Source organism: Sylvia atricapilla, chromosome 1, assembly GCF_009819655.1.
Source record: "Sylvia atricapilla isolate bSylAtr1 chromosome 1, bSylAtr1.pri, whole genome shotgun sequence".
NCBI lineage: Eukaryota > Metazoa > Chordata > Aves > Passeriformes > Sylviidae > Sylvia > Sylvia atricapilla.
The window spans coordinates 16,169,356-16,241,444 of record NC_089140.1 but is presented as its reverse complement, the minus strand read 5'-3'; the positions used below and the strand labels follow the sequence as shown (position 1 = coordinate 16,241,444).

The window sequence follows — 72,089 nt, the reverse complement described above, 5'->3', positions numbered from 1 at the left end:
GCCATTACTGAAATTCACTCATTTTATCCTAATAGCATTGCATTTCCTGCCAATAACTTAAAATATGCTGTTGTTCTGCCTGAAAAGAAAAAAGATCTTAACTCTAAAAAAAGACTCGGGAAATTATATAATATAAACATGTGCTGACATTAATTACTGTAATATTTATGTATAAAACAGATGGTAGTGCTTTCAAAAATGTGTGAGCAATGATCAGAATGAATTCATTAGGCATTTATACCGCTGTCATGTACTCACATAGGTGTTGCCTTGGACCCTGCTATATGCTAAGGGGCTCTTTCTTTTTAAGTGAGGTTTTACCAAACAGATGGAAAACATTATTAACTACTGTTTTCCTTTCTTGTCAAAGATGTTTTGTCTAATCATCACTATAATTACACATCCACATTGTAGTAAATCATGCTGTATAAACATTTAGAACAGAGTGGATTATTAGGGTGAAATGCAAAGTATTCCAGACATTAAAACAAAACAAACATGGACTGGGCTGTGCTGAATAATAACAATTTTCAACATCAAGGACAGACAAAACATAATTTAATAGCTTTGGCTTTTCTTTCTTCCATTTATGTCCCATTATCCTACATATAGTGCATCCTGGGTGCTTTCAAGTGCCTCCCTCCTCTTTCTTTGTGTGAACATTTAAACTGAGAGACGTTTTCCTTTACATAGCAGCTTCCTTCCACATCTTGGTGTTACTGTTTTCTTCTTTCTATTTAATACATAACCACAAAAGCACTCAGGAAGAAAGTGGAAAACAATGAAATCTGAGGGCACTTTGTTTCCTGAGATAGCCATGAAATTTCCATTCTAGACGAAGCAAGTGTGTTTGATGAGGGTAACCAAGTAATGCAGGACCAGGGCTGCAGTACTCAATTTTTCCATCTGCAGTGTCAGGTTCAGAACCACAAAATATCAGCAGAACAACTGTCTTTCTGTCAGTCTTCTGACTCCACTCAAAGGCTGCCACAGCCCCTCTCTGGATCACAGACACAGCTTGGGGGTGGCTGGCCCAGGTGCTGGTTCAGCGCTGTTCACACCACATGGCTGTGCTGGGCCCTCCCTGGCCCTATTTGGCCAAGCAGTGAGTGCAGTGGGGATGGATGTGATATAACATCTCTGGTGTAGGTGCCAATATTTGTGCTAGTCATCCTCTAAAGTCAGTGTAAAGAAATGAGCTTTTATGGCACTGCATTAATTGTCTGAACTGACAGGGCAAATTCTGCTCTGGTGCCCACTTCTTTCTGCTTCAAGGCTATCTGAACTTCTGGGATTTAAAAGGTTCTGAAACTAATATATTCCTGTAATCCCAAAGGCTTGTGAATATTGTCTTATAGTGTCAGAAAACTGAGTTATTCTTCTATAGATATCCCGAAAGGCATCTGTTCAATTGTTACAGACAAAATTCAGATTCCATCAGAGACTGGAAGAACATTTATTGCATCTTACATTTCGTTGCCACTCGGAAAACAACAAATACCCTGGCACTGTATAGAATTCCAGGACAATTTTTACATCTTCTTTTCTAGGAGTCAGACTGCATCAATATTTTCCCTGTCTACCTTATTTAAGTGTTATTGCCCCAGCTGTTTCTTATAAGATCAAAAATTTATGATAGCTATAGGAGCTATGGCCAGACACTGAAATACACAAAGGTTTCATTTCGTTTAGAGCTTTTCTTCATAGTGGTACATCCAAAAGAGAAATGTGCAGTGTCCTGCTATTTCTACATCATGGCCTGCTGTAGAACTAGCAGATTACCAGTGATACTGGTTAAATGAAGTTGACTTATAGAGGAGATGAAATAGTGAAAAAAACCAAACCTTGAAAGTCAGCTGTAAGTAGTTCCTATGAAAAGTGGATTAACTATGTTTAATGATAAAAGAAAGTATGTCTGTACAGAATTGATTCAATACCTTGATCCCTTGGTCTTCTCTGGTTTGATATCAAAAACCATTTGAGGGATAAAGAAAAAGGTATAATTTTCCTTTGTGTATCAATGCTGCTTTTATTACTATTTTCTAAAAAATTAAGCAGTACAAAGCATATTTTTCCTGCTGCACATCAATTTGTTTTTATCTACAAACATTTACATAGAATGTTCCAAGCCCTAGATCTTATCAGCACCATTTTCTTTTTTCTAATTCCATATGTTGCCTCAGAAAACCAAAGGTACAGAGCTGGCTATTTCTATACGCTGATTACAAAGTCTGCAAGAAATTGGGAGTATTATGGCTTGATTAGTATCTGCTACAATCAAAAACTCTTGAAAATTGTTGCTGCATCAAAACAGGTTGATAATGAGTAAATCCATTATACCTTTCCACAGATGCATTATTTTACAGCTTTTTTTTTTGGCATATCTCAAAAAACAAATTTCTCACCTCTCCTTGGTGGGTAGCAGAGGATTTCAGCTTAGTTTTGCTGTGTTGAATGACCCTGAAGTCCTACTATACCATTAGCTGGCAAGGCAGTAGGTGTTTAATGGTGCTCTTTCAAAGCACATTAAGGCCACTGCAACTTTCCTGGCTCAGGAGATGCATTTCCAGCTGCTGCTTCACCCTGCCAATACTGGGCAAGGGCTGCCCATGTGTTCACCTTCTGTGTCCAACAGTGCACCAAGGTATGATCACAGAATCACACAGAATATCCTGAGTTGGAAGGGGCCCAGAAGGATCACTGAGGTGAGGCTGACCAGATGACAGCTCCCACTTAAATGCTGGTGCCTGGATAGGATCAGTCTGTTCGCCGTGGCTCTCATTGTGTCAGAGCACACTTGAGCCTCTCAGTAAGCTGTTAAGGACTGCCATGCCTCTTATCTCTATCAACAGCAATGTAGGGGCCTGGCACATTGTGCCTTCCACAAAAAGTGGATATTCGGGATGTCTTTGTGAAGAACCACGGAAGTCATGAAAGGAAAGGCTACACAAATCCATGCCACACGAGGGCTCTCTCATGCTAAGAGAAAGACAAGACAAAACCAGACCTCTGGCTGCTATAAAGCCACCTGCTTGCATTGGAACAGGCTGGAGAATTCGCAGAATCATCCTAATGTCACATTTGAAAGCTAACATCAGTGAGCTGTCAAAGCTGTCAAAGGCATTGGAACAGACTGATATCAGCAGGAACTAATTCCTTACCAACACAGCTTTGACACAAAGTCTACAGCAGAAGGCAAAATCAGCCCGAACCTCTCAGCTGGGTACTCTCACAGGGAAGCCTCCTCTGCTAAGTATGTTTGTGTGTCACATACTGCAGCAGATAGTCTGTAGACCCTTCTGGAGATCACATCTAGTAGCAGTTTTCCTGGCACTGTGGGAAAAGGATTTCTAGGATGCTCCTAGACTTTTCTATTAATTTGATTTTAAGAGATAACTTGATGATATATGATGGTAAATATTCTAATATATGACTGCTGTTTATAGTTAAAACTTTTTGTTTGTTTTGTTTTGTTGGTTAGTTTTTTGGTGCTACCTGGATGTTTTGAGCAGATTTGAGGCACTGAATAGCCTTTCCAATGTTGAAAATATATAATGGAGGTATCACTTCAGAAATGGCTGTGAAAATGCTGTCTGGCTTTTCCTTTCCACATACTCTGCTCATTTCTTTCAGTCAGCTGTCAGCCAGAGTGAACTCTTACCACCAAAATGTAGCTGGGGAGATGGTTCAGAGGAGATTGTGCAGAAAGGAGTTGTTTAGGACATTGTTACTCAAAGAAAGCAAAAGTCCTCAATGACCCAGCCATGTGTTCCTCTCTCAGTTTGTAATGGATGACACAAAATGGCACATATATTTCTCTTCTCTTCAGTGCACCAACTTCAATAATATTATCTTATAATGGAAATGTGTTAAGGATTTTGGTAATGAGACATTTTCAGCTTGCTTGTTTAATAGTTGGACTAGGACAGGGAACTCAGTGTAAAAAGCCTTATCCTCAAATAATCTTACAGATTACTTCTGTGGCCCAAGTCAATGTAGAAAAGAAATGCGAGATACTGAGCAAGGTCCTGGACTCACGAGGATACAAACAACCTGGACTGAAAACATGCTTGGACAGCACCTCTCTGCATTCATGGCACTTGCTTCACAGCCTGCAGAGTGCAGGTGCTGTGATCAGCTTCTTCCCCCTCAGATTATGAAGTTTGGAGAACAGAGGCTCCTAGGGACAGGCCCTTGAATTTCCAATCCTACAAAAGGTCTTATGCCTTGTCATTTGACTTTTTGAGTTTCCAGACAGATAGCAAGAAAAAAGCCTGCAGTAAAAGTATTTAGTGCACAAACCTCAAATTGACTGATTCCTTTCTGTAGGGAGAAGAACCTGGTAAAATTTATCTGCCAACCAGAATTATCTGAACAATGAGGGGGCCTCACCTGCTGCAGTGGGTGCTGCAGAGGTGAATTCAGCACCCACTGCAGCAGAGTGCCAGTGCTTCACTGTCATCAGCCATGCTGCTCCTGCCAGGTCAGCAGCAGAGCCCTTTGCTGCCAGCTAAGGACCTCAGAAGTAGGATTACAGAAAAGGCAAGTGAACTAAAAATTATTTCCATGCTAGTGTCCAGTCAGCATGCACTTTCCTAGTATTTTCATTACTATTTTCCTACTATTCCTGCTGCTGATGGGGTATAGACGAGTTCCACTGAAAAAACATTACAAACCTCAAACCTGGTAGGTTTGCTCTATTTGCAAAACTTTTGGCAGTCTGTCAAATATATTGCTAGAAACTGACAGCTCCAAGAGTATTTTCTCCATGCTAGCCAGCAAGAGATCAATAGCAATGCTAATTATCAAAGCAAGAAGAGATCATAGGAGAGCAGTAAAACAAGGGAAACTGTGAGTTTCATCTGTCATTCCTGTTGATTCTGGATGGTTTCTGCTAGTAATTCCATAATGCATCATGAATTTCCATAAGGCAAAGGGCCCAGCATGAGCATAAAGAACATTTGGAATTTTTGCCCATAGGGTTGAATGCTTAATAAAGAGAAAATATTCGATCTATGGAAATACAGGCTGAGATTGCAGCAGAGGACAATTAGCCATCTGGACTCCAGCATTACAGGTTTTCTGTTAAGCCCCAATGCAGTGCAGAAAAGTGTAACCTCTACATGGGAGCAGAAAGGTCCTGTGGCTGCTCCAGTAGCCTCTTCAGCTGCTGTTTAGTAACTCCTTAGCATCAGTAAATTGATTCCAAGCATCTGCCAGTGTGAAACCAGGCACATGTCCTGGCAAATGAGTTCAGAGGTTATTCTGTACTTATACTGCGAGTATGCCATGTCTGCAGAAGTCTACCTTGATTTGCAGACAAGAGGAGATAAACTACATTACATAGGGTTAGACTTACATAACTGCATCTCAGTATTGCACCAGTGTGTCATGATGCACTGTAGACACACTGATTTTTCCCAGATGCCAGCCAGTGGGAGAACTGAGGGACAAGGACACAGTCAGGGAGAAGAAAGACTTCTTACTGCCCCTCAACAGCCTCCTCCAACCTCCTGTGCTCAGCATGAAGTTGAGAGCAAAAGGTAAAAGACTCTTAAGTCTTTCTCTGCTGGAAGGACACTTGTCAGGAGATGGGGTTTTTGCCAAGGCTGGGAGGAAGCAACCAGGAAAGAAGTTTCTAGACAGCAATTATAACACAATCCCAAAGAGCAGACTTTAGACAGCTCAGTTTAGGTCATAGGAAACAATTTATGAACCTATCATGTTCTGTTTTTCACTAGACTGAATGCTGAGTACACAGACAGTCCATGGTCAGGTTTCTTCACCAACAGACGTACACACACCCCGTGCTGTGATGGAAGGGGATGTGCCGGGCAGCTGGGTTTCAAACAAAAAAACGATGATACTGTTTTTACAGTGAAAGGTTCATGAACTAGGACTAAACATAACACTTTTAAAAGATAGGGTAGGAAAAAACTACATTATAATGTTTTTGATAAAAGGATGTATCATAGACTTTACAGAATTAAGAGGAAAATCTCATGTTTTTTTCACTGAAGTATCTTGTGTTGGATTTAATCTGTAAAGAAACTAAAAGAACTATGAAAAAAAGGTCATTCAGCCCTTGATTGCTTACTAAAAATTTATATACAGGCCATGTCTCATCTCAGACATCTTATCTGTGTCATGATCAACATGCATGTTGAACCAGCTTTGGAAGAAAAGTGCAGAGTCTGAAAGCTCTAAAAACAATAAATAAAACATGACACTACCAGAAGATGACAATGCTTATTTTACTTGTTATCCATTCCTCATTTTTTCCCTCAAGGATTCAAAAAGTCCAAGGAATTTCTATACTTCTAATACTTTTGTAGTCCTGCTATTGCAGAAAATAATCCATGATCCTTTACAGAGGTTTATTTGTTCAAACTTTCTGAATTCTGTGTGCCTCCTAAACTTAAAATATTTAAATATTCAATGTGAAAATCTTCTTCTGACATCTTCTAGCAAAACAATAGTTAATGATCTAGTTCACAGTGGTAAGAAGTATGTGTTCTTACCAAGTCATCAGATTTTATCAGTCTTTAGAACAATTTTAATAAAAACTTTTTTTTCTTTGTTTTCATAAACAATCCTGTTTCAATTTGAATTGTATCAATCTGCACACCACCACTCAGGAAAAATTAAAAGAGACAACAAGCTTAGAGTTGTATATAACCCTCAAGTAATTTGAAAACAAGGGAAGATTGTATCACCTGTGGATATATGATCTGCTTGTTATGAACTCCCAGGACACTGCAGTGAGCCCAGTAGTGTATGTGATGTCTGGAGAAGATGTCAACCACTATCCAAAGCTGCTAGTTCCTGTTTCATGTACACAGGGGTATAATTAGGCAATATAATTTTGATGAGGTAATGTTTGCAATTTTGTATCCTGCTTCCACAGTGTTGGTGGGTGGAATTCCTAGACTGAAATTACCCTTGAAACTAATATCTCCCATCAAAAAAAAAGGTTGGTTTCATCAGTTGTCTGCAGAATCTATAACAGTGGTACTCGAAGCAGATGGCTATATTCTTTGTTACAAGCCAGATTCTGACTTTCAGGTTCTGTTTATGAATCAAGATAGGTCTTGGTGGTACCTATTTGCTTGTATAAATATTTTCATAAGTTTTCCCAGAAATAAAGCTAAACAAAGATGAAAGACAATTGGTAGAGATAAACAGTCCTCTTTTTTTCTGCTTCATTGACATAATTAACATGGAGAAGTGCAAGCTATTTTAATAGTAGATTGCTATAGAAAGGAAGGTATTTTCTTATAGACATAAAGCTTATCAATTTCCTGTTGTTTGCATAAACTGAAATAGTCTAAATTCATACTGAGTAGGGACTGCAGGAGTGACTCAAGTGGACCTAAAATTGTGGGAAGACTCCCTCACACCCTTTGGTCTCGTGCTCCTACCCCTGCACCTGTGCCAGCTCTGCCCACATAATGCAGTCACAGGGAAGGGAGAGCCACTTGGTGATCTGACAGAAACCTTGCTTCTGCACAGTTTGTTTTCAATCAGGAGTTGGAGCTTTCCCACTGCTCATGGTCAGGAGGCAGTGGGGGCATGTAGCTGTGAGTGGGAAAAAAAGAAAAAGAAAAAGAAAGTGCTGTCTTTGATGGCACTGTGATCTCAGAGAGGCCTCTGCATTCTGTGGCATGCTCTGCTGGATGCCTCTGCTGTGTTTGAGCAGCTGATAAAGCCACCCTTTAGCTTTAATCAAAACAAGATTGTAGAAGCTATGCAAACTCTTTTCATCCTGTTGCAGTCCCTCAGTCAGATACTAATTTTTTGTTTTAACAAGTATATTTCTATCCTGAAAAAGTGCTGCTGATTTTTAATGGATTAGGAAGGAGGCCTTCATTTTGAGAGAATAATAATATTACATGCTTCCTAAATTATAGATGATTATAATCTGAACGTTGGCCCTGGACCTAATCAATCTCTTTTACAAATTAATAATTAATTTAGGTTTTGCTTTAGAGTCTATAACCCTTTAAAACTTGTAGTTCTCTGTAATATCCAGGCAGAACATGCCAGCTTCTTTAATGGTACATATGAATATCTGAATGAAAAAGCAGCAGGCCTTTGTTTATACCAGTTGAATCAACAGGATACTTTTGCTGATAGCCACACATATTAATTCAGCACATATTTATGAGACAAAGAAAAACTCCTCTAGTTTTGCTTATTGAAAGGACAAATCCTGAAACCTGCACTCAGCTTGATCCCTCATCCTGGTGGGAGGACCTTTTCATGGAAGCTGTGGGGGAAAAAAATGAACCTCTTCTATGTTGCTAGTACAGTCTCAGGATTACATTGGCTTGTGCAGGTAATCTATGGCAACTCCATGGAATTAGCGAGGGAATGGATGGCAGGCTGGGGCTGCCCTGTTCTCTGTGGTAGTAATGGCATCTAGCAGTGTGCCCCTGCACTGTCTGCTCCCAAAGCACAAGGACCATGTACAATCTCCTTTTGCTGTTCCTTAACTGTTACAGGCAGCATGGCAGGACTATGCCTTCATCTTGGATTAAGAAAGAGGTAGGACCTGACTGAATTTGACTGGAATATGATCTTAGCAGGTAATGCAGCTTTAGGAAAAAAAGGAAGCTATGAAGTACTGCTTATGTTTGTAGTATGGAATTGCCTTGCCCATGTCAGCCAGTCTGTGGATGTATCCTCTCTTAAAGCATCTAAAGGTCAAAAGGAAGTCTTCTAATATCACCTTTCTTTGTTTTTGTAGTCCTTATAAGACAATGCAGCACACAGAGCTAAAGTTTCACAGTTTCTGCTTCACAGTATGGTTCTATAGCAATGTCTATCTCTTTCACGATGCTTTCCATCACTAGAAAAGTTCTGTAAAAGAGCTTATTTTCTCGTAGTGAATTTACTTATGAAGAAAGTAAGGTAACAATAACATAAATACATAGTTTAATTTTTATAAGTCATTCAGCTAACTGCCTTAAAATTACACCCTGGTCACCAGGTCACTATGGTGTGATCTAACAACATTACAGAGCTTTGCCTGTGTGTACTCAGCCAGAGTGGTACACCTGTTGTTTGTATGGGAAGTCATATATCATGAAACTTCCTGCAGCCATGCTCAGGGAGAGATTGTTTACATTTAACACAAAGGGTAACATAATAGGCTTTAAGCAATTTTAAGAGCTGTTGACTTGTACATGTATATAAAAAGTACTAGTATAGAACTTGTGTTTCTTTATTTGGTCAAAAATTAGGCTGTTGCTAAGATTTCAAGGTAGGAGGAGTTTCTGATCTGTTCAGACCCTTCTGTGTGATTGAAAAGCATCCTCTGGTTTCCTGACTAACCTCTTCTGTTCTGTCTCTCCTCCACAAATTAATCTCCACAGTCACTCTTGTATTCTGACTTCAGGTCACAGCTCTCCCCTTTTTCCAAGATCCCTTCATCAAGGTGAACTCTGAGAGAACAGCTCTACATTAATTCTTTACCATGTTCATATTTCTTTGTACTAAGAAGCTGACATTTTCTGATAAATTACATCATCCTTCCTAGAAGAGTACAGGAAAATATTGGAGTATCTCAAATAGCCCAAGATGCTGACTGTTGGTTGTCGTTAATAAATTTGTCTCCAGCCATTTTTGCTTATACAAGTCCATGAACACATCCTGAACAGCAAAATGTTACAAAAAGATACTTATTTTTTTATAGCCCTGAACACTGTCCACTCAACACAAGACACCAAATCAGATCAAATTAATAAAAACTTACAGAAAATATATGCTTGCAACTGCTTGTTCAGTGAGTCTTATAAAACTAAGTAATGCAAGGTGATCCACAAAGAAATCACAGTTGAGATAAAATTAAAAAATAGGAAAGAGACAAAACCAACAGAAGACTAAAACCACCCAGCAATTCTGTTCAAGAAATCACTGCAGAGTGTGACGGAAGGAAACCATTATGAATTAGTTCTGATTATACAGAAATTAGCATGACATTGTAGTTTGCAGGAGCAGGACCAAACCCTATATAAGTGGGTAGTGAACAAAAACAAGAGGTCTGGTACTGAACTGGTGGCAGTTTACATCTTCTCATGCTCAGTGTCTGCATTCAGACATTGCAACATGTATAGATTCAAAATAACAAAAGCTCATGGTTAAATAGCTCTATAAAAAGTTGCCAGGTTCCTGGAAGGCAATTTAACATCAAAGGTTGTTTGCCCCTACAGGAAAAAAAATGTAATAGTTTCTTAGCACCATCTGAGGAGTTTCTCTAATATCACAACATACATTTGCATATAAATGTATTGAAACAGACTGTAAAGCCCAGAAATGATATGCAAGTTAAAAAAAAAAAAAATCTATATGAACTTTATGGTGCTCACATTTCAGTGAGGATGAGATATAATTTCACTGATCTTAACAGAAGCTAAGAGAAAGCTAAAATATGAACTGATTCTAAGTTGATTCATCAAAAAAGATGAAAAAAGACCTCTGAGTTGTCTACTATTAACTAATAGCTTTCTGCAGTGAAACTCCTGGAAAAACCAACAGCCAAACAAACTCACAAGTTCATGGAGGTCCAGATCCCTGGCTGCCCATGGAAATGCCAAATAACATGTTTGCTGAAATGCAATAGTAATAGGCATTTGTGCATTGCTAAGTATTAGTCAAGACAGGGTCACAGGTATTGCTTCTTGAAAAACAATTTTGTTTGAAGGTGTACAGATTACTCAAAGGCCACAGAAAACAGGAAATTATTGCTCTCACAGGACTTCAGACAGATGTGAACATACCATGCCTCACCAACTCAAATAGTAATGGAGGTGACTTAAACCTGAATTATCTTGTCAAAACAACTGTGAATGTAAAGGATTCTTAAGATCAAAGGATCAAATATATACAAGATCTGCAAAAGTGCTTCCAAAGTTCTAGGACCTGAGCTGGAAAGTTCAAGTGACAAATGGAAACCAAAGACTTTAAAGTCCTTAGCAAATACTAAGTATCACTTCATAATTGAAATGTCTGTGGGAAAAACTGCCTTGACACAATGGATGGCAGATGATGGAACAAAAGATCTTAAGGGTTGAATACAAGACCTTGGGGCCTCTAGTAGTCTATCCAAAGACTCAATGACAGATCTAAAAACTGTAACTTCATTCAGGTTACTGGACACTCCATAAACAGAGTTGAGCAGACGAAACCAGAGAATCAAGGGGAAGTATTACAGTGATGCAGGGAAGCCAGTGGAAAAGTAATCTTTTCAAACTCATGGGGAAAAAAAAAAACCACCTATGTGTAACTATATATATTATATAACAGAGGAGGATTAGGAGAAAGACAAGGAATAATCCTCTCATGCCAGGAAAATGCAGTCATCTAATTCAAACTCCTGATCCAGAAGAAAATATTTTGGTTTACTTGCAAGTGTTTTAGCTTACATGTTGTCATCAGGAGATGACAGCAGATTATACTTAATGTTGCTATGCAGGACATGTAGCCTGATCACTATCGTGAGACAGATATCATCACAAAAAACTGTTATGTTATAGGAAAAATTCCTGCCTGGATAAGCAGGGATAGTTTTCTCTTTCAACAATTTCAGAAGTCTGTGATTTTGCAGAAATGAATACAGTCAGGCTCTGTTCTAATAAAAGTCTCCAGGCATTTGTACAGTGGAAATATAGGAGTAACAGGAAATCAGTACCTCAGCTTGATATTAAGGAGATTTGCTCATTTACTGGCACTGTTTTGTATCAGATGAGAAATAAGGAAAAAGATTATGAACATGAGCTGTAGATTCCCATTCAATTTTTGTAATAGTAGAAGGGTACTATTAGCATCACTACATTTTGACTGTGTCCACCTATGTTTTGGCTTCAGTTTCAAATGGAGATGGTGTTTTGCCTTGCTTTGTCTTCTAAACTAATCTTAAGGGTTGATGTGTCCCACAGATTCTGGCTTCCACCTCAAAGAGCTTTACTTCAGTGGATGTCAAAGATCCTCCTACAAATTTTACAGATAACACTTAGGAGAAAGGGATTATACAAATATCTAATCACTGTAATTTTTTATTATAGACTTGATAGCAGTAAGAACTGACTACTACATCTTTTCTTGAAAGGGAGGTGCAATAGCTTATCAGCATGTCTCAACAGAATGTTTCACAATAATAGCATACTCTAAGTGCAAGAGAAACCTGAAGAAAGTGCAAAAGAGCTACTCAAACACACTATCAAATCCTTTCCGAACTCTGATGGTGCAGTTTTTGTAAGGGAAGACCTAATGATGCACAATGTTTGTTATCGTGCTGCCATGGCCACCTAGTAAGGAACGTGTTCAACCAAAGACAAATTACACAAAACTTGGCATAGTCTCTCTGTTGGCCAAAAAAACCACCCAAAAAACAAGGGTCCTCTGCCAAGTATGTTGGTGGATGAAATAAACTGTGCTCATGAAGGAGAAAAGAATGTCACATTCATCATGCTGAACTTCTTTCTAATGCCCATGCATTCACAGCGAAGCCCAAACTTAGAAGGTACTCCATCTGCTGGAGATATTGCCAGAGACAGATAGCCCAACCTCTTCCAAATGGCCATTCCCACTGCCTCACTTTGCCACATTCCCCGTGTACCATAAAGGAATTGTTACTTGGCTTCTCTCCTAGGTTTGTAACTTCCTATCTTATCAGCTGTCTTGGGTGTTGGAGCAACCTTTGAGCCACACGGTTATTATAAATATTAAGACTTTTCCTGATTGGAAACAGATTACTTAAAAGTCAGACAACAACCATGTAGAATTAAGAGTGTGCAACATGTCGCTTGACCAAGGTAACCACAGGGAGAATGAAGTGAAGAGATCCTCAGCCACATGGAGAGGACAAGAAACTCAAATAATAATGAATCTTCACTTGTTGGGAATGACTTGTTTAGATCACTTAAAGAACCCCACCATCAAAGGAATCAGAAAAAGCAGGTTTAATATAAATTTAATGAAAGCATGACTTTATAAAGTTCAGTGGCAAGGTTTACTCTATTACTTGCTCCATGGATGAAATACACAAAGACAATTAGATTATAATCAATTTAGAATTGTTTACATGGAGACCAGAGATGCAAAAGGATAAAGGAATCATTCCCACTAAATCATGAGGTTCAGAGGGGACCCCTTGCTTCCTAAACTTCTGCTGGAGTCTAAGTACAGCTAGGTCTAATCTTAGTCTCAGATTGGGTAAGTGGTTTATATTTAAAGGATTTAGCAGCACTTAATCAAGGATTAATTGAACGTTTACAAAGTGACTCAATAGGATTTACTACAACCACAACAGTGACTTTATTACAGATCTGAGATATCAATATTCATACTATACTTGCTACAGGATATTTAAATCAATTCACACACACACGGACCCAGGCACAAAACCATATATACATAAATATATAAGGATATTCCTGTTAAAAATTCCTTTTGAAATACTCACATCAAATGCATTCTTATTTCTCAGTGGGCAAGGATTGAGCCTTGAGGAGTGGCTGGGAGTATCAGCCCAGGACCTGTCCTTGGCTTTCAGTGGCAGTCCTTTGAGTATTGTAAATGTGAGAGTTGGTGAGCTCAGAGATGTGTCCCACTCCAAGGGAGATGGTGGTAACAGCCCACTGCCCTTCGGGAAAGCTCAAAGGGTGTCCCCTAGAACCACTGTTTATAGGCTCCCCCAAAAAATTGCTTTAGTTATCAATAAATTTCCATCCTGGCCTCAATACAGGTCAATAATTACTGTAATATTCAAAAGTCCAGTCACAATGGTACCATCTACTCAGGTTACAGGGTATGGAATGAGCCAAGACATTCATGGGGTGATGGATTAGCTCTTTTTCCCCACTGTAGTCAGACAACAGAGTACCTGGTGTGATCAGTGCTGCCCTCACCTTAGCTCTGTGAGAGTTCCTGCTGTGGTCAATGGACACTTCTCATAATTCATTATACCAAAGATGAGGCCTAATGAGAATTCCTGAGATCATTTAGTGGCCCCAAGGAGGGAGAAAGGGAACGCACCACCACATCTCTAAACAGATAGCTCAGCACAAGAGGAAGAACAACTATTGATATTGGCCTGGATGATGGGAACAGAATCATGGAATAATAAATTCCTGAGTTGGAAGGGACACACAGTCAAAATGTAACTATGAAAAAGTCTTAGACTAACAATTGTATTCAGTGGTCTTGTAGAAATAGCAAAAGGAGGAAAATCCTGCATCTAAAAAACCCTCTAAAAAATCCAATGAAGAGCACTTCAAAGAAGACTAAAGGGTAGAATGGAGGTGAAATGCAGACTATATTAAGGACACCATACTTGAAGTTCAGAGTATCAGTAAGCCACCTGTCAGTAGCAGCTTTTGAACTATTGAAAAGGCCAACTTGTGTAAAGAGCAAGATAGCAAGATAAAGGAGAGTTTTGAATCCTCATGGCATTCCTCATGGCTGTTTAGCCTGGAGAACAGATAGCTCATGGTGGATCTTGTCAATGTGGATTGACACCTGATGGGAGTCAAAGAAGATAGACTCCCCTTAGCAGTATCCAGTGAGAAGTGGCAATGAACACAAATTAAAATGCAAGAAATTCTCTCCTTCTGCTCTGTGATCCTCTTTTAAAAAAATATCCTAAAAGTACATTTGTGATGAAGAGCACTGATGAGGCTGTTACCACCCCAGAATGAATGAGAGGGCAGGATTTCAGACATATACTGTTTATACTGTAGGAGTAAAAGGACAGGTATAAATAAGCAAAGAGAGGATTTAGGAAACATTATAATGTACAGATTGATGAAAAAGTTAGCTCAGGATTAATTGGTAACCATTAAAACAAACAGACTGTTAGAAAATATTTAAAAACCCTCATAGAACAAACCAGAAACATCTTCTTTTCAGGACTAAGGGTACAAATCTTTTCTGTACTTTCTTTAGTTTAGTCTTCTCATCTGAAAAATGAAACATCAGGAAAGCAACTGTACAGCAAAGTGAAAAGATGATAATTAAAGTTTTAATGGCTTCCATATGAGGAATGATTAAACAGATCACTATTCCTCTGGCTGAAAAACTAGAACTTAGGGAGGGTGTGCTGGAGATCTACGAAATCATGTGTGGTATAGACTAACAGTTGCTCATAGTTGTGCCTTATGAGGGAAGGGAAATCAAATTAAGGTGATAGGCAGAAAGAATAAAAATAAACATGTATATGTCATTAATTTGTACAACTCTGCCACAGAAGACTCTATGTGTTCTTTTGGGTTAAAAGTAAAAATTACAAATTACAAATTACCATCTATGAAGAGAAATACTGCTATTCTTTAAGAGAAATACAGCTATTACACATGAAGACACCATTACAATGGGCTCAAAAAGGCCTGGGTGACAAGCTGTTCCAGTCTGCAGTTAGGTTCTTATTCTGCTTGTCCTGTCTGTATGCTGTTGCTTAAGCAAAGTTACTATCACTGGTGACAGGTGGACTTTACTCTGACCTGATAAAACTGTTGCCATAATAGGCCCTGATTTGCCCCCAAATGAATTTACACTTCTGTGTGCATTTCCTACAATGACCACTATAGATTTAACACAAATTCTTTTTCAGCTTACTTGGCAATCCCTGCCTTGACATTGTGTCTCTGCACTTTGCCCACCAGATTTTCTGATTTACCAGAATTGCTTCACACAATGTTGTGCAAAGAGCAGGACACTGATGGCAGTGGTTAGTCAATCCACCCTGTCCCATTCTCACAGCTAACCCTGCAGGCGCGTGCGATCTAATGCTGGATGAGGTATGTTATCCCTTCAGAGGGGATTATGGATAAGATGGTCTCACAGCAGGGAAGGGGTTATTCCTCCCCTTCCCCCTTAACATTAACCATATTAAGTACTGAAAGCAACTGGAGAAGAAGAAATATGTGCTTTATTAAATGCAAACTCACTTTATTCCATATTCTCCCCCCTCTGAAATGATAATTTGAAGTGTACCCTCTTTGAAAGCAGGAAGAGTTCTTTCAGAACAGCTGCTTTGCTGATTCCTGTCACAGCCTCAATGCTTTTTTAAACTGTGTTGACTATAAGCAGTGTATTTTAATTGCCCAGAGCTAATGTGCTTATAGTCTTAAATCCCTCTTACTGTTCACAGAAACCAAGCAGACACAGAAGATCAACAGATGGGAGTGCCCAGCTCTGGCTGCTGTTGGAAGTGGGGAGAGAAAGATTATTATGTAGTTTCTTCATAAAAATAGGCTGGATTCTTTAGAAAAGGAGTGGCCAGACACAGCAGAATCATTTACATTGCACTGTGGTCTCCAGAGGGATCCTGCCCAGACTTCAGGAACTGCTGCAGCACTTTCACTCCTTGCTTTTATTCATTGAATGTGAAATCATATAGATATGCTGAATGTGTTTACAGATGTCACACAGAAAAGGAACTTCCCTTAATATGACACACATAGTGCCAGTTTTACAAACCTTGCAAATTATTTCATGAAGCAGCAAAAAAGAATGAGTGTGTGTATATGTGTCATCTCTACAGGGAGGGACTGGTGAGTTTAGTAATCATGCTTGTTTCACTGTGAATCATAACTCTTGACTCATTGCCACACAACATATGGGTCAGTCTCACAATGTGGAAATGGGACAGCAGGATTAGACTGCTTTTGACTTCTCTCTGAAGTGGCTGAGCTTCTCAGCTTCTGCTGCACACTGTGCAGGATTAGCCTAACTGAGAAAATCTTTGAGTGTCAATGAATTAAGGACTTTGATACCTACAGAGGTGAATGCTCCTGAGACTTGTGTGTACCTAGACAGCCTAAACAGAACCTATACATTTCAAGGCCTGTTTTCATTTGTGATGGCATAGAGAGACAGGAGGACAGCCATGTAGTTAAGGGGACACTCTCCTATCATGAATTTCAGAGCTCATGCTAAACAAAGCAGTGCTGGCAGCTTAGCTCCCTTGACCCATTGCTGTTTCTGCAGTCTGCTATAGCAACTACCATTATCCCCATATTTAAGCTGGGGAAGTAAGGCAGATGGTTCAAGTGAACTTACCAAAGGCTCCCAGGTGTCTTACAGACACAGAATGTGACTGAGCGGGAGCTCTTTGGTTTTTATTCCAGATTGTCTCTTGTGGCAATGACTGATTATTACTGACACAGTCATCTCTGTTGCCAAGGTTACCTGCAGCTGGTTCAGCAGGAGCAAACTGGTTGGCGGTCCTTCTCACCTTTACTTGCTCTTGGTGCCTGCATAAGGGCACTGCACTATGCAACTGCTCTACAATCCCTTGAGGGTACATGAAGTGCAATGGTCCTTTCACTACTGATCCCAGCCCTGAGGGAGTGACTATAGTTTCCATTTTTTTCATGATCAAAGATATAGCCAAGTGCGTAATACAGTGGACAGAGAATTTTAATGGTGAGAGTAAACAATATCATTGTCAACATATCTTTCCTTCTTTGTCACATGCCTGAAGTAATCAAAAGCTCAGGAACACTGCATACATTTGCACAAGCTGAGATGGATCTGACATTTTTCTGCTTGTCTGAGCCCTGTATCAAACCAGGAACCAGACAGACTTCATGCAAGACTGAGGGGAAACTCTGAAGTGCAAAGCTGATGTTTGTCTGTCTGTCTGTCTGTCTATCTCCCCATAGCAGTGACCTGCCTTGGAATCAGTTATGCTAGTTTTCCACCATCAGACTGCTTCCCTTAGCAGTGTATCTAGAATAAGGAAACTATACATGCATAATTATTTATAAATATTATCTGTAGACAAATTGATCTGCTTTGTGCCATTATTTGAGATATCACTGAGAAGAAATCAAGAGGAAACTGCATAGCATTTAAAAAAAAAAAACACCAAATCTCCACTGTTCTTCTAGGAGGACTGATTAACAGGAAGGGCTAACCACACTGCTATGGTTTGACTCTTCCACACCTAAGGTCAGGATCAAATGGGACAATACATGATAAAAAGAGAAACCCTCCCAGACTTATTCAAGGGATTGGGCTAATTGTTAGGAGCAAGCAAGGACTCCTGATAAGTTCTGAAAAGTAGGCAAGGAAAAAGACTTTTCACCCATGAATTAGAGCAGGTTAGTTGCCTCTCCCAGTTTAGAGATGGCTTCAATGAAGAAACTGTACAAAAATTTGTTGAAAGATGTTCTGATCATTGCACATCTTTCAATGAATAAATATTATTCCTGTTTTGAAGAACTGAGACACCTTGATTATGTAATAGCTGGTTAACTATTATATCTAATAGGCCTGGTTTTCCAGAATTAAATTAGATGTGCAGACAGCAAACAGGCTGATTGCAGTACTCAGATCCAATCTCAAAGTGAGAGACATAGTTCCACCTGCAGGAGGACAGCCTGGACAAATACCTGTTCTCAAAGGGCATGCCTAAAAAGGTCTAAAACATCACATCCATAAGTATGAGTTATGGAGCTGTTAATTTGGGGCAGGTTTTCCCCTGTTTTCTTGCATATGCTCATCATTAAAATCAAAGATCTGAATGCCATCCTGACCAACCCTTCATTCTCAATGAGGTACAGGATTATGACGTGAATCAGGACTAATATCCACATTGAATGGTTTAATTCTGTGGCTGCAGTGGGGAAAAAAATAAACAAACTCCAGAATACAAACACTCTCTGACTTCAAGAGATTCAGTAGTCTTAGTGGAATACTTTGCTCTTTGGATATACCTTCCAAATTCAAATCCTCATCCTGATCCATGCTAAGACCCCACAGCTCCTGTACACTTCAACAAAAACTAGAGAGTATAGACATTCTGCTTTCTTGCACGACTGCAAAGCACAATCCAAACTACAAAAATTGTCACACCAAATTTTAGATTATTAATTACAAACAGGCACAGCACTGTTGTAAACACAGCCAGCCGTTTGCACACTTAATTATAGAATATGTTTCCATAGTTTAATAGGATAATTACTGTTATTGTACTCATCCTGGGACTTATTTTTCTGAGGTAAAAGTCAGGAGACCAGATCCCGAAAGTGGAAGAAGCCAGGCAACAGAGAGGTTTACCACAACACACAAGAGAATGTGTGTTGACCCTGGAACTCAGGGGAAGGCAACTGCTGGACGAGCTGTGTCCTCTGAAGTCATCGTTCTGACAGAAACCACGATGGCCTCACAAGTGCACCTGCCTTGTGCAAACTGCTGACATGGCCTGATCTCTTCCTTTAGAGTGACTGGTTGTGCGACATGGATTATGGAGGAGCCTGAACTTGTTTATATTTGATGGAGTCAGTCTCTGGGCTGCCCAGAGGCTGCCCAGTCCCAGAGGACTACAGCACTGGTCAAGGAATCTCAGGTTCACATCTGACATGTACTGTTAATTTTAGAAGAGTTGCACTTGTTTACACATGGCCTGAGGTAGGTTTCAAACCATAATAGCAGGTTAGCTGAATTGGTCATAAAGAGACTTTCTCATAGTAATCGGTTTAAAAATAAACCAAACGTTTTTTGGCTTTTAGTGGAGAAGGCGCTGATAGAAAAACACGTGGTGTCACGTACCAGCTGGGCCGCAGTGCTGCTTTGTCCCCAGACGGGCCCACGTTTTGGTGGCAGGCTCCGGACCCGCTGCTCCCCGCGGGAGGCGGCAGCTGGCTGCGCTGGCCGGCTGCCTTCGTGCAACCACAGAGTCAGCGAGGGTGGACAAGACCTCTGAGCTCATCGAGTCCAACCCATGACCGGTCACCACCTTGTCAATCACCCCGCAGCACTGCATGCCACGTCCAGTCTTTCCTGAAACACCTCCGGGGCGGGGACTCCGCCACCTCTCCGGGCAGCCCGTTCCCGTGTGTAACAACCCGCTGCCGCGCCCTCTGGTCTCTTTTCCCCCAGGCCCCGGCTGCCGACCCCGGCCGCACCGCCCGCCCCGTCCCGCTCAGGTCACGGCCCCGCCGCGGGCCCTGCGCATGCGCGCCCCGCCCGGCCCGCCCCGCCCGCTGTAAACAAACCGCGGGCGGCCCCGCGCAGGCGCAGCGCCGTCGCCGCAGCTGCGCACGGAGCGTCGGGCGGTCGGGGCCGGTCCGGGGGCGCTGCCGGGATGGACGAGGACGTGCTGACCACCCTGAAGATCCTCATCATCGGCGAGAGCGGCGTCGGCAAGTCCAGGTGAGGGAGGCGCCCGCCGGCCTTCCACAGCCTCTCCTGGCCGACCGGCTCCGGCCTAGGCCCCTTGTCGGACAGCGCCGTCTGGGCGCGGCCTGCGCCCCGCAGGGCCGGGCCCGCGGGGGGAGCTCCCTCGGCCCTTCCCGGCCGGCCCTCCGGCGGGCCAGAGATCCCCCCCAGCGCTCCTCCTCCTCCGCAGCGCTCCCGCAGCCACCGGCCCCGAGCTGGTGTCTGCCAGGCTCAGCAGCCAACAGATGAAGCGAGGATTCTGTCAGGCTGCCCAGGGTCACCTGGGCCGCCTTGTGCCCAGGGCAGCGTTGCGTCGTGGGGAGATAGGTGCCCTTGTACATCTCCATAGCGCTTTGGGGTTAATGTCTAGTCCATAATACGTATATGCAGAGTCACAAGTGATCCAGCACTGGGTGTGTGCGGGGGAGCACGGGGACGCAGCAAAGTAGTCCTAACACAGGATCTTTTGCTAATTACAGGCTTTATCAACTGTGTTGAGGTTGATTTCTTCCTCCTTGCCGTATTCGTAGCTTCAGCTAAGCCGAACCCCAACCCTAAGGAGTTGGGGTTTTATTTGTGTGATGTTTTAAACTTTTTTTTTTTTTTGATAGTAACATAGTTCTTACTAAAGGGTTTGGAATGTCAATGCAGGAGGGCATCTGGGAATGTACCACACCGGTAGTTTTATATTTGGTATTTTTATGGCAATAGTATGTATCCTCTGCCATGACCCTCAATTACATAAAAGTTGCTAATTAGGGGGAAAATGTGCCCATATTTGTTAAAAGTCTGTCAGTTACTCATTTGAGTTAGCTTCTAAATTGATAATTAGTACAGTAGGCCCCTGGTGACCGACATGATGTGAGCAAATTTCTTTTAGTTGAGGTCATCTCTCATATATGAGTGGCCATATGGAAGAATTTTTCCTGGGGCAGATAAAACACACAGTGGTTTTGCATACCTATTTATGTGCATGTTTCTTTACATCAGAAAGCTTGCTAAAAGAGACATTATGTGGAGGAAATAAAAATGCTATTAAACTGTAGCAGTGGAGTTGTTCAGGTATAGGAACTTAATATTAAATTATTCCTAAACTTGTGTTTCTTACCTATTGGTTGGTGAGGAAAGGTCAGATGTTAAACAGGTACTAGCATGGTGGAGGAAGTGGTTGAAGTCTTGACTTCTGAACAAATGCTTTCTTGAACGTGGTCCTTGTGAGGCTGCTATGCTTTGTAGAAGGTGATAGCTACATATGAAAAAAAGGTAGAAGCTGGCTGGGCTTGGCATGCAGGGCTGGTAAAATGGCAGTTTTGTTCTAGTGGCAGTATAAGAGTTCCATAATTCCTCTGTTCTGAATGAAACTAGTATTGGTTGTAACTAAAAATAGCTGCTCTTAACTAGCATCCTTATACAACTGTCTGAAGGTACTGGTAAAAACCTGTATGCCGTGTTTTTTAAAAAAATATTATTGTTTTAATTATTCTTTGATAAATAAAGCTACCATTTGGTTTTGGGGTTCTGGAGTAAGGAGAGGAAGAAATGTTGGTTCGTGATTATCTTGGAGTTGTCATCCTCATTGAAATAAAGGAATTTTAGCTGTTGCTGTTTCTCTCAGTGCAGGACTGTGTCCAAATGCTAAAACCCACTTGACTTCTGAATTCACATGCAGAAAGAGGAGAAAAGAACAGAGTGGTGGGGAAGACCAAAAAGTAAATAAGGCTTTGTTTTGTTTCTCCATCCTGGAAATTTCTGAGTAGAAGCTGTGGTCATAGCAAACAGCTGCCTGCTACATGTGCTTACCACAGAGGCATAAGACTGTTGATTTTAGAAGCAGCACACTGAGAATCTGTGTCTCTCACAAAAATATTTACATTTGACACTGGTAGCGTTATAGGCGCTTCTTTAAGGGACCCTGCAGTGCTATAGTGTGATGTGCTGTTAAATCTTAGTTGTAACTTTTCTACTGGTAGCAAACATATTCATCAAGATAGGGGGAAGTGTTGTGTGAGTTGTTATATACAAAGAAATGCAAAATCATAGAATGTTGGGGAGCTATTTCTACTCTTCAGCTTCTGTGTCTGTTTCTGGTGGGTGTTGTCCATGTTGTTCCCCTGTGTGCCCAGTTCAAGGAGTTATTTCTGGGATGAAAAGCTGACTTGGAATATATTTCTCAAGCTTACAGAAATACTGTGTGAAGCAATATTGAAACAAAACAAAAAATACTACTTTGGTACTGAATTCTGGAAGAAAAGTAGAATAAGGTTGAAGTAAAATGCTTTGCAAAGCAGATCACATGACTTTTTGGGTAACTGATTTGACAACTTGTGTGGTACTTTGTTGTTTAAGATACATTCTTGGTAATACATGCAGAGAAGGCTCAGGTAGCAGAGCATGTCTGCTCTGTTCTTTCCATGTTCTTTTCTTTTTTCCATATATTCTCTCCTACCAAAAAAGCCCCTTCACATCTGATTCTTTTTATTTAGCTATGTGATTTTGCTGTTCCTTTCAGAGTTGTAATTTATAGGCTTCCAGCAAGATATGGATATGCTGCAATAATAGTATCTCTTATTTTTCTTTTTTCCCTGTCAGCCTTTTGCTGCGGTTCACAGATGATACATTTGACCCAGAACTTGCAGCAACAATTGGTAAGTATGTGCTGATACTTGCTTAGAAAAATTGATCACATTTTCAGTGTAAAATTGTGGTTTGTTCAGACTTGTCTAGCATGTATCGAAGTTCAGACATGTTTGCCTTTCTGTAAGAGCTACTACTCTCTGTTTGATTTATCTATGCAAAATAGCTGTCAGGTTTCTGACTCTAATACTACTGTCCAGACCTTGTGTCTATGTAATATGATACTTTGTAGCTATCTTAAGAGTCTATAGTAGGTAGTGTTAACTCTTCCAACTTCTGACAGTACTTGAGTGCTCTGGGCTCTGCGTGGCTTCTGCTTTTCCTCTGTAGGGAGGAAATTACAATGTGGCTTTTTTGTTCTACTTAGCAATCAGTTCCTTGGCAGCTAGACTCCTGAGAAGAGTGGAAGAGAGCCAAGAATCTCGAGCTGCTGGGGAAAAAGGCAGTGACGTGTCATTGCTGTGCTGGTATTTTGCCTACCAGCTTGGGTCAGTTGTGCTGGGGGAGAGTGACCCAGAATGCAGGATACACCAAGGAGATTGGTTCTCAAAGGAAAGAAAATGGAACTATTAAGAGTGTCATGCAACTCTGTGCCAAAGTAATAACTGAAATTATGGAAAATGGAGATACTTTTTCACACCATAATTTCAGTTGCATTTTTTACTTTCTCTGTAGGAAGACTTCTGTCTGAGAGCTTATATAGATTTTTTTTCTTTGAATTTAGCTGTTGGTAAGCAAGACCAGCTCTAATTTATTAAGACTTAAATTGGTCTTTTTTTTATTAATGTTAATAAGATTCAGGAATGCTATTTCCTATAAAGCGCTGACAAGCCAAGAGGAAGAACGTGGCCTATTTTTGTTCATTCTATTGCTTATAAAAAATGAAGTTGTGCAAGTAGCCCCACCTCAGTTTATGAGGGAGGATAGCATGGGAGGAAGCAGGAATGAAATAGATCAGGTGATGAAGATGGCAATCTTGGATTCTAATCTAATAGTTTTGGCACTGTATATACTTTTCGTCCTGTTAATTTCTTAATATGTCAACCATGCGAGCCAGGAAGTTAGTGCAGAATAGCTACTTCACCTTTCCTGATGTTTTGGATACCAAAAGAGTAGTTCGGTCTCTGAGTGAGCGTCTTTATTGTTTGGGGTTTTTTTGTTTTTTTAATGGTGGGGTTTCTTTTTTTTTTTTTTTTTTTTTTTTTTTTTTTTCCCTTCTGCTGTTTGTATCTGTGTCAAAAACTAGCATCAGTGTGCTATTTGAGAAACTAAGGAATTATTTCCTGAAGTAATTCTTTGGGTTTGTCAAAATGCACAACAGCATGTGTGGTAGCTAATCACTGGATGTTAAATAGCAACAATTAAAGGTTTACTGCTGGCAGATCCTACCTGGCAGGTCCTACTCTGCTCTAATTCTGATGTGGACAAGGAGGAAGAGTACTCAGTGTAAGCATTGCTTCAGATAGAGTTTGTGTTCTGAAACAAATATAATAATGTGGAATGAATGGGATCATCTGGCAGGAAAAGTCAGTGTGTAGATCACCCTGTTAGGCTCATCTTGCTGGTATTTGAGGTAGTGCTGTGCAGTAGAGCTACTGTGACCCCAGCTGTGCAAGTCCTACACACGGTGTGGGGGACACTCCTAGGGGATAGCAGATTCATTTTTTTCCACTTAACTGGAAGAGGACAGAATCTGGGTTCTTATTTGTTTTCTCATTTTTCTTCTAAAGCTACTATTCAGTGGCACTGCCACTTTTTTGGTGAATGTATTTCTAAGAAGTAAAATGTCAACTTTAAATTCAGGGAATGATTTGTTGTTCATATAGATAAAGCAGTTGGAGTGAGTTCCTAGAGTTAACTATTCTGCTGTGTGAAGACAGACCCTAGATGCCAATTTCAGGTACTTACAAGATGGTGAAATGTCAAAACACATTGTGAGTCTTGGCTTGGAGTTCTTTATGTGCTAATTAAACACCTTTTTTTGTTTTGAGTTAGGGAACAGAAGGACAGAAGAGGTTTTTAAGCCTTTCCTGTTAAAACTGAAGTATGGTGCTTTTTCGAAATTAATGGACTATAAATAATGTCTTCTTTCAATGTTATCTACATACTGACTGCTGGACTGGCTAACATGACTATTTTTTTTAATTTGGATTAAAAGTGAGGAGAACTTTGGCTGGTTTGGTTTTCTTTAAGATCTAGCAAGAACTGCACACAAACCTGCAATACTGAGGAAAGCCTTGACAGCAGTACAACTGGTCCCCTGTGATCACCTGTTGAGATGTATTTACCTTCATAGATTGCACAGACCTATTGGGTGCAATTTAGAAGAAACCCTAAATGATTATTTTGTGTGGGTTGTTCTTCAGAACTTAGTAAAAATCCTATGATATTCTTCAAAGAATAAGCAGCTTTTGGCAAATGGTTCAGCTTTAGTATCTTCAGTTGGATTAAACATGTATTCAACCTAGCAGATTACCTGTTCTTGTATTCTCTTGAGGCTGGCTTGTTTGTTGGGCTTCATCACATGGATCTTACCAGACTACATGTACCCCAGTCTTTTACATTGTCTTTACTGCTCATGCTTGTCTTTACTTGCTTGCTCTTTGTATGAGAGATTCTAGATAACTGTTCAGTGCAATCCCTATTTTGCAAATTAAGTGATGTATTGCACAGATCTGGTGTTTCTTAACTTTTTAGCTTCACTTGCATTCGGAGTCCTCAAACTCCTAAGCTATCTAACTTGTCACTTACCTACAACACAAATACTACACTGTAGCTAATTGTGGACTTCCTATAAATACAGTGTGGCATTACTGGCCTGAATGTGAGAGTGGCATCAGTGACAGACCTACTTCTTGCCAATTTTAAGTCCGCAGTATGTTAGTGTGTAGTGCTGAGGCAGGAGATGATAACTTACAGGAGTACAGTCTAGTAGTGCTGCCTTATTTCTGGCTGTCTTCCAAGACATGGTGGAAAGCACTGTCAGCTTTCTACTGTCAAGGGTAGACACATCACTCTTGCAAGGTCAGAACTGATACCTGGCACACAAATATGTCTGTATTTCATTGTTGGTTTTAGGGAATGTAAGTACCCTGTTTGTTCATTTCAACAAGATTTTCTTGAGCCTTAAATTTTTTCTACTTGTCTTTCCTTATGGCAGATTGGCAACCAAAAACTCTCTCAAGTATTTTAAAGTTTTCTTTTTGTTAATTTGCTTTTTTATGTGTTGAGCTCCTTTGTTTGTTAGAATTCTATTTTACATGCCTCAATTGCTTTACAGGGTGTATTTTGGTGTGTTATTACTTCATTTTCATGCTTTTGCTTTCCAATAGTCAATTTAACACATGGACTTTAGTCACTGTCTTAGTTTCTTATTGTACTTACATTGCTCTTGCAAAATTTAAAGTGAATTTTAAACCAGAGGCATGGCTAATGTAAAGATATATATATCCATTTCCATTAAATGAAGATTGCTGAACTGTGCAGGCACAAGATACTGAATCTGTTTACGGAATTGGAGAAGGATACTATGGCTTCAGAATACATATAATATGTTTATCTTAAGGAAGAAAGTTTTCTTTCTTGAAATTATCATGACGTGTTTTAATTTGTCATGGTAAGTATCCAATAGACTTGTAGTATCTGCAGTTACAGGTTTTGGTGCCAGACTAATGGATTAAGAATGTGTTGTGAACTATTTGACATGCTGACTGAACTGCAAGTGGGGTTTTTTGGAGTTCAGGGGAAGAAACATGCAATTACAGTAGAAGAAAGAGATTCTTTTAGTCTGAAAGTTACTGCTGAGTGCTGAAAAGTAGGAAGAACAGAATGTTCTTTAGGATTAAATTGGGTCAAATTCCTAGCATAGCAGTCTTCTGTGAACTAGGTAAAGTTCTAAGAACTGATGTTATGTTTTAAATAAAATTTAAAATTACTGGTCTTTTCTGTGACCGTAACTGTAGAATAATGTACCATTCTTGTGCATGATACTGAGCATTTTATTGGTCCTGAGTTAGGGTTTAGGAGTCCTAGTACCTGAAAAAAACTGTTTAGTTACTACGAAAATTGATGTACTTTGGGAAAATTTTGCTTGAAAGAGAGTATAGGCTTCTTCCAGTGCAAAATGCTGTCTGAAAAACACCTGACACTTCAGGAAACACATCAATGAGCTAAAGCTGTAAAACAGTGGAATAAAAATTTTGTTTATCTTTTTTGAAACAAAGCTCTTTTAAAGTTCAATGCAACTGAAGTTTAAATCTGTTAATGATATGCAGTTTCTTAATCATCCCATATATCCTTTTTTTATATTTGTTTGTAATGTGCATGAATTTGGGAATGTAACTGCAGGACACACATCCTGAGGCTCTACTCATTTTGTATTAGAGTAGTTAAAATCTTCTGATGGGGAATGTGATGATTGACATTATAATTCCAAAGTACAGAAAGGTTGCTGCTTGCTGTTGCAAACTTGAAACTTGTTTTTGTAGAAGTATCAGTTTTCCATACTGCTACAACGTTTTAGAGCTGCTGCCGGGTGGGAAGTGAAAGTTGCTCCAAAATACTGGTTAGTTACTTGCTATTAGTAACCTAAGAGTTAATTAAAGCATAATTCATCATAACTGTGCTGAGCTTCTCCAACAGATGTGTGTCACTATATCCTTTAAATTCCCAGTCACTGACATGTTGTTCTCCTTGGGCTGAGTTTTGTGCATCTTGTCCTTGAGCAATTGATAGGCTGTTAGTTCCTGGGGTGGAGGATGCCTGAAGGGGGAAGAATTTGTTACTTGTTGGAGTAGATAACTGGAGCAGCAGAACCATTACCTTGTTGTCTGTTTGGAGAATGTTTGAGAGTAATGAATAGAAAGTTAGTCCATTTGAATTGTGGACTTGAAAATTTGTCCTGGAATATGTGCTTTAATACAAGAGATGTAGTATTTGCCTTACTTCCATAAAATATTTTAAATCAATGGCTTAAAAGTCCCTGTCAGCAAAAAAAACTTGCATTTTGAGCAAGGTTCATAAATAGCTAATGGAACTTATTCTTCCTGCTCGTGTCAAAACACTGGGTTTTTTGGAGTTTGGCTTTATTGTTTTCATTTCTCTTTATTTTCTTTTTCAAATATAGCTGTATTATGTTGGAAGAACTGAAATATTTTTCGTCCTCTAGGTGTGGACTTCAAGGTGAAAACTATTTCCGTTGATGGAAACAAAGCTAAACTGGCAATATGGGTAAGTCTCCTAAGTTCTTCTTGCTTTGCTTTAGGGAAAGCTAGGGTTTCTATAATGTATAGTTTGTATAAAATGCTTCTCTGTTAATATGAAGGTGATTTGGAGGAGTGGGAGGTTCATACTGCATCATTCAGAAGGTGCAGTGAGCTGTGGGACAACTGACTCATGGGGTAGTTCTGCTGCCTTTGAGCTTCTGCAATACTAATTCCAGGTCTGGTTGGGAGAGAAGTAGAGAAAAGGAGGAATTAAATGGTTTTAAATCTGTAGAGGGGTGCACTTCTTTATTAAATTTTGCCTATAACACTGAGGTTGTGTATTGATAGGTTAAGAATTGCAGTTGCATGCTCATATGTTACCTTTTTAAAACCATTTTTCGTCTAAACTTCATAGCCATCATACGAAGGTTTTCATAGGCTCAGTGTTAGGATTATTTGTAGCAGATGCATTTCAAAGAGAGAGAGGCAGTGTTTGTGTTCATAGCTTTAGTGTGTTCAACTTTTGCTCTAGTTAAAAGTAGAACTTCCATTACAGCAAGTGAAGAAAAAGTACTTCCAAGCTTTAAAAGAATATTCTCCGTTGTGTAAACCAGCCTTCACACTTACGTGACTTGAAGGACATTTTTGAAGAGTCAGACCCAGTTGTGTCTTCTTGTACCAAGCAAGATTGAAACTTTTTCTTGTATAAGCAAGATATCATACCCTTGTTTCCTTGGGAGGTAGTAGTAGAATATGAAATGTGTATTGCAGTGTTTCTGTAGCTTGAAGGGTGCTTCATACCTCACTTACAGAGGACTTAGGTATTAGTTACAGTAGTAATCATCAGTGAAATAAATGGGTTTGACAAGGAAAATAAATGAAATAGCTTGGCAGAAAATAAAAAAGGCATACAGACTGGTAGCAGAAAAAGGAATGATAAGTTAGGGTTTATTTTCCATTTTGGTAAATAGAAAGAAATTATCCTGAGGCAAACTGGAAAAGAAAAGCTTGTGAAGGTGCTTCATGACACAAAACGAGTTTTGGATGTGTGACATTGAGTGGCTTGTGGAATATTGAAGCCCAGTTTGCTTATCCAGATTCTTTTTTAGGCAATCCACAGTGTTTCATGTGTCACTTCTAACCTGGATAAATTGAATAAAGTTGTTTAAATATTCTGTGCATAAAATCTTCAATGAGTGTGCACTGTAACTTCATCTCCAATAAGAAAACAGCATTCTAATTTTGGTGGTTTTTTTTAAGAGGTATTGACACTTTATATCTTGGGATGTGAACTCAACTTTGCTTAAAACCAGAAAAACCTCTGACTTATTCCTGCTTCTGCTGTGTTATAGCATGTTAGTGCATTTACCCAGATACTCAGTCAAATTTAATTGGACTAAGTGATTGAAGTGAAGGAACTGGTTTTGTTCCTTCACTGGTTTTGTCATGGCCTGCGATGCTTGTTAGAAAATCTTAGTACTGCAGCTATGCTGCTTTCTTGCTGGTTGCTGCAGTACTGGCAGATCAAATGCCTTTGCAGAAATGGCCATCTTACTGTTATGTAATACAGTTACATACTATATCTAGTAGTTTGAAGGTTCTTCCCAGAACAGGCTACGTAAAATTTCAACGTTAATGTGTAGCAAAACAGCAGGGGATGGAATAAACTCAGCTAATCTGCTAGCTGAATCTAGTTTAAATTGTATTTTGTATGTTCATTAAAAGTAGAATACCTGAAAGCTAGGCTACATTCTACTCAAATTCTGATTAATGGAACTTTTTGAATGGCTTATTAGGATACTGCAGGTCAGGAGCGGTTCAGAACGTTAACCCCCAGTTACTACAGAGGCGCACAAGGTGTCATCCTAGGTAAGTGTATCTTTACATGATAGTTCAAATGTTTGTGTTTTCCTCATGCATTGGAGTTACACAACTCATGTAGCCTTTATATAATATCTAATTGTTATTAAAAATCTTTGTATCTATGTTGAACAACTCATGCTAAAGCATCTTGGTATCTCAATCGCTTTCTCATGTAGTCAGTCTGATGACTGGAGAACCTCTGATTTTTGCGTGAGAATAAGAGCTACTGCTATCTGAATGGATAGCTTGGCACTGTTGTCCTTGTGCTGTTGCAAATTTATTGCTTATGTGTTTTATTTATTGCTTTTTATTTTTGCCCATCTTTTGCTTACTAAGGGCAGAGTAAAAAAATTCTACTCAGTGTAGTCTCTCTGTATCAGTGTGATACTACTCTTTCTTATCCCTGTTGTTTTTTTCCTAATGAAATTAATAATATAAACTGTAGAATCTGGCCGAGGTCTTTTGTTATTTGTCTTCAAACTGATGGAATGTTACACGGTCAGAATCACTTAGAAAAGACCAGCTGGGCATGTAGAAAACACCTGGGCAAAGAAACCCAGGCAAAACCCATAATTTCAGCTTCACAGTGTAGTCTCATTTGTGCTTTTTTTGGTGTCTGGAAGCCTGTTTGGTAGGCACTGAGCTCTGAAGTTCTGCTTCTCCACTGCTAGGACTGAGGAGCTGTCTAAAGTAAAGTCAGGGATGTACTTTTAATTTTCTTGAAGTTGCTTCTGACTTTGGAGAATCTTGCTAAGCTCTTGTGTCTAGTTGAATTGTTTAATGTGGAATAACATGTCATGTGACCTGGTAGGTTTCCCAAGTCGTGAGTTACGTTATCTTCCCGGTATAGGAAGGTGCTGTCAGAGCATGTTGTGTCAAGTCTCTTAGTTGCACTGAACCTGCCACTCGCTGGTGAAAGCTGTAAACAAGCACTGTTGGGGAGATAAAAGGTTGTGCTGTTGAGATTTGCTGTTGAGATCTCACCTGTTTTGTTCAGTATCTCCTGACTATTTCTTTATTACTTGTCTTCTAAAAAAAATAAGGCTGTTCACACAAGCCAAATTACAGATTTGTTTGAAAGAAGCTGTTTGTGCCTGTCTGCACGTGGGATGTGAAAACAAAGGAAAAAACCACTTTCATAGCTTCAGTAGTGAAGATCGTGCCATCCTCTTTGCATAGCTGTTTAGTGATTTTAGGTATCCTACATGAGGGATCTGCTAGCGTAGAATTCCTTGGAGAATTATAGTCTCTAGCCTGTAAGCTAGGGTGTATCAAGGAATATGAGCCTGAGAACCATAGGTAGCTGAAGCTTGGAGTGGTTCTGCATCAGTGAATTGAGCTGGTGGATGTCCTACTTTTTTCCAATTGTTTGTATAGAAGGTAAATTTGAATCCATAGAACTCCTTCAGTTTTCTGATTCAAAAAGCCATCATTTTTGCTCCTTTTGTGATGTAAGCTGTAATTCTTGGAAAAATATTGTGGAATAATATCACTAATATCTTTCAGTTTATGATGTCACAAGAAGAGATACTTTTGTCAAGCTGGATAACTGGTTAAATGAATTGGAAACATACTGCACAAGGAATGACATAGTGCAAATGTTAGTTGGAAACAAGATTGATAAGGTAAACCAAATTCAATTGCAGTAAGTAATCTGCTGGTGTATCTTGTTATTAAGGAATATTAATGCTTTGTTTTATTATAGGAAAATCGTGAAGTTGACAGAAATGAAGGCCTCAAATTTGCAAGAAAACATTCCATGTTGTTCATAGGTATGTTATAGATACTTGCCGAGATCTTTCTTGATTTTTGTTACGTAAGGAAAAGTACCCATTCTGTAGGATTGGAACTCTTTATGTGTATAGTCCAATTAATGATATTTCGCACCTGCACTGGGCACAAGGATAATGGGTATTCCTGTTTTTCAAAATTGTGCTTATGTCCAGATAACTGTGGATGATTATGTAGAAATTCATAAGGATGAAGGGCAGAGTACTGGCTCTCTGTAGCTTTATGAAACCTGTTTTGGGTTTGGGGCTTTGTCTGATTTCTTTTCCCAGCTGACTTGCTGAAATAATAACAGAAGCAAAATGAAAGAGGGAGAACTGGTGCTAGGGCAAGCCTTCAGTATAGCAAAATAGCTGGTACATGAGAGAACTCTGTATTAGAACTGGGATGTAAAAATAGGTGGGTATATAATAAACTTAAAAATGGTGGGTAGGATTGCATAATGACATAATTATGATTAGAGCAAATATATTGAACTCATCTTGCTGCAAAATGAAATGGGTCTTGTAGGCAAAGCCATGTAATGATAAATTAAAAAATGGGTGTTGAAGTGGCTCTTTATGCCATAATATGTTTGTTATGTCTTTCACCTAAGGATCAGAAGGGATTATTTTACAGGATTATTCCAGCAGCAAAGCAGTTCATTGACATGTAGTCATTCATCCTTCTACTTAGACTTATATTCTTTATCTCTGACTGAAGACTTATTTTTGTTTCGTGTCCTGCTGTGTTTATTTTTAGCTACAGTGTCAGATGTGGAAATGAAAGCTCAAAGTTGAGGCACAAGCTACTAAGTTCATGGAAGATGAAAACAAAAGTGAAAATTAGACTATAAATGTGCATATAAATATATGCATGCTACGTATGTTAAGTATCTGCGTGGCTGTGTAGATAAACAGGGCAAGCCCTTGTGAAACTGAACAATTTCTGATGGTGTCTGTTGTTCTTATAACATAACCTGCGGGCAGATTTCTTAGTCATGGTCCAAGTAAGGATCCTGAGTGAAATTACCTAGAATTCTGCAAACTGCAAAAGGAATGAGATCCCTTATGGCTTTTTATCAGATGAATTTTGTCATGGAGGCTGACCCAGAATCCTGCAGTATGGATCCTTGATTCATATGTTCTAGTGGTACTACAGTTATGATTAATAACAGAACTGAAATACAGAACAGCAACCATGTTTTTCAGACAAGAATCCTAGTTTTTCTTACTGGAGTGCTTTCCACAGAGAAAATAAAAGCTAAGCTATAACTGTCTCTATATGTTCTGGTAAAGTTTGACTTAAAAGCTCTTCTATTAAAAATATTTTGAGGTGCTACCTGTCTGGTGACAAATCCACATAGTTGCCAATTTTGGTACTGCTGTATTTTTAAGGAATAGGTTGTGGAAGTTTTAAGTCTGTTGTAGGTTGAAACTTAACTGAAAGATAAATATTCCAGCTGGTAGAGGGGTCCGCCGCTTGGGACCCAGAGAGCCACAACCACCCCAAAAGATGTCTCGCTAGAAACAGCTCCTTGGGGGGTCAGGGTGCTCCTCAGCTGGCAGAGGGGCTTCTCAGCAGGAGGGCAGCGCAGTGATTTCAGCTCAGTGATTTCAACTCCTGCCCTTGTGAGTTTGCCCCTCTTTTAGCTGGCCGTGATGAGAGAGAGAGGTGTCGTGTGGAATTTCCGCAGGTGGTAACTTTATTGCAAAAGTACCAGCGAAAGGGTCCAGGGACGAGGTACCTCTGCCAACCAGAGGAAACCCAGGGGTTTTTATGGGACACCAGGGTGGGAGGAAAAGAGTTCAAAACCAATCAATTGCAACAGATCTACATAAGATCCCGAGGGGGCTTGTGGGTCTCCGGACAGGTCGCCGTGGCTAGAAAGTTTGTCTTTTGTCTTAGGGGCTCTGGGTGAAGTTGCAAAATTCTTTCTTAACTCCTCAGCTTGGCTCTCTCCAGGGCAAAGCAGCCGGGGCTCCACCCACCTGAACAGATAAATATTAAACAAGTTACCAGAAGTTATAATAACACTTGACTTTTTGTGTCCCCTTTTCCAGAGGCAAGTGCAAAAACATGTGATGGTGTGCAGTGTGCCTTTGAAGAACTTGTTGAGAAAATCATTCAGACACCTGGACTGTGGGAGAGTGAAAGCCAAAACAGAGGTGTAAAGTTATCAAACAAGGAAGAAGGATATGGAGGAGGAGGAGCATGTGGTGGATATTGTTCTATGTTATAAACTTTGGGAAGCTTATTCTTTGCATATTTAAACAGATAGTTACATCTTTCTGTACATATAGTCATTAAATGCTATTTTTAGGGACCTTGCAGTTTGCACATATTTGTTTTGTATCATGGCAGTGAACACTTGTAGAGAAAATGTTCTGCAGCTTTCCCAGTTTGAAAATGTTATGGTAAGCATGCCCAATTTGCAATCTTCAGGTTTTTATAAGTAGCATAAATAATGTGCAAGAGCAAATGCACTAAAAATTTTACAACAGTATACATTAATTGTGTTAACTACTCTAAACAAATCCATCTTACAAACACTGCATTGTCTGCTCTTTGTCTTACTTTTAAATTCTGTTGAAATTATAGAACTATATAGTGTGCACAAATCTTGGAAACCGTATGAGCTATAAATGTTACATTTCATCTCTTCTAGTAAATGCTTTTTTTAAGGTATTAAAAGCAGCAGGATTATACAGTTCTTAGACAAATCTGCTAAAATTTTGTCTTTCAGCAGTGCAGTCTAAAACACAAATTGGCACAGGCCATAGTTGGCATCAGCACTTCCTTGAAGAGATGCTTTGAAAGCTTCCTGTGCAAAGCTGGGAGACGCCATGTGTTCCTTTTAATCATCACTTCAGTTGATGGCTTAACTGGAGTTTTAATCCTGTGATATTTATATACTAAATTTGTGGTACTCTTGCACTCTAGGTTTTTATGATGGTCTGCTCTAGACTTGCTGCAGAAAGTCTTCATTATTGGCAAGGGGTCTGAGTGATGTCATTGTTCTTTCATTGTGAATCATTTTGCCACACTTCAGTATGGATTCCTGATTTTCTGAAATGTTTGTAATATAAGTTTATCTCAACTGTAGCTCACTGTGACTGTGAGATATCTTATCACGTCTGCTTTGTGCAGCTACTTATTCAGAAATAAAACTGTCACAGACACTAAATGGGAAGCTACAGGGCTTCTTGATCTCTGTATGAAAAAATACTATTGCAATGAGTATTCACTTGAGTTTACTGTATCAAAGCCAATGGTTTGTTTCAGAAGACTTGTATAGACTTAATAAATTTTTTTCCACAGTATTCAACTTTTTTAACCTCTTTCTATTGCAGAGTTCTATATTTTCTAGCACATATGGTTTAAACAAGGTCACTTCGTACATAAAAATTATTTCTAAAGGACAAGACAAAGGTGCTGTGCTGTGTGGGTTTTTTTAAATAATCACTATAGTACAGTCAGTAAATGAACTCAGGCAGTTTCTTGTAAACATAGTGAATGACAGCATCTTTTATTACTGCAAGGTTTTGTCTAAATGTCAGCATACATGATCTGTGTTTTGCTACAGGTCTTGGCTGCTTCTGTTAAAATACTCTTTCACATGGAAACTTTGTTTTCTATTCTGTTTTATACTTGATAGAAAACTACCAAAATTTGAAGACTTAACCATGCTAGTTGTTTTTTCTAAATATTGTATCTAGTATTGTTAATGTAGTAAGATAAATTAAATATGTAAATGTAATTAATATTAAATATGCATAAACATTATATTAAAATCTTAGATTTGCGTTACTGTTGCATGCAGAGTATGTGGGCTGAGCAAATCATGTTTGTTAGCATTGAGGCCAAAGGATTTTGGCTTTTGTAGACTCACAGTAGAGGAAGGTTGTAGGTGAATTAAAACTTTGAATAACTTAATTTTGTCAGCAATAGTTGGCAGGTATCATAATGCTGGCAGATGCTTGTAATTTATTTCCTTATTTGTTTCCCCCCTAGTTTGGGTGCATCTCTATGCTTAGAAGAGATCTAACTTTTGGTTTCTCACAGAAGGTCCTTTTATCACAGGACCTGGATTCATCTTTCATTCTGCTTTTGCCAGACCTGACAGCTTTTGTCAGAGGGAGGGAATGGCAGGGCGCTCTGAATAGTGGATATTGTTCTGAGAAATAATTAAGTCATTTATTCCTTATTGCGCTGCAGAACATTTCTGGGAGAGAAGTATTCTGAAACAGAATAATTAGTGAGACTGAGAGCAGTTAGAGGTGATTTTTTTAAGTAGATGTTAATTGACTTGCAACTAGCTTTTCTGTTTTCATCTTTTAAGCATGTTTAGTTATGTCTCTGAGGAATGTTTTTCCTAGAGTGTCACTTCTTTTCATCATTGCTCTGTCAAGAAACTCTGCTCCGGAAGGCTGGGTTCCTGTGCTTCCAGTATTTGTTAAAGAGAATTTAGCAACAGTTACTGTGGTACATTTTTTAGTTTTTTTCTGTAGCCTTTTCTTTTATGGGAGGGGTGGGTTGTGGAGCTGCCATCTTTCAAATAAATCTGTTCCCACGCTTCTCAATTTTTTTTCCCCTTTCTAGGTCAGGATATCTCTAAGTACACAACCACTGTTATAGTTGTAATACAAGCGTATCTGAAACTACTTCAAGCTGTACCATAAGCTCTGCTCAAAACTGATGTAGGCCTATTTGTGGAATAGGTGGTGTATTGCATCCAGGGAAGTATGTGCAAGAGGTCCTTCAGCCCACCTCAGCAAGTAGCAGAGGGATAATGGAGAGAGCTGTTTGCTCTTCATCAAGTAATGAGAAGGTGTCTATGTCCATTTTGTACAGTGAAGCACTAAATCACAGTGAGGTAACTAAGAAAATCTTCCGTGATCGTGAAAGGCTGTTAAAACTGAAGTTGCTTCCAGTTGATTTACTCTAGTCAATAAGGTACTGATTAGCAGTTAGTATGCTCAGGCCTGGCAGTTGTTTTTTGTAGGCTTTACACTAGCCTGGAGGAATATGGCAGCACTTGTATCTTCTTAAATTTACATTTGACAATACTGCTAAGTGTTGTTATGGTTTTTTCTTGTATTTCTTCTGCTGCTGTTTTAAAAAGGGAGTTGGGGCAGGCTTCTGATGGAGGTTTCAAGATGCTGAGGTTTTTATTGCTAGTGGTGCTTTTGTCCAAACTACAGCATCACTTTTCCTGTTCTGCTGCAATAATGAGATCAACAGCTGGCTCAAAGTCTTAACTAAATGAAAATGAGAGTTCAGTGGGTCCCCAGACAGTAATAGCGACTGCCTCATCAGCCATGGCAGAACTTCAGGGCGCGGTGGTCTTGCTGCCATTGTGTACCACCACAGTGAAAACTGCTCTGTGTGATTCCTTTTTAGTTCCCTTGTTTGCCAGTAACCTGATATATAGTGAGCTACAATAACCCCTCTAATTTTGCCCTGTAGTTTGGTGCAGTAATTTTATGATTTGAGGCCTAACTGATAATTTTTTTCAAAATCTTAAAAACCTGGGCAGCCTGTGTTGTAGTTATTACAGTTACTGCTATTTAGCTACTGGAGGATTGATGCTAGTGGTCCTGGTGCTGTGGCCATCCTATCCAAAGCCCCTGTGGTAGGTTTGTGTCTTGCTGTTCTTCTGCATGCCTTACTGATGCCTTACTAATGCCTTATTGATGAAAACATCAATAAGCAACATTAGCATGAGCAGGGCTTTTTCATGTTGCTAGACAAATCACTACATGCATTTCAGACCTAGTTGAGTCTAGAAGGGCAAAATATAAGGTGTTTTTCCTGGCTGCTGTCCAGCAGTGGGAGAAAAAAGAGAGAAGCTCTCCATTGAAACTTCCAAGGTTTTTTGTTTTGTTTTGTTTGTTTGTGGTTTTTTGTTTTTTTTTTTTTTTTTTTGTTTCTACACCCTTTGTTTGTGAGTAGCTGTGGCACCTTAATTAAAAATTTATGAGGTGTTACATGGGCAAAGAACTGTGAAGATGTGTTTTTAAACTACTGCATGCATATGTTCTGTGATTGATTTAATGCAATGGAAATTTTGTCCTTATCCTTGTGTCTGAGTAACATCTGGTCCTTTCTGTTAGAGTGAAAATGGTCACAGTGAGTAAATACTCACTTTTTCTTGTGCTCCCAGTTTTTGTAACATCTATGCACATTTTATGTACAATGATAGCAAAATTCCCAGTCAACTTGTAGAATTTCTGGGCTCTGGTTCTTTATTTTAGAAGCTTAAAACAACCTCAGAAGAGTTTTAAACTAGAAGTCTCAAGTCATGATTGGAAGGAAACTCTTCTAGTGTTTTCTGTGTGTCATCAGCTCTGGATTTACTAGCATCTGGTAATAAGTCTACTTGGATCCTTTTGATAGGAGTGCTTGGTTCCCAGTTCTTAATGCTTGTCAGGCTGGACTTTCTGAGGAATGCAGCTATCCAGATGTTGTTGACAGCATGAAACTTGCTCTTTAACAGTAATGAGAATGTCCAGATGTAGCTACTTAGGATTAGGAGTGAAGCTGTGAACTGGGGTTCAGGGAAGAGCAGTAGCAGCCCCCCAAACTGCGAGGACAGTTTTAATAATGTCTAATACATTGTGTACACAAAACAGAAAATATTATAATGCTTGGTATAGTAAGTGTATTTAATATAGCTAACAGTAAATATTAAATTTATTTAATAAAATACATAAATGTATAAGCTTTTTGTATCAGGGTTTGTCTGTAGTCTCCTGAAATTCAGCTTTAGACATACCTAACCTGAACTATAATAGTTATGCGAAAGATAGATAGATGCATGCTAAGCCTGTAGGCGGGTGTCATCCAGAAGACCAGGAGTAAGGATGCTTCTGGAAGCAAGATGGAGGGAACCTGAGGGACTCGTATGAAGTTGTCAGGAGAGGTTTAGGTTGGATATTAGAAAAAGGTTCATCACCCGGAGTATGGCTGGACACTGGAACAGGCCACCAGGGCAGTGGTCAGGGCACCAAGCCTGACAGAGTTCAAGTGTTTGGACAATACTCTCAGGTACATGGTGTGAAATCTTTGGGCTGCCCTGTGCAGGACAGGAGTTGGACTTTAATGAACCTTTTGGATGCCTTCCAACTCGGTATATGAAGAGTTGAGCTTTCCGTAGAAACGGACCTGGGGGTTCTGGCGGACACTGAGTGAACACAGTCAAGCAAAGTGCCATTGTGACAGGTCCATTTCTGTGGAGCTGCTGTCAAGTGGGGTGGCCACAGCATGTACTGGTGCCTGTGGTTATTCCTTCCCTGGGCAGGACTTGGTATTTCCCCTTATTGGGCTTCACAAGGTTCTTTTTGGCCCTTAAAAGGAATCTCCTCCGTCCCTGGGTGGGCTCGAACCACCAACCTTTCAGTTAACAGCCGAACGCGCTCGCCGATTGCGCCACAGAGACTGATGTGTTGCACTTCCCAGAGGAGCTGAATTCCTGACTGTGTTCAGTAAGTGCTGCTGGGGGTGTCTGCCAGTGCTGAACAGTGACAGTGGTACTGCAGGCACACTGCTGCAGCAAACCTGACGTGCTATTGTGTCAGAATACAGGGGAAAGAAATGCTGTTACCTCCTGTGGGGAGTGAAAAATGAGATTTTCTTTTGAAGTAGCTGTTCCTCACTGCTTACCTCTCTCAGGAGAGGAGGTCTTGGGGTCATGTCATGCCAGGCAATTTGCTAGTGATTCCAAGTTAATAGCACTGTTTTTTGTGCTTTTTGTGCTTCTGGAAATTTACAGCTATAAGATGTCTGACAACCTATGTGGCTTGTTAGCTGTATGTTAATGCAATTAAAGCAAAACACACAAACGCTTCAGAACATGGATTGTGAGACATCAAACTTACTGACTGCAGAATTCTCAGTGCAGCTGCAAGCTAAGGATTAGAGGTGAGAGAGCTGTTGGGCAGCTCTTAACAAACAGGGAAGATTTCATGGTGCAACTTGCATTTTTAAGTTTCATACTGCAAAGAAACAAGATGTTATCAATGCTAGTGGGCATATGTATTTTTTACTGTCAGTTGTCAGCCAGGAAACGGTGGAGCCTCCTGCTCTGTGTGCCCTTGCGTATTGCTGGAAACAAAAGGATATGAACTACTGAGATACATGACAGGACCTGAATTCTGTTCAGCTAGTGAATCTATACCTGGCTTGTCTAATTTTCTGCCAGAACAAAACTGTTTTAGTATTCCAACCTTTTTGTTGTTGTTCATTTGGTGAAGGAAATACAGCAAAATGTTGCCTTGAAAATGGTTGAATTGCTTTTGAAAGTTAGAAAGCTTAATCTCAGCAGGGCTGTGCTTTGGAGTGCTGCTGAAAGCATTGCTGGTGAAGTTCTCCTGTCACTGAGCTGCAAAAGCATAGAGATATGTAAACTGTAGAAAGGATTGGAGCAACTTTCTTTTGAGAGATAGGAACTGTTAGGTGGAGAAAAATGTGCTCTCAGTAGCAGCTGTAGATAACCTTTCCTAGCAGAGAGTATGACAGTGAGCTGCTTCCTTTCCTTTCCTGTCTTCTGGTTTTTTAAGCTGTACTGTAAGGCACTCTACACCATGTGCCTCAAAGCTGTGGGGCAAGTCTGTCCACAGTGTACACCAGGGTCTTACTGCTCCAGCTGCCCCCCTGAGGAGCTAAAGTGGTGGTACTTGGCTCCTGTCTATCCTGCACTCTGGGTTACCTGTCAGGATCCCTCATATAAGACGAGAGTGGAGATCCAGGTTTGATCCTGAGCTGGATTTGGAGGATGGCTGGGCTGTATGGACCTGGGATGGCCTGTGTTAAGTGTTAAAGAGAGAATCCATTTTGTTTTGCCTCCCCCACCCCACAACTGCTTGCAAGTCAGATGGACATAATGGTCGCTTTTGTGGACTTGCACCATTGCTCAAGTGCATGTGTGCATTGTATGAAAAATGATACTTAATCATGTATAAAATAACTTTCAGATGTGAGAGTTTGTGTATGTTCTCATGCTCTGTAACTTCCACCTCCTTTGCAGCCTCTACTGTAGGCTTTGCAAGGGTTAGATGAGTTTGCCACCAAGCAGAACTCTTTTCTCCAGAGCTTTTATCTTTTAAATGACCTATTGAAAAACTCTCTTTGCCTGTGCACGATGGATATCTATCAAGTCCTGTCAAATCTCCTAATCCATTTTCATCTTATGATGCAATTTACTTTTATCCCAAAACACATCTCTCCAAATTTGCCAAAGAAAACACTGGGCACTATGGAAAGACTGTTTTAAATGAAGATGTTTGGGGGAATCTCTTAGGAAAGAAAAAAATCAAGAAAAGAAAAAAAGGCAATGTATTTTTATATATATGTTTAAAAAGATTTTTCATGCTCTGATTAGAGACTAAGTGGACCCTTAAAACCACAGTGTCTTTCTTCATTGAAATTTTATGTCTCTCAGTTAATAAGGGGCCATGAAAGTGCTGGAATTTTTATTTAAAGGCCAATGTGAACATTAGAAGATCTTTTCAGGCATAACTGAGTAATACTGCTAAATGAGACTTGCCAGACTGATACAAGAGAAAGAAGATATTTTTCCTGGGCACCTGCAGTTGGCCCTCTCCAAAGCTTGAGTTCTCCATAACCATCAGTCCTCTGCAGCGCGTAGAGAGGCTTGCAAAGGCAGTGCAAGGTGGGTCTTGATTGCTATAGAAGCATTTAGGTGGCAAACTCCCTTTGAGTATTTGGGCACAAGTTACTTGTGTAAAATCTTACAAGGGCACAGAAATCTGCAGCTTGAACTAACACACTTGAGTTCCCACTTAGTGTCCTTGATGCCAACCACTTATTTCCCCCTAGTTCAGTAGTTGTAGCTGTCCTGTAATAGTTCATAGGTGCTCTATATAAACTTTATTTAAGTGCCTAAGGGGAAATAGGGATTATGGCCATTATGTTGTAGGAGCCTTGGTTGCATACTATCCAAATCTAGCTAGTACAGCTTAATAATGTGGAGGTGTTGGATTGTAGCTGTTCATTCTCAGTAGGAATTTTTTAATGTCTTCCCTGGTTACTAGTGAGGTTTCATGAAGAGGTAGAGGAAAAAGAAGAGGTCAGATAAAATGAAGTATTTGACCAGTGACTGTATTTTATGGCTTGGTGAAGCTCCAGAAGGGCTGGGGACACTCAGGTTTCCTGCTAGTGTCAGTATTAGCTGCTTTGGGAGGGCTAAGTTTTTGGGAGGACACTTTTGGGAGGACACTTTGGCTCCTTTTAAAAATATTTATGATTTTTGGAATCAAATTATTTAGATGCTCAAGCTGAATATTGTGTCCTAGGTCATGACAAGAGAGCTGAACTTGCATGAGCCCTGTGTTCATACAAATGCAGTATCTTGCCCTTGCTGAACACTCTCCTTTCACATGCAAGTCCTTATCTGAAAACTTGCTTTCCCATGAAGCATCACATGGAAATTTGTGGAAGGAATTTCCTTTCAGAACCAAATCAAAATCTCTCAGCAAATCTCTCTGGTGTTCTGCAAATTCATCTCTTTGTGATTTACAGATGGAGAAATTGAACCTTTTGGCTGGCTTCAGGCTTTAACTGGCTTATTTTCATTTATTTTAACATTTTAAAAGTCACACCTTTAGTTAAACTAGTTCAAGCCGGCTGTGTAGAGAAGTCCACAGATGGAACACACTAAATGATTGCCTGAAAACTGGGCAAAATTGATGTGTCTATCCTGTAGCTGTTGAATGGCTCCAGCTGGCTTTTGTTTTATCTTACAAGAAACCTCTGTCTGAGGCAGTGTCAGGATTAACAGCCTGGCTGGTTTGTTCCCTTTCTTGCAAAACTACTCCGTTTGACTTCCTGGATGCTGTGAAAGTTACTGTAAAATCAGAGGTGAAAAAGTAAGTTCCCCAAAGAATACCTCATGACAATAGGCAGATTTTTGCAAGGTAAGGAAATTCTTTAAAAAAATAAGTTACTACAGAGTAGACCAAGGAAGGTGAAGAAGTGCAGGAAAGGAGGAAGAGCAGAATGGGATTTGCACCAAGTGCTTTTCAAGTTCTCTTCCATAAGATGGCAGCAACTTATTTTGTGAAGTGGACTTGGAAGACTGATTTGCTGAATGCTCTACAGAACAAGCATTAAGTCTATGACTTTAATTCTGTTTTCTTGGTACACATCCCTTATAATTGTCCCAGTATAGATCAGTTCTCAACCTTACTTTATGTGCAAAACTGTTTTCTGTTGTTTCACACAGAGGTGATTTTTAATTTTTTTTTCTAAATACAGGCACAGATGCTTTTGCATTTGTAAGGGTTTAGTGTGCAAGATGTAGGGAGAGTAACAGGGTTGTTTGTCCTATTTTGATATTTTATAAGTGTTTCACTTTGTGTGACTATTTTGTTAATTGCCCAAGACAACTTTGAGTTCAGTGAATAGAAGAGGTAGAAAAACAGCTGGGATTTTCCTCTCCTCAATAATTGGAGTTCAGTTTCGTGACATAACTGTTTTCAGTGGAATCAAGACACTCATTTTCTTTTGAAAAGGGAGACTGTGGAAAGAGGGGATTTCCCCTCCCCCTCAACAGAAAACAGTGGAAGGAAAAACACATGGGAAGAACTATTTTCTGAAGTTTTATGACATAAAGAATTTTATATTTCAGCTATTTCTCTTTCCCTTCTGAAGGTTTTCCACATTTTCAGTGACACCCTCAGTGGTATGTGCAATACAGTTGTGCAGTTTGACTGTCTCCTGTTCTTTCATGCATTTTTTCTCTGCAGATGAGCATCAGACACTTACCCTGTTAGTACCAAGTACTTAACTGTCCTAAACCACTGTAATACCCACTAATAGAAGATTTTATTTAAGTATAAATTATGAGCAATCTTCTCAGTGTTTGTGTTTATTCTGAGTAGCTGGATAACATGGGAGGAGCAAGAAGCAGCCTGTTTTTGCTTTCCCTGGTGCTTACACTTACTGGCTAATGTTAGTCATCTGTTTTGGTTTCCTGTGGCCCATTAGTATCCAATCTATCAAGTGCACAGGAGCTGCAGTAGCAAAGTTGTAAACTTGAAGACTCAAGGAACAAGACTCTGTTTCGCCTTCTGTTAATTATTAAAATAAACTGTTTAAGTTCTGTGTTTCTGATTTCTGGTGTTGATGTACTGCTGCAGTACAGCCCAAATGGGGTCCACCACAAGTCAGTTCTGACATTGCTCCCCTGTCCTCAAGTTCATGCTGTGGCTTGATGAGGACCCCAGGGCTGGATCTTGTCTGGAACTGAGTGGGCCAAGCACAGCAAGTGTGAACAGTTTCCACAGATGTGCTGAGAAAGGGATATGCCCAAATTACTAATGACAGGAGTCTGATAATTTTAGTCTCGAAGGAGAATTTGGGTGTTTAGAGGCCAAGAGCATCTCCCTCTCAACTGTTGGACCTGCTTTTCGATTGAAAACATCAACTGAACTGAATTGCTTTAGCCGTTTCTTCCTTACTCTGAAATGTGCCCCACGTTGAACTAGGAAAAGAAGGACTTGGAACTCACAGATTTTGGCCAGTGAAGTTTAAAGTCTTCAAAGAAGTTATGCTTGGCACGAAATGCAGTATTTTAAGGGGTCATTTCATTGTTACTGGTGTGCAGTGCGTGTGTTGCCTGATTTATACCAAGGAGACTCCTGGAATGTGTGTCCTGGTGACTTCTTTCCTTCCTTCTCTCCAATTAACTTTAAAGAAATAAAAAGAGAGATGAAAGCAAGTTATTTGAATAATATTTGAAATGCATTTATTCTAGACAGGTTCACATTCTTTTCAAGAGTCCGCTTTCTTCCACTTTTGGAATGGAGTCTTTTGCACCTCAGATTATTTGCCTTGTGATAGCATCCAGACACTCTGGTCAGGATGGCTCCAGAGGGCTTGGGGAAACAAAATGGGTGAAATGAAAAGTAATGAGAGCAGTTTGGAGTGTATGCAGAGTTGGCTTGTGGCACAGGAACAGATCAACACAGAGCTGGAGCCTGGATGGGGAGGACCAAGTTCAAAGTAAAATACCTGGTTTATTCAGATTAGGTGGAGTGAATGAGGCTGAGAGGGCTGGCCCAACGTGTAGCTGAGTGTTAGCTTAAGGATGGGGCTTTTTGTGGTCACGTACAGTGCCTTTGCTTTTTTTTCCTGCAAACTTTTGTTACAGAACAAGTTAATGACACTAATTTTGGTTAGTAACTAGTTCCTTGGAACAAATATCTTGAAGTCCATTGAGTATCAGATGTTGTCACACATTACTTTGTTTTGGTGTTTGGCCACAAATAACTTGACAGCATTTGTATAATACACCATAATTTAAGCAAGCATGTAATTCCTAAGAGACTGAGTGGCATTGAGCTTATGTGTTCTTTAGTCTGCTCTATATTGAATCCAACACAATGGGTGCAGCTGGTTGATTAACTGTCATCCTAAAAGAATTCACACAGACTGCTGAAAAAGAAATAGGCCATGGAAATAAATTGTAACTAAATGTGTTCTTAAATATAGGGCTGCAATGCACAGAGTGTGTATAATGCTATTGCCTGCTGAACTTTTTCCACTGTCTTGAAGCCTTAACATCCAGTGGAGTAAGAGAAAAAAGGGAAGCCTGCAGAGTAAATACCACTAAAGAGTAAATTCTGTGAAGTGCCACTTTCATGTGAGACAGGTGGAAGTTCAAGATTCCAGTGCAGTTCATGAGAAATGTGAGATTCATACCAAGCATGAAGGTATTCTGTTTATTGGCACAATAGTTTAGATAAGAGTGAAAAATCCAATAAATCTGTTAAAATCTTTCTTCTAGATGGAGGTAACTTTTGGGTAATTTTCAAGTCTGGTGTATATCAAAGCAGTTTGCAACTTCACTGTCTGTTCATGGGCTGGGTGGCCAAAAGAGTAATGGAGCTGATCAATAGGTTTAAAATAGGTAGGCCTGCAGTGGTATACAACAGAGCTGACAGTTGGTGCAAATGTACTTGTTCCTCTGATTAGATCCTGACATGACACGGGTCTTGGTTTGTGTTACAGAAAAACTGATAGAAATTCCGTGTTTTGCTTGATAAACTGAATTATCTGGGAAGTGCATAAAGGGTTGATGCTTGTTGCATTAAAGAAGAGAAATAGCATACACAGTCACCTCTGGCTTGCACCACTTCCAGCAAACTGACTTTGTTTTGATTTTGGAGAGGTTGTGTTTTAAAAGTGTCAGTATTCAGCTGAGAGAGGCTATTTACTTTTTATTTACTAGACAAACCATGTGATTCCTTGCATTAGGATGTTCATTAATTCTGCTTTGTTTTAACTATGTCAGAAACCTACTAAAAAGGTTTCAGAAAAATTCCATGCCAGATATTTCAATGTACTTTAGATGATTTATTTTATTCTATTTATAGCTTGTATTTAAAATTATACTTGAATACATTCCTGAATATGGGCCTAAATAAATCATTCTTCTTTCAAAAACAATGGAAGTAACTTCACTCAATACACAGAAGGATATCACTGAGCAAGTGTAATGCTTGCTACATGCCTTTGTATGCTGCTCTTGAAATAGTACTTATGGCAACTCTAAATCACATTTTTCCGGTACAGTTGTCCCCAGTGCTGCAGTAGAATCTGCCCATTCGGAAGCTTGCAGCCCCTGAATCCCACTGAGACCTGGGGGCCTTTGTGTGAGCTTGAGGATCTTTGCCAGGGTGCATTTTGTTGCAAAGTGGAGGCTGCAGTGTTGAAAATGGAAAGACAAGGGGGGGTTGAGAAATTATGAGTCTTTTTGTAGCATCTCCTGCCCAGAGAAATGACATCTTTGAGGCTGCAAGGGTTTAAGTAGGTTATATTTCCTAGTCTTTTAGTATTTGATTAAAAGATAGCTAGAAGTGGACTAAAGAGGCAAAACAAACAGAAATTTTCCTTACCCTGATGGGTTGGTGCAGGTTGATGCCATTTACCTTAACATGCCTAAGGTTCTTGGAAAAACTGTACCAATAAAATGTGTACCAGTAAGAAGCCAATTTATGTACCAGAAATGACTACATGTGTTACATAATTAGAATACCTGCCCCAACTGCTGAAACCTATCGATGCTGGGCCTGCTTTTAATCTAGCATTGTCTCTTCAGCTTACAGGATGAAATGTAGCTGGGGAGCCTTATGAGATCCAGATGGGAAGCCTGGCTGGAGGGCTGCTGGGGATGGAGACTACCTTGTCCCACTCTGAGCCAAGTGTACTGTGTGTCTTCAAATGATACCTTAATCCATGATAAAGACAGACAGCTCACTTTTCTAAAATCAAAACCATATTAATCAATGGTAGCCTCTTTCCAACATAGTAGAGGCTACTGCTCTGAGAGATGCTGTCTGGAACAGCTTGATACAGGCAGAACTAGATGACTACACATGGATAAGATAAAATCATTCAGCTACCTAATAAATAAAGCTGAAAGATGTTCTAAGATGATACAAATTCAAGTACTAGCTTGATTTATTTTCCTGGAGGGATGTTTGCTCCACCTTTCAGTCACTGAATCCTGATTTATGGTGCACATTTTTAGACTTGAGTTCTTCCCCTCTTTTAAAGAAAGAAAACCTTTAGAATATAGTTAGTTGACCTCATGCTCTCTGTCCAGCAAGCTTCATACTGCTTAAATTAATACAACTCATTTAAAACTGTTGTTGAATGGATAGGTTTTTAAATCAGCAAGAATTCAACTTTGGTAACTAAATGTTATTTCTGTATTCTAGAATACCAGTAGAAGTAAAGTCAATAAACTCTAAAGGCAAATATATTAAAGAATTCTCATGCAGAATGATTTTCCTCTTGCCATCTAGGGAAAAGATTGTATTTTACACAGGAACTGAGATGTTTCCCTTTCTGTGGTCCTGTGTGGATTTAACTAAAGCAGCAACTAAGAGAAACAGGAGTTTCATAAAGAAAGCCTTGTTGATAATTATAGAGTGGTTGTAAGCATATGTTCATAGCCTTTTTTTTTCTTGTTCAGAATTTTATTATGGATCTTTAAGTTTCAAATGACTCTTGACACTTTGCATGTGTGCGACAGATTCTAAATAAATAAACATAACTTATTATTTTGAGACAATACTACAAATGTATGTTTTCAAGGTTGTGTTCTTTGTTTGACCACATATTACTCCTATAAATCTATAAACTATTTTAAACCAGATTATCAGATTGTAAATAGGATAAGATGGAACTAGAGGGAAAAATAAATACTTTTTCTAGTTAACAGTTCTAGTTTTATCAAATTGCCCATACATGGCACAGGTATAAATTATGAATTGGTTGTTCAAGGTTTTCGTCATGGTTGGAGTTAAAAAAATCAACCACAAAAACATAAGACTTGTTCATTTGCTAAATCAGGGGCTCTATTTATATTTGCAGAAGTAAGAATCTTTGACAGCCATCTTTTGAACAGCATGATATGTTTATCATCTACATATTATTCCATCAGGAGCAGAAATGGAGTGAGGAAAATTTGAAATTTAGTTTACCAAGTTCTGTCCACAAAGAAAAAATACTTCCTTGGCTAGGATTCTGCCTGTTACTTTTAAAATATCTGTTGAACTCCAATAGTGGAATTTTTTATAGCCCTGCACATGTGGACAACTTGGTGGTACAAGTAACTTACAAGAGTAAGTCATTCATTGATCTGGAAGAAAAACTTTAAGTAACCTCTCTTCTTTGCAGGTGATGTTCTCCTTGGCAAACAATTTGTATTGAACTCACAGTGTCCTCGACACTAAGGCTATGATTGGTACAGCCCGTACACTGTGTTATATACCATAGTACTCGAACCATTGTGTGTTGTGAATTATTTTCACAAACCACTGATTTGAAAGGCTGTGGACTTCAGAACAGCATGTTTTGAAACTTTGAAGACTTAACAAAAGACACTCAATCCACCAGAAAAATGGGTCTTACGGGCACGGTTTGTAGTGCTGCTGCCTGCAGCATTGGGTGGATATCCAGATATAAGAATCATACTTCTGTCTTTGCTGTAATTTATTATGTCCACGTTTTGCTGGAACTGGTAGCAAAATTAATCATATCAGTCCTTTTTCTTTTTTTTTTTTTTTTCTATATTTAAAAGGTTAAGATTTCAGAGAGCTGGGCCTTAAGCTGTATTCCTTCTGTTTTGAACTCATAGTGTCTCCATTTGCATATGACACCATGAATTTCTTTGACTTATTATTTTAGTCAGGGAATAAGAAAAACATTCAAAGCCTACTCTAGGTTCTGACAAATAAAATTACTGATTTCTTACATCTGAAAAGCCAAGTGCCCATAGTTTGGCTGGTTCAGATTTGTCTAACTGCAAAGGTGTTAGACTGCTTCTTATTCATGCTTCATTTGAGATTCCAACCATTTAAAGAATGTTATCCTACAAGTATATACAATCCATTTATTTTATTGCACATACTTTGTTATTTAATGCCACCCAGAGTTTTCAAGGTGGCTTAGATTAAGTAAAAAGGCAGCGTCAACTATTAACATCTACAACTTAAACTAGACCTGATGGAGTATAGGGAAAAACATTAATCACAAGATGCCAGTGTGCCAACAGTGAAACTTGCCCTTGCATGGTAAGACAGGTCCTGCAGGCTGGTAGAGCTTGGTTTTGGTCTGACTCCTGGGGATGCCTTGAGCAGCAATCAGCCTTCTGCAACTGCTGCACTGAGAAAGGTGGTGGACAGTGGTGCCCAGACCCAAACCCAGTGGTGGACTCCAGGCAGTGAAGAATGGTGCCCTGTGACAGCAAATGTAACAGTGGGAAGAGGCACAACCTTGGGAGTAAGTTACACTTCAACCTCAGGCAGTGCACAAAGGGGAGCTGTGAATGACATCAGCTGTGGAGACTCACAGGGCCAGAGCTAAAAATGGCCTGATTTTTTATTTGCAGCCTCAAAGAGATGTTTTGCATGGCTTAAGCCAGTGCTGAAAGTAGGAGGTGATGAGGACGTGAGTTGAGTCTCTTCTCAATCTGAGCCAATATTCTCTGCCTGTCATTTGCCTCATATACAGTATGTTTCAGTACAAAGAACCCAGTTAGAGTGTCTTGTTCCACAAAGAAGAAAGCTAAGCTTTTCACTATCTAATCAGCACTTCCTGAAGGGTTGCCAATGTCTCCTGAGCAGAGTCATGGTATTTCTGCAATAAATCATGCCATTACTGACCTTAAACTTCCCCTGGACAAATGTCCTCCCTCCTAACAAGTGACATTTCAAACAGGAATATAAGCATTTAAGACAAGGACAATGTGTTCTACAAGGCGCATTCTTGGTGTTCTGCAGACAATAATCTTTGAGTTACTTGTGATGGTAATTCTGGGGGATTTCATAATACCTCAGTACATATGCCAGAATCCTGGATTTTTACCAAGAGGTGCTATAAATAATAGACATCAGTAACATTGCCATCCACTGTAGCTAACTACCGTCTTGCATGCAGATTACTTTGTACACTTGTATTGCACCCAGACATATACAAAGTTTAGATTTCTCTTGAAAACTCTTGGTATTTTGGTAGCTAACTAAATGAATAAACATATAATCTTTCAGGAACTGGCAGAACAGCATCTAGTTTTCATTACCCTCTTTGTTTCTCTTCGCCTTTTGGCTCTCACCATAATTGAAGACAACTGCTCTGGCCACTCAGCTCAGCATCTGAAAGATGAAGTTATACATCTTTCCAGACGTGGCACCAGTTGCCAGCACTTTTTGGTATGCTTTGGGCCTCTGCTTTGGCCTCAGAGCCATCTACCTGTCTCCAAGGCTGCTGCTGCTCTTTTAACCATGGTACACAGTACTGGATCCCTGTGTTGCTCTCTGTCATACTATGGAAATGGAAAAGAATGGGGAATGCTGTGAGAGACAATTACATTGATTGTGCTCATTTTATTTGGAAACATATCCAGAACAATCTAATTATTTCAGAGCGGATGTCAAGCTTTTTTCTGTGACAGAGATGCAAGCAGAGGAGTACTCTCTGCTATCACGCCATGGGTCAGAGTACCTGCATATTTCTGTAACAGCAGCAGTTGATTTTCTATTTTAAGTAGAATGGTATTACCAGAAAATTGTTATTGTTAACATTTGCATAGAGCAGGTTAGCTCTTCTAAGTGGCTTCATGCCACTAAGTAGGAATGTAACCACAATATAGCAGTTGGTCCACAGAGAGGGAAAATAACCCTTCAAACCCCTGGCACCAGTTCCACATTAGAGCTAAATTACTGTACCAGATTGAAATGACAAGACTCGCATTTTTAAGTGAGCATGTAAACAAATCATGTGCCCAGACTGGCATGGGACAGAAGTCCTAATTTGCACATATGCCTTGGGATTTGTGCACACACACAAAAACAATTAAAAAATAATCAAGCAAAGAATACATAATGCAAGACTGGGGGGATGAGTTTAATATTCTTACACCAGTAGTGTGTGAAAAGATCTAAGCAGACTTTCAGTATCCAGTGTTTTCTCTAAGACGTAGTACCAGGATAGCTCACCACAAATGCCCAAGGAAACCTGTTATGGCATATATACAATGAGTATATATGGAGTGTGTATGTATAGAGTCTGCCTAGTCTAGAATATTTATGCATAAATCTACTCTAGAATAGAGGCCTCTTAATTGACTTTTTTAGCTTTGTAGATGGGATGCAAGAGACTAGACAGTCTGCAGTCATTGGGCAGGTTCTTTCCTTTCTCAGCAGATGGAACATGAGTTGTCAGTTTGTCCTGGACTGCAGGAGAGGAAGCCTTCAGTTGAAACATTTCTTGTTCTCCATTTCAGGTGATGTACCCAGTAGGATTGCTTTATAAACAACTCTTTAGGGGGCTGTTAGGTGCAGGCAGCCCCTTTGTGCTTTCCCACGTGCCTGGTGATAACCTCATCAAGGCTGAGAGTGGCTGGCCTCTGTCAGGCTGTGCCCAGCTGGGGCCATGGTATCCTGCTACACACTGGGAAAGGTAATCTTGGCTAACAAATCCAGGTGTTGTAGAATTATTTTATTTTCCAGCCATGAATAAAGCAGGTGTTTAAGTGGTGGAGATCTACATGTGCTGGAGCACGGGGTGTGTAGTGGGGCACAATGACACTGAGGCTGGATGATCAAAGGGTTGAGCGTGGCACTGGTGCCCTGCTGCCACCACAGCCAGGCTCAGCTGCAATGGGTGTAGCAGTTATTTGGGCTGCAAGGCCAGTGCTGGGGCTGGCTGTACAGCAGCCTCAAATACTGATTAGTGTCTTAGAGGTAGTTTCAGAACTGTACTGTCTTATTTTCACTCTGATTTCATACAGTTGTTTTATATATATGAATCTTTGGTAATTGGCCAAGTTGAAAGCCCACTTTAAGGTGAAATCCATATGTTTCTCAATGTAAAGACTGTGTTTTAATAGTTCATTACCATCATGCTGTCTGATGCTTTATTGTTACAGTATCTGACTTTCAAATATGATGACACTGTGAAGTAACTGTTCATGTGAGTTAGTAGAAAACTACAGTGGATGGGAGCTGCATCAATCTGTGTCTAAGCACAGATTAAGTGACTGACCCCGATCCAAAGGCCTTTCAGCTGAGCAAATTGAAGAGTCATACTCAGCCACTCAAACTCACCTTATGTCTCATATTTATGCCTTTTATTTTTCTATCTTGGCAAAGCTGAACAGAAAGTTTTGCTGTTGGTTAAGTGTACATGGATATTTTCACTTCCCGCCCAATTACTGCCAGTGTTACAATGCGCATAATAATAATTTTTTAAAAGAAACAACAACAACAAAATCCTCTTCCCACCCATGTCCCAAGCCATATAAAATGCCATAGGGTGGCTTTTCCAATAACATCTTGAACTTGTAATTCTGCAGTGTAGTCTCTGAGCCATTAATGAGACCCATATTGCAGGCATGGGCTTGAAGTAATGGAGGCAGGAGAAAGCAGCTGTATTTCCTATCCTCTGGCTCTGCGTTTTTCATTATGTGCTCTCTTATTTTTGTTTTGGGGTATATTTTCTGGAGCAAACAACCTTCCTGGGAACGGTCTGCTACAGAGACCAAGTTGACTGTTGCTGCCTCTCCAAGGGTGCCAGATGTGAAACTGCAACCTGTTAAGCAAAGCACCAAGGTGCTTGTAAAGGAGGAGCAGCATTTTCAGGGTGAAAGTTCTGGCACAAGTATTTGACTGAATGACTGTGAGCATTGTTACTGAAAAACCAACCCAACCAGCATGATACTGCCAGAGTTAGCCTAATGATCCCAGCACTTTACATAGCTGATGATCACGACAGGTTTATTCCCTCTCAAAATGACACATTGGAATAATATTAGCTAACTGTCTGTAGCCTGGCTGGAGCGTCTCCTTCCAGACACATAATTGGTACTGTCACCTCTCATGCTGTATGGTATGCAAAGCTGATGCCTATGAATTTTGCCCATATGTTTTTAAGTGCACTGGAGGCAGTCAGCCTTGAATTCTGAACAAATAGTGATGGGTCAATTAATAACGGACTGAAAAAGCACAAAATTAAAGCATGTTAGAGTGCATACATTAGCAAGATGGTTTTTCAACAAGCTGTCAGACAGCATATGTAAGAAAAGTAAAGCTACTATGGTAGAGACAAAGAGGTTGGACTTAGATAACCAAAGCACAACTCATCTTTGATCAGGTTTGCAAAACTGGATTCACTTTGCTTTTTCCTTGCTTCATGCAATTTGTGTCTATCTACAGACATTGTAGTGGGGCAGAGGGTTGAAGGTCACGTGGACTAAAGAGCTCTAGAGATGTGTTTCATCCCCTTCAGCTTTCTATAGTATGCAAACAAATCTTCCCCCTAGTGAAAGACTACAAAAGTGAAAAAAAATTATTAGACACTGGATACAATTTTAAAGATCAAAGTAATATAGGCACATCACTGCTTGGTTTTTTTGGCTCTCTAGTAAGTAATTTCTCTCAAAATATATCTGCACATTTGTAATGCAAAATGTTTTACTTCACATTAATGTAAGAATGTTTATTTATGCAGCTTCATTTCCAATAAAAGCTACGCTTTACAGTGCATCATGCGGAATGACAGCAGTGCACTGAATTGCAAGGTCACACTATAGATCATACTCACTCTGCCAAACACCCAGTAAGGAATTTTGGAGTAAGCTGTAATAAGGGGCTGAACAGTGAGCAGAGCCAGAAACAATACAGGTTAGAAAAATGTTTGGTTTATTTAGTGAAAGAAGAAAGAGTTTGACTTATTAGGAAGGCTTTTCCTACTGTATTCATTCTGGGTCCAGGTCCTGGAAAGAAAGCTTGGGATGGAACTTCCTGAAGCTGACCCTAATCTGTCCTCAGAGCCTCATGCGTCTTCCTCTAAACTGAGGGATGTGGGGTGTGTTTGAAGATCTAACCAGCAGCTTATGCTCTGAACTGTTACTTTACCAGACCCTCTCCTTTTTCCATTTCATATGTGAGGCTGCATGTCTGGTGAAAGGTGAAGTGTCATCTTCTGCACATAGATTAGGTGTGTGCTACTGTGCAGCTGAAAGCAGTGGGTCTAAAAGGTAAGAATGCCTTATTCCAGATGTTTGCAGTAGTAATTTGTCCTCCAGAAGAAAAATTTACCCTAGGACAGAGAGAGTGACCTAAGTAACAATGCACAGTGCAACCACTGTATGGGTTTGTGCATTTTCTGTCTCTGGAAAATCGTTTGAAGATAACAGATGTCTAGAAGGCCAAGAAGTGCCAAAGCCAGTGTGGCAAATTGCTTCTCTTTAGGAGGGATAGTTTTCAGGCCCTGTTTCAGATGTGGGACAAGAGAAGCGGCACCAATTATGAAAGCAGAGGGCCACAAGAGAAGTTATTGTCACACCCACACAAAACATGAAAACAAAGTAGAATTTCACCATGCCAGGCTGTTCTCCAGATGTTGTTGGTGAGCTGTACCAAAACCATTAAGTATGCCTACAGTAAACTGGCCTTGCACCAGAACCAAAACTGAGCAACAACATATGGTATTCCCCAACAGACACAGCTGGTTATTTTGTGGGGGAATAGAACTTGGTGTGATTGTACTGCATGAGGATGTGTAATTTGGACAGCACAGAAGTAGTGGTGCCATTTTAGAAATCTTCCTTTTTCCTTGTGCTTTAGCAGGTTATTTTCTGCAGAAGAAAGAAACAGATGATGAAGTGAGAAACATCCTAGGTGCAGACCAACTTATTTCTCTATTTTTTAGTGTATTTAGATGCAGAGAAAACACAGGGGGTTTTTTTGTGGGTTTTTTTGGGTTTTTTGTTTTTTTTTTTTTTTTTTTTTTTTTTTTTTGTTTTTTGTTTTTTGTTTTTTGTTTTTTCAGTAATGAAACAAATTGGCAGCAGAAGACATTTCCAAGTCTCACTTACTGACTTTGACAGAACTTTCTGCTCCTTCAGACATGCTTCATCAGGAGTCTCATAGCACTGATTCGTTGACCAGAACTTTGGTTTGTTATTGCCTCTTTGTCAGGAAATCACATTTCTCTGGGTGGTTGTTATCATCAGGTGCCATTGCAGCATAGGATTGATGGTCCCAGGGCTTTGTTGCACTGTTGGCAGCACAAATCACCAGTTTGAATTCCTCATCCATGGGATTTAGTATCTGTACTTAATGCCAGTGTTCTTGATGTATTTGCCTGAATATTGTCACTTTCAAATGAAGTTAGGTCACTCAAGAGTGAGAAATGGAAAACTGGGATAGAGACAATCAAAGCAGGGTATTAAATAATTGGTGATGAAAGTCCATAACAATAGAGAAGAGGTGGGCATGAGTTTCTTTACATGGATCCATAAAGGAGCTAAGTGATTTCTGTAGTTTATCCAGAGGAAGACTGGCTCTTTCAACCTGAACTTCAACAAACCTAAGAAATAATGGTATGGCCCAAACTGAGGGGCTTTGATGAAAGTATGTTCTACCTCACCCTTGCTTGCTATCTAGTAGTAGTATCTAGGTAGTTCTTCACACCTGCTGCACATTACAGCTGCATGCTTTTGAACTGCATGCAGAGTCTCGAGGGCATTACAGCAGGTCAGTCTCTCATTCTCCCTAGTCAATACACATCTCCACTCCTCTTGCACTGCAGTGCTTTTCTTCTGTTCAGAGCCTTTCAGTCTCATCATGCAAAAGGGTCCTCTTTATATCCAGCTTAAGGGAACATCACAATGCAATTGCTTTTATAGTAAGCATTGCTGCCCACAGTCTGGTTCAAAGATTTTTTGACAGCTCTTCATGGAACCTGTCATGTTGTTCTTGTTTCAGCCTACCAGATGTCTGAGGACTACAGTATCAGGTAAGATGTCATTGTGTCCACCAAGATTTTACATGAAATAGTATTTACAGCTTAACACACTGAAGATGTTATCCATGATGTCTGGCAATACAAGAAGCTATTCATAAAGGGCAACCTCTGCTCTCTGTGTGGAGCTGGTGTCTCAGATTTATGCTGCAAAAATAGCTGCATTTCTCTCCTGGACCAGACAGGCTATGACATTGCTCCCTCTGTTCAGCACTTGTGAGGCCTCAGCTTGAGTCCTGTGTCCAGTTCTGGGCCTCTCACTGCAAGAAAGGCACTGGGGTGCTGGAGAATGTCCAGAGAAGGGCAGCAGAGCTGGTGAAGGGTCTGGAGACTGAATAATTTGAAGAGCAGCTGAGAGAGCTGGGGTTGTTTAGCCTGGAGAAAAGGAGGCTCAGGGAAGACCTTGTCACTCTCTACAGTTGTCTGAAAGGAGGGTGTGGCCAAGTGGGCATCAGCCTTTTCTCCAGGCAACCAGTGACAGGACAAGAGAACATGGCCTCATGTTGTGCCAGGGAAAGTTCAAGTAAAACATCAGGAAGAATTTCTTCACTGAAAGGATGGTTAGGCATTGGAATGGGCTACCCAGGGGAGAGGTGGAGTAACCATTCTTGGCGGTATTCAAGAAATATGGACACGGCACTCAGTGCTTTGGTTTGGTTGACATGGTGTTTGATCACAGGTTGGATTTGATGATCCTGGAGGTCTTTTCCAACCAAATGATTCAAGGATTTTATGGTCATCTATGCTGACCATCCCAAGGCTAAGCTGTCTATTAATGTGTGACTTATTGAGATTAAGGCTGATGTTAGGAGAGCTGGATTGTACTCTGATTTCAAAAGCAGTTAAAAGTTATTGTTGATGGGCTTGTCAGTGTGTACAAGGCAGTGTCTAAACTTTAATGCTTCACTGGGACTTGTGCTCTTGCACAATGTGTAAAGCAAAGACAGTTATCATGGTGTGTTAACAGTCTGTTTACTGGTTAAGGATGGGTGGCTCTTGATACTAGAAGTCTCCTTTTCAGGAAGGGTTTCTTTGGACAGATTCATGTTTAAGTCAGTGGTTACTGCTGTAATTTCATTACCTCTTAGTAAGTGAAGAAAAAGTGGATCTGACTGAAACTGAATAGATTGCTTTTATTGAATTCTTCTTTAATTAAAGCTCTTACTGCCTTCATGCTGTTTTGATGGTGTAGCACAGTTTAGATTTTTACACTGAATGACAGGAGAAGGGAGAAAAAAAAAAGGAAATGTTTATTTAATTCATGCTGTAGAATGTAATGACAAGAGATTGTTTCCATACGTACTGTTTTTCTTGACCTTTTAACATTTGGGAATGTCAGGAAATACCATTACTGTAGGTCTATCCAGCTTTAATGCTACAATAACTTTATAGTTATTCACAAAGGAAATTATTATACCTTGCCTGAAACAGTGAAGGTGTATGTAAGCATGCACACAAATCTCTCTTTCTCCCTTCCTGCCAAGTACATCTCTGTGGTTGCATGCAGTCTCTGTTAAAAATGCAAATTTTGTGTCTTTGAAATTTTGACTTTACCAGACTTACTGAGACAGCAAATAGGCATGTTTCTGGGAAGTTTAAGGAAGCTTAAGATAATGTATGATGCATTTTGAATTACTGTGATTAGACATTTGCCAGAATTTCACAGGCTCTTCAAGTACAGATTGAACCTTTTCTTCATTTGAGTTGTTTTGAAAGAGCCTGTTGAGATTCAGGGAAGTTGAAAAGCTGGTACTTGGATCTATGCATGTTGTCTTGCCTTTAGGACTGAGGAAGAGGTTCCAGTCATGACTGATACTCACATCCCCAGAACATGGAACCAGTGCTGCTGAAGCAATGCTCTCCCTGGCTGTGTGAGCAGTGCAGCTCACAGCTGTGTTGAGTTGTGTGTCATGGAACAGCCCCAGGGGCAGCTGAGCATGGCAGGACTCCGTTACCTTGGACAGCACCAGGCAAGAAACTGATTTGTGATGGTCCCCTCATCTCCCACATACACAGATCAACAGAGAGACCCAAGAGAAAGTGATTAACATCAAACACGTTGCTTGTCAGATTCTTGCCTAGAACCTGAACCTTCAATGGATTGAGAGGGATGGAGATTTTGTCCTTTGGTTAGAAAAAAAAAGAGCACAGTAGCTAATGGGAATTGACTCTTTCCCCTCAAAATCTCAGTTGAGGGCTTCAAGTACTAAACGAGGGAAACTGAAACCAACAAACAGAAATATATGTATTTGAAAATATTTTAAAGTGTTTAAATTAATAGGGAGAATGAGCATAATTACGTCATGTTTTACTGAACCAAACCAATAAAATGTTAGGCAATTACCTCTAAGTTTATAATTAACTTTACACTGTCTGCTCAGAAATACCCTGAACCTTCCACTGTCTGGGGAAGGAAGCTCCTCTACCTCTAACAGATTCACGGTCAGTTGTGAATCTGGTTGATTTTACTTATTACATGTACAGTTAAAAACCAGTGATAACTCAAAATGCTCAAATAGAAATGCCCTACACAAAAATCATGATCTGAACTAATGAGAAAGTATAGTTGCTGCCACTTCACAAGCCGAATTTGATTTCTGAACAAAGCAATTTTGAAATACAGTAAATGAGTAGTAATTGTCAGGTGGGATTTATTACTTTGCAGAAGTTTGGAAACGAGAACTGTGAAAAATGTCTACTTGAGAGTACTGACAAATTTCTTCCACTGCCTGAGATCAAGCTCACAGCTGAAGTTTGTATGTATTATTCCAAAGAATAAATTTTAAAATATTTTAATTTTGACAGAATTTTTTGATATTTACTTCTACATAGTATTTTAACTATATATATATATGTGTGTGTGTGTGTGTGTGTGTGTTTTTGTAAACATCATGTCATTTACAGAATAACCTGACTACACAGTCTTTCTTTGCAATTTGTTTACATGATATCAGTATAAATAAAAGTTATCTTCCAGATGTACTGACCAATAGGCTGAATTTAATTGTATCAGTCATACTTTGCTATGTGTCTTAAAATTACAGATATTATTGAAAAATTAAATGGTGGTGGATTATTCTCCTAATGATTTAATTTTCTTTATTTGTTGTTCATTAAATCTGTTAGAGAAAAATTTAAATAAGCTTTAGAATGTGTCAAAATAAAAAAATATCTTTGGTGGTCTTAGTATTTGTGCATATATACCTATGCTGTGGATACTCACAAAAATACACATATGGGATTCAGCTCTGTGCTTGATCTCAGCCAGTAGAAGAAATTTCTACTACATGTGGATAGCCAGTTTTCACAGTTGTTGTTTCCAAAATTTTGTGAAGTTGTAAACTATACCTGACAGTTTGGACTGATGTAGTCATGCTGTCTCTATGTTAGTAGCTTGCATGTGCTTTATTACTTTGGCTGTGTAATTATTTATGGTCTTTAAACATAAACTCAGACACTGTGATGTGTGTGAACACTAACACACGTGCTTCATTTAGAGGTATAATGTGCTTCCAAATTATTACATGTGACTGCTGGCAATATCTGTTGTCTTTCTGACACCTTTCCCATCTACATATTGAAAAAGAACTTTCCTTTATTTTCTAATCTGGGTAGATTTCTGTTTTGTACAATTAAGCACAAAAATAGCCTTTAGTACACCTGATAATCAATCTAGTGTTGACCTACTTTGAGATAAGATTTTGTACAGGTTTTTCTGGTCGATTTTTCATTTGTGAAGGATAGACGATTTATTGGCCCAGGTTGCTGCTGCTAGTGCCTAAAGCAGAAACAGTCCTTCAGTGTGTTGGCCTGTTGAAAGTCCCCATGTGCTAGGACTGGAGTGATTCCCAGGGTGGGCCTCCTGCTGCAAGATGACCTAAAGGGAAACTATATAAAATAATTGCTTGGTGTAGATGTCTGGTATTCCTTGTGAAGGAAGCTAAAAGTTGGGGTAAGCCTCTGGAGCCCTCCAAATCAGACAGGCAAGGTTTGAAGCTGGGTCATTTATAGCACAAGACATCTGAGATAACTGCTGGGCTAGAGACATGGGGAGGGAGGGAAAGAAGACAAACCTGCCTTCTCCTCCCCTCTGGAAGCCACTGATGAACCTTTGCTTCCATATGTGCCCACGCTACCCTGCAAATTTGCAGGAGCTGCAGTAGATATTTAATAACTAATTTTGTACTGTTTTGCCTGCTTCAAATCAAGAGGGCCCTTTTTTCCTTTGCAATCTGCTGAATTGAGCACTTGCTTAGCCATTTGTACAGCCTTAGTAATAGTTTTTTTGTAAAATGGTGCCCAATTTAGGTGAGGTAACTGCAAAGCCCTTAATTTCATAGAACAAGTACATATCAAGTAGCAGATGTATGGGTGAAGTTATCTAAATAGCAGTAGCCTTCAAAGGGTCACAAAAGCTAATATATTTGAGGTACTGAGGCCTTTGGTTTTACAAAGGTGTCAACAAAGTCTGCAGCTGGCTGTGGTGGCGGGGACTGAAAGTCAGTAATCCACAACGAGGTATCAGCCATTAAACACGAGGCTTACTCCCTCCTCGCCTGCTCTCCCTGTGCTAGTGGAAAAAAATAATCCTGCCTCTATGGCAGAAGCTTTGGTCAAGACCTGAACGGTCCTCAGGCACAAGTGGTAGGTGCTAAAAGAGAAAAATATGCATGATTTGATGCATACATATTAGCAATGAGTGCAGTGTTGAAAATTCCTGGCTGTGGGTCAGTCTAGCAAAACATTTGGACAACATTTCCCTGAACTGACGTTTCTTAGTCTGGAAATCCAAACTGGTGATAACAATTAGTTGTTCCCTTTGCTTCTGTCCTTAATTAGAAATCAGAGATGGGGAGAGTGGGGGGTGGGTGCAGAGAAACAAATGAAAAACAATCAATCATTTTCAAACCTGTCAGAAGGTGAAGGTCAACCCAAATTTAAGCCATGGCTTATGGTTGATTTGTATTTGATCTGAACCACCACACATCCCTCAGACTTTAATACATCCTGGCAATCAGACGTTCCAGGGCTGCGTTTTTCCCATTACTTGCCAGACAGCGGCAGGGTGGCTCCTTGCAGAAGGCTTTAGAGAACAGAGAAAGGCAAGAGGTCATCAGTGACCACTAAAGGATCAAAGACAGGGAAGCTGGGTGGTTTCATACAGCCGGTCTCGTATGGAAAATTATTTTATATTGCTCAAAGTCCGTGTCTGGGGCAGCCCATTGTTACTGCTTTTCTAAATATCCTGACTTGTTCAGAAATGCAGTAAAAGGCTTTCATCCCAGCCCATTCAACCTAAAAAATGGAAAACAAAATCCTCTTAATCCCTCCTTGGATCAGCCTGCACAATGAAGTAGCCAAACTGGTAGTCACAGTATTGCTATGGTGCTCAGCCTGCTGCGATTCCTCCACTGTGTCCTTCTCAGATCACCAGGAGGATCAGTCATTCTCTATTAGGTTGGAAAAGCTCAGAAAATAAGAACAAGAAAAATGCTAAACGTGCTGTGGAATTTCATTCCACTTCTATAATGAGCTTAGCAAACCCTCAAGCAGAGAATACGTAATTTTAAACAGATTTTTAAGTAGCTTTTTTGTCAACTCTCTTAGAAGAGAAGCAGAGCCAGATGATGATGCCTTTTTAGGAGCAGAAGCAGGGGCTTTCTGGGCTTGATCCCCATGGTGCTGACTGCCCCTGGCTTCTCCTGCTGCACCTTGTGGGGTTGATAAGGGAGTTTCGGGATGCTCCTGCTCCTATTCCTACCCGTAGTGCAATGGTGGCAACACAAGAACTCCTGGTATTTGGGCATGCAGGCAGCCAGCTGGGCCCTGCAAAGGATCTGGCTCCTTTTTATGGGGGAATGACATTGTACATATGTAATTATAGTTTCAAAAATCCACCATCTTCAGCTTCATTTAATCCCCCCCTTAACAAATGTCTGCTCTGAAGGAAAAGGTGAAAAAAGAGCTTTTCTATTATGAGATTTCTTTTGGGCACCTTAAACAATGGCTATAAAGTAAGGAGGAGGATTGCAACTCAAGACCATCACATCTTCTCTTTGTTCTTAATCTCGTTTGCCTGGTAACTGCTCAACAGAGCAATAAGAAAAGCATTTGAAGAATCCCATCAATCCAGCACAGATTTTTAACACAGGCCAGTCCAATTAGACTATTACGGGTGGCCAAAATAAGATCCCCATGCTCTTGATAAGTCACATGAATAAAGTAGTGGGTGATCGTGCTGTGCTGAGTGTTTTGAAGCCAAAAGCAAGAACATTTCTAGTCTCAGTTTCTGTCTAGAGAAGCAGACAACATGGAAAGGATCTGCTGCTCTTTATTTAAAAAAATAGAGCTGGAAATGAAACAGATGAAACCATTAGTTTAATTCACTTGAAAGCTTCTGCTTTGAGGAGAGCTATGCCATATTGTCCTGTACAAGGACACCAGATTAATCGCCTTTTCTCTCCTTCACCTTTTATAGTGATGCTGCACAAATGGTATCAAGCTGACAGAGAAAATTATAAATATACTGTGGCTGCAATTTAGCAGCATTAATCACACAAATTTAGTAGTTTTAGATGGTAGTAGGTCATCCATTAGCTGAAAAGTTGACAGTAGTAGCATAGAAGCCCGAGTTCAGGCCTCATCTTCCCCTTTCAGGCAATCTATTTCTTTCTCGGCAAAAACATCTGGTCATTTAAAAACTGTAATTTTCATACATTTTAGCTAACAGTGGAATGTTGAAAAGCTGTTCTGAAAAACATAGTTCTTTCCTGTGCCAAACCAGTTGGCCTAGAGTTAGCAAATGTTGTTATAAATCTTCCCTTCGCTTTTTCAACAGCTCTAAAACTACAGAATTAAATGCTTCATAAAGACTAGCCAGTGGATGCAAGTTAGTATGCTGAAGAAGTTGAGCATGCAAAGCCCAGAAGACCCTTTGAATGCTGCCCCAGTCACTCCACAGAAAACCCAAGCTGCCTCTCCACCCCACCTCTTCAAGCACGGCATAGTATAAGCCTCTGAAGTATAGTTGCACTGAGAAGGCTCAGAAAGAAAATAAAAACCCAGAAAACCTGCCTTCTGTCACATGAATCCACTCTTCTATTAATGTGTGTCACTGGAGATGGTCTTTCCCATTGCTTGTCCTCCAAATTTTACCGAGCCTTGTGTGTAGAGTCATAAGTAGTAGGCTGAGGAATTTTCCACCACACATTTCGTTTATTTGCCCAAAAGAAGAAAAACAGCAGCACAGTGATATTTGTCAACCCAAAAGAATTAGTAATATGAAGTGGTGAGATAGTTTTTAACTTTTCCCTTGTAAATTTCATGCAGAGGGAACTGAGAACATCAGAGGTGTGTCAGCTGCCATGCTGCTTTGTCCCACCAAAGAGTGTGGGAATGGCAAAGCCAACTTCTTTCTTCTCCAACAGATATGTGATGATATATGTCAAATAGAAGGAGAGGGGATTCTGGGAGTGCTCTACTGCCATGGATCCTATGGTACATGGCTACGGTGTGCTGCAGACAGACCTGCTTTGGTCGGAAAGCTTGTTCTGCCTTAGGCAAACAATGTAAAACCTCTTCTCCCCGCACAAACCTCCTGGCTTCAGCTCTGGAGGCTGGTGCAGGAGAGATGCCATCCCACATGCTGTGAAGGGTGCATGGATCTGTATTGCCCAATGCTATCACTATGGCTCAATGGTGCTATTTTAAAAAATATATGGGGAAACAAGGTGACCCATTCAATAAGTGTAGAGTTCTTGGTGCGCTGAAAATTCAGGAATTATTGAAACTCCAGGTCTAAGCCAAAGCAATTTTTTTTTAATTAACATTCCGGTTTTGTGGTCCTGACGAGGACAGTGGGAATGGAATGTTCTCCTTTACCAAATCCTGACGTGATAACAGCTCTCACCCAGAGCAGCAGCCCTGGGACAAAGCAGGAGGAAAATACTGACTGCATGGGGTATCTTCTCAGAGCCATGACAAGATTTCTGGTCAGAGGCAGGCAGCTGTGTTTCAGAAAAGCCCAACAGACCATAATAGTTGTTAAACATATGGAGAAGGAAAATTCAAATTGCTCATCTGTGTGGCAAATCCCAAACAATTACTTGGCTGCCAGAAATGCTGGGGTTCACTCTTTCTCTCATGCTCATCATCTGCAATTAAAGCTGTTCTGCTTTTTGTAAGGATTAGCCAGAGTAAAAATTAAAACCAAACTGCTAGGCTGCAAGCTGAGTGTCTGTCTGTGGAGCTGTTCACAAGAGGCACAACCCAGAAAACAACTTCTCTTGCTCAGTAGAAGGAGGCAGAGTTCAAAACCCTTCATTTGACAAAGAACAGGGACTCCAATATGTGTCTTCCTCAAAGTAGGTATTCAGCCTCAAAACTGGTGTTCTGGATGAGAGATCTTGCAGGCTCATTTTTTCTGTTTCTACATAAAATGTGAAATAACCGTCTTTTCCTCCAGAGAAAGACATTTTTAGATCTCCCTGAAGTAACAGATGCTGGGAACCCGGGCAGGACTTTTTGTGATCACGGAAGACCAGAACCAGTCACACATTATGTTAGGAAGAAGAGTCACGCAGAAAAATTATTTTTGGCCCCTTCTGCCACTTCTTAATGTAATGTCTAGCAGCCTGGTACCTAAGCCACTGGCCTGGGATGCTCAGCACACAACAGTGAGGCACCTCTTGCAGAAAACAGCACCAGCAACCACAGTTGCCTGTTTCTTAACCCTGATATTATGATTTGCTTTCAGACAGATTCCCTCAGCTCAGCCAAGGCCTTCTCCAGGCTTAAAGCTGTCAAACAGACAGATAATACCCACCCTTGGCAGGACCAAGAAATAAAGGTACAGAAAGAAAGGTGTGAGTCCCAGCTGTTGGCTGGACAAACTTTCAGGCTCACGTTTCAAGAGCGTCCATGCGGAAAAACACTTCTTATTTCCAAGTCCTTCAGCCAGTCATGGTTAAATTGCAAAATAGCTCCTTATGAGCCAATACCTCTTGTCATGTGCTGTCCAGGAATGTGGAAGCCCGTTCAATTTCTAATGGAAAGGAATTGAGCAATGCTGTTTGCCTTCCTCCAGTCCAGAACTCTCAATGCATGGATAATTTTATGGGAGAAGGGTTTCTCGCCCTTCATTTCTTCTCAGCCTAAGTCTATGAAGCCTTTATGCCTGTACAAACTGGTATAAAATATTATTTTGCTGTCATGGTGGTGTTTTATATCAAAACTACACAGATATATAGTGACTTTGCAAGCTATAAGTTAGATGGGAACCAGAGTTTTGGTTGCCTAAACAACACTTCCAGATCCTTGAAACAAACTGCCACTTTGCAGACCTGACCATGCAGGAGAAGGAGAGGTATCAGTAAGACATCTGTTATCCAGCCTCCCTCACACCATGCTCCAGCCCCTCCACTCTGTAGGGTGGTGTTCAAGGCGGTAGCAAAGTTATTTCAATACCACAAACAGATCTGGCTTTGGTTTTAGCTTGCCACAAATTCAATTCCTTTCTATCTGAATTAGTTACCCTGTTATTTTGCACTGATGGACTTTCTGCATGTTTACCTAAAGTGTGATGACATTGAGGCTGATAGTTATTTTTCAAGAATAAATGTTTTTCTGCTCATCCATGTCACCTTTGCCTTTGCCAGCAGTAGCCACCAAGGCTTCCCTTCCTTTTCCACACACTGCCCTTCTCATAGAAATAAGGTGTCTGTATGCTTTATAACCAGAGAACCTGTACTGAATTTTAGAGGCTGTATTTGGGAGGTGTGGGTTTTTCCCCCTGCCTCTCCAGTGGCTGTAACCAGTGGCCCATTTATAGCCGTGTCTGTGCTGTGAGAGCTGTGCTGCCTTCACCCCTCCTGGGCTGGGGCTGGGCTTTCCTGGCCAGCACTCGGGGCTGGCAATCACACAGGCTGGGACTAGAAGAGCCAAGGAGCAAAAATTTAGAAAGCTACTTAACAAAGAGATCGCATATGTGCAGCTCAACCTGAGGAATGAACAATTACTTTCCTGACTGCTCTGAAAGGGGACTGCTTTATTTCAGTATCAGAAAAGAGATTCTGGCTTTCTCCCCAAATAGGGGCAGAGCAATCCTTCATTCGTGATGCTGTGTGGAGACTTGTATCAGCCTCGGAGCAAACTCAGCTCCTTCAGCTTCTTGAGCACCTCCTTTCTCTTAACGCTTCCATGAGCATGCAATGGCTCTCACTGTTGGTGAGACAGAGGAAGAGGAGATCCCTTGCTTGCATCCCAGCACTGTCAGTCAAAATGTCCCAGGGAGGGTGGTCTCATCTTGCAAGGAAGGTGTTGTCACTCCTTTCTACTGCATTTTCACCCCCAGCTCTTCAGTTTGGCCCACAATACTGTGCAAAGGAGAAAACTTTTCCTACACACATGGGCAGAGGACACAAAACAAAATCTATCAGACTCAAGGGAAGGAAGTGAAATTCCTTTTCATTACATTTAAACCTGTCCCTTTAAAACGTGCTGCTGCTTCTCCCCCCACACCCCCCTTTCTCTGCTGCTCCTTAAGGGCAGCTTCTCACCTAGAGCAGGACACACGAGTGAAAGTGGCCTCAAATCCCAGGAATGAGCTACGGATCCCCTTTTTTGTGTACATCCTCCACCTCTGAACCCCTTGCTGTAGGGAGCATCTGTTATATGGCTAATGCCCTGTGATGGGGTCTTGTTTATGGCCAAAACTCCAAGAGATACTACTGTAGCATGTCAGTGAGACGGGGCCTGTGGTGGCTGCCAAAAAAGTTGTAAGGATATTCTCTCTGCAAGAGGTAATAGAAGAGGTGGAAACAGTAAAGAAAGGACTGGAGGCTGAAGGGGAAGAGACAGATGAAGTCGTGCATTCAAAGTGCCGGAGAGCTTGCAATGAGCTCAGATTGCTCACAAGGCAGTCTGTGCAAACTGTTTACAAAGCCCAAAGTTTAAATTATGGTGATGTCAGCAACCATTAAAATTTGCTGCACTGGAAGTATTTTATGCCTCTCAAAATTTACCTTCTGCTCTAATACACTTGAAAGACTTATAGGAATAAAAATAAAAGTAAGATGACTTTATTCTTTTTGTTTTCTTACCCTACTTCCTACCACCACCACAATTTTAAAAAAAAAAAAAAAAACAAAACAAAAAAACCAAAACAAAACAAAAAAAAAAAACAAAGAGGTCCTGCACAGAAGATAGTCTCATAATTATGCTTTCACTGATGAATCTACTTTTCCTGTAGTAATTAGGCCTGGCTGTGCCATTCAAAGTCTTACCTACATGCTTTCTATGGCAATCTGACTTTTTTTCCTTACAGGACTTCTAAGCATTCCCTAAATGCTGTCAGACACTGTAGAGAGTCTCTGCACAGGAAAAAACCCCAAACTAAAGAACTAGGTAACTCTCTCAGCAGTTGTCCCACAGTACAGAACAAGTAGTATTTGCACTGTAATAAAGAACATACATAATATCCTCCCACCCCACTTCAAGCATGAAAATTTTTTTGAGTATCTGTGTTGAATGAAATTAAGCAAAAATTGTAGTTTTGATGTTGTTTTCTTCAGGCAGGATGACCCACCAGAGGATTTAATTGATATTTGAGCCTTACTGGGGAGAGGCTGAAGGGCTCAACCTGCAGCACAGTGTTTTTATTAGACCAACATAGTGTGGTCACTGTTGCTCAAGGCTTAATTTTATTCTGCTCAAAATGTCTTGGGGCAGGAAACTTCAGGTCTGGTCTCACTGCACTTTGAAAAAGGCAGAACTCAATTTGCCATCTGAGGTTACTCCTTCACTGTGCACAGCAGCACAGTTAGACTTGGAGCCCATTCCTGCAGGAGACATAGAGATGATTTTCAGTACTTGTTTTCAGGTACCTCCCCTCTCCTGCCTGATGAAAGCAGTATTTTACTTCAGTTGACTTGTCCTCCGTTTGTAGAGCTCAAAAGTAAACCTTTAGTGTAACTGGGTCTTCCTCAGGTAGCAAACAAGCCTCTTAGAAAATAAACATTTGTAATTATCCTCGGCTGCCGCTGGATGTCAGTGATTGCTGGACTTTAGCAGTGGATTTGGTAAAAAAAATAAAGGGCATTTTCAGCTCTGCCTGAGCCTAGGGGGATCAGAATCAATCAATGCAAGGGCAAACAAATGATGGGGCAGCCAAGCTGGGGACCAGAGAAGCTGTATTTTCTCAAACTGCATTGCTGCCTATGCACCCACACAGGCTTGTAGGCACTCATTTGTAAAAACATATTTTAAGAGAGATAAGAGACTGGTAAAAAAGCAGTGCTCTTTGAGCTGATAGACACGTTAGAGTTCAATGATCTCCATTTATCTGCTCAATTTCTAGCTCATGAAAGCTTTTCAGAAACTGTAATCTCAAAACATGGCATTGGCAGATGGAAAAAAGGAACCCACTGAGAAAGGAAAGTCCATTAGTTCGTGTTGAGTGACCCTCCAGAGCAGAGCAAAGAGACACAGGAGACACAAGAGAGCAATAACAAGTCTTAGACAGACACCCCTGGATTTTTGCAGGCCTAGGCAGCAGAGATGTGGGGTCACTTGTGTGTGCTGGGTGCAGTCAGTGTTGAGGATTTCAAACCAAGTAGATCTGCTCCTGCCCATGAGCTGGTCACAGAAGCAATACTCCCCACATGCTTTGTGGGTGTGCTGGATGCTTCACCTATAGACTGCTGAGTGTGTAACTGAGGAAAAAGGAGATGTAAAGGTAAACACTTGAAGAACAATCTGTTAACATGCATTAGCAGCCTTCAAGAGTGGGGAGAAAACCTGTAGAAGCAAACTGGATGACAGGTTGGAGAGAAGAAAGGTTGACATGCTCAATTTGTTCTGCTTCCCTAGTTAAAACATGAGGAATGTACACATGGCATGAATGATAAAGTGAAAAACTGCATAAAGCAGCTGCAGTAAGCAGCTTCCCATTGGTGTGGGGAGCTCGGGAGAGGCTGTCAGACACTTCAGGCATGAGAAACTCCATGGAGCTCTGCCTCTGGCACATAGTCTTTGAGGTATTTGTTGCCCCACAAGGAGAGTGCAGGCTGCCAACACTGATTGGGACACTTTGCTGATAGAAGGACACACAGACTTCCCTTACAAGGAGCTTCCAGGGATAGGACCTGACCTTTCTTGTCCCAGAGCTGCCCACTGTCTTGTGCTCCCATTCCCTTCTACCTTTGTGCCTCTCTCCTTTGCAGACCCTCTCAGTACCCTCCTCTCACAAGAAATGCTCCATTCCAGCAGAAGGAACAGAGTGCCCCTCTCAGCAGGGTGACCACACAGCCCTCTTGGTGGTCCTGCACACTCACAGGACTGAATGTGCCAGCATTGAAACCTGTTCCTCCAGTTACCAGCAAAATGCCCTAACCACTGGACTAGGTAGAAGTATCAGGGATCATATTGCTGGATATGTTTTAAGGAAAGATCTTCTCATGATTTTGTGCTGAGGCATTATGTGGTATGCATATAGGAGAGCAGATAGAATCCTTTAGTATTTAGGAAAAGAAGAAAGTCAAGCCCAGAATCCCAAATGGTTTTAGGTATAAGTTAGGACTGACCTAAGTTGGTTCCTTGAGGTACCAAGAAAACAAATGGGGGCTGAAGAAGAGACTTAGGCACAATGAGGGTCTCGTAATAAGAGACCATTTTCAAGATAATCAGTTTTGACTTAGCTATTTAAATCTTCCTTGGTTTTAGATTTTAAAAGAATAGAGTTGTAAAGAATGGACCACAGCTGTAGATGAGTTTTGGTGGGAAAAGTACCCAAACAGTTAAAAAGGAAGTATGGAAGTAATTTTAATACATTAAATACACCTTCAGCAAATATCAGCAGATTTCATGGTGACTAGATAGAAGAAGAAAATGGTTTCATAGCAGCAGCATAGAAGATACCCTGATACCAGGCTGCTGTCAGCCTGCCTTTGTAATTTAGGCCATTTGAATAGACCTAGGAGATAAATTGATAAGTCTACAAGGACCTAGTCACTGCCCTTCACAGAAGCTGAAGAGTGTGCACACCAAGGACCATGACTAGTAGGGCACTACAGTAGGTTCCACATGCCACGTGTCACTGAGAGTGTAATGGAGGGATCCTATGACAAGTGCCAAGGATGGTGAAGTAGTCCACATTCCCTCTCATCTGCCTCCAGGGATTTCAACACAGCCAGTTACAGAAGTTTCACAGTTGTTCCCATTCTGTGAAGAACCACATGCTTGAGTGTGCTGCATCTGAAACCGCAGGTGAAGAAGATGAAGTAGAGGGCTGAAGGAACTTCAGGCCCTTGCAGCTCCCCTCTGAGCAGCTGCTTTACACCTGAGTGGTGGTCTTGCACTGTCCCACAGTTTCCAGCTGCAGTGGAATAGCCATGAGAAGCTGAGCCTGCTCCCCTCTGTCCTCCCACTGCTGCAACACCCGTGGGTGAGGTGACGTGGGGATGCTGCTGGCAAACTCCAGGAGCCCAGAACCAGGGCAGTGTGCAGGCTGACTCTTGGCTCCATGTGCTGCCCCACTGGAAAGCCAGCTCAGGCAGCACTGCCTGGCACTGCTGTCACTGAAGGAAGGAGGCCCCAGAACAGCCCTTAAGCTCCTGCTCTACCTAAAGACAACATTTTCTTTCTGTTAATTGTAGCTCGTGCTGAAAGCCCGTTACAGAAAAAGCCACTGGGAATACCTGATTTGAGGTAGATAAATATTTCCTAACTTATTAGGAAAACAGGACTAGAGGGTAAAAAGTCCTTTGCTCAATCCTGTTCTTGAAAATAAAGACTTCTTTCACTCTATTGTTAATGTAAGTATTGAGATGGTTGTCTTTTTCTAGAGTCTGGTTTTCCCAGCCCATAGGGGCTCACAATGGGTTAGTACCCCCCTGTCACCTACTCTCCCCTGCCACCACAGCTTTGATGTTATCTTTGGTAAGTGCTTTCATTAAATAAGAATTTGTTTGGATTATTTGCCACAATCACGTGCTCAAGATTGCTTGTTTTAAAACCAAAAATGATCCCTTGTCCTAGCTGTCATCATCTGGCTTGTGAATCATTTAGCCTGATTGTCGTGGGATGTGAATGAATGTCGGGCTTGACTTCAGTGCAGGCTCTGCAGAATTTGTAGACATGAGGAAACACTCCTGCACTGATGGCCAGCCCTCTCTCACACCAGGTACTGCAAACACAGTAAAATCAGTGGGGACACGTAGATTTCCAGCTTGTCACACACAGGGTTTGACTCTTTGCCTTGAAAAGATAGCTGTAACAAATGAAGTAATTTTCCTTCACAAGTGTATGCTTTCTGCTTTAATTTTTTGTGAGCAGTATTTTATATTTTCACATATATCCAGAGGCACTTTTTAAAAGTCCCTTGGAAAAATGACACACATACTTTATTTCACATTCAGTAATTTTATGTCACGCTACACAGAAACTTCAGTACTTTATAGCAACCGTATTTCTCTGGATGCATTTACCATCACTATTAGCAGGCAAGGGAAAGAAGAGTGAAGAAAGCTGGCAGGTGTAAGGCTAAGAGGAACACATTTCAGAAGGTCTTTTTCAGACTACCAGGCAAAGTTGTTATATAAATCCTAATCTTCAAGCTAAAAGAGCCAGCATGAAAAAATTTCTCTCCAACATCTTCCAAATAGCCGATTGTGATAATTACTGCCTTCATCCTTATGGTCAGAGAGCTCTGACAAAGGGCAGCAGATTAATTTTAGATCTGTCTACTCTGTCCTATCCAACAGCTCATAAAAAGTAAAGTTTCCTTTGAAAGCTCTTGCACTCCTTAGCTCTTGGGCAGCTTTAGGAGGCAATATAACAAAAAGGGCTAGGAGCACCTGTACTATTTCAGCAGTGCTCAAGCTAGGTTTTTGGATAAGTTGTTTAACTCTCAACAAGAAACATGCCCTAAGCCAAGCCAAAGCCCCTAGGCTTAGCTTGATTCTCGCCTAAACTGATCTCACAACCACACGTCTTCCAGCCCGGGTGGCAGCACAGGTTTCCTGCTGCAGCTGGAGCCCAACAGCAGTGCCAGAGGGAGCTGGAGCAGGCAGGCGTGTTGCATTCACACAGCAGCTGATTTATTATCTACTGGGCACACAC

The 72,089-nt window shown here is 40.4% G+C and overlaps 1 protein-coding gene and 1 non-coding gene across 2 annotated transcripts; one reads left to right on the top strand and one right to left on the bottom strand.

Moving 5' to 3' along the window:
• Positions 1-19,995: 19,995 nt before the first annotated feature.
• On the top strand, positions 19,996-34,957 carry RAB18 (RAB18, member RAS oncogene family). The gene is made up of 7 exons (XM_066315695.1): positions 19,996-20,160; positions 22,756-22,811; positions 27,968-28,029; positions 29,801-29,873; positions 31,374-31,492; positions 31,573-31,639; positions 33,698-34,957. The coding sequence occupies exons 1-7, from the start codon at positions 20,093-20,095 to the stop codon at positions 33,874-33,876; spliced, it is 624 nt and encodes a 207-aa protein (XP_066171792.1). The 5' UTR covers positions 19,996-20,092; the 3' UTR covers positions 33,877-34,957.
• A 4,044-nt stretch (positions 34,958-39,001) lies between these two features.
• TRNAN-GUU (transfer RNA asparagine (anticodon GUU)) lies at positions 39,002-39,075 on the bottom strand. The gene has a single exon. It is a non-coding gene; the product is annotated as a tRNA-Asn (tRNA).
• Between the last annotated feature and the right edge of the window lie 33,014 nt (positions 39,076-72,089).

Excerpts from the sequence above, each read along its gene's own strand:
- RAB18 (XM_066315695.1), top strand. The coding sequence starts at position 20,093 with ATGGACGAGGACGTGCTGACCACCCTGAAGATCCTCATCATCGGCGAG. Across the intron at positions 22,812-27,967 it reads AGAACTTGCAGCAACAATTG|GTGTGGACTTCAAGGTGAAA; the intron begins GTAAGTATGTGC and ends TTCGTCCTCTAG. Across the intron at positions 29,874-31,373 it reads CGCACAAGGTGTCATCCTAG|TTTATGATGTCACAAGAAGA; the intron begins GTAAGTGTATCT and ends AATATCTTTCAG.